The sequence below is a fragment of the Megascapheus bottae genome, chromosome 11 (genome assembly GCF_031878675.1).
Source record: "Megascapheus bottae isolate mThoBot1 chromosome 11, mThoBot2.hap1, whole genome shotgun sequence".
NCBI lineage: Eukaryota > Metazoa > Chordata > Mammalia > Rodentia > Geomyidae > Megascapheus > Megascapheus bottae.
Genome location: NC_143519.1, coordinates 56142368 through 56202712, shown reverse-complemented (window position 1 = coordinate 56202712; position 60345 = coordinate 56142368). Strand labels below are relative to the sequence as shown.

The following is a 60345-nucleotide window of genomic DNA, read 5'->3' as shown; positions in this document are numbered from 1 at the left end:
TCAAAAGTTAAACTAGACTGGTCATTGGTGGTTTTCTCACACCTATAATCTCATAACTTAGAAGTCTAGACAGAAAAGTTCATAAGACATAGCCTGTCACCCCAAGCCACAAGGTAAGTTGAGATTGGCAGGATAGTTATGATGAGAATCACCTATTTTTAATGCCAGGAAATGTAATTGATGAGGCTTCTTTTTGTTACCAGGAGAATTTGTTCCTATCACTGATATATCTTATTTTTTATTTTTTTGCCAGTCCTGGGCTTGAACTCAGGGACTGAGCACTTTCCTTGGACTTTCTCAAGGCTAGAGCTCTACCACTTGAGCCTCAGCACCACTTCCAGCTTTTTTCTAAGTATGTGGTACCAAGGAACTGAACCTGGGTCTTTGTGCATGCTAAGCAAGCACTCTACCACTAAGCCAGACTCCCGGCCCTCACTGATGTAACTTAACCTCCCCATTTTGTTTCCTTCTTTTAGAGTCCTGGGTGGCATCTCTCTCAACTGCCTGGTCCCACCTACATTCTTTCCTATCCTTGTCTCTTGTTGCCCATCTTTCCCCAGATGCCACGTCTTCTAATGGTGCCCCAGATTCTGCAGCTAGTGCTTTGTCTCTAAACTGCTGTCACAATGCATCAAGCAACATTTTGTTGTTATACACTAGCTTACATGCCCAACATGGGCATATAAGCCCAAGTATGAACTATAAAAGTCATTAATTTTCAATTCATAATTATATAGTTACTCATCATTAAAAATTATCTCACTGTTTCTAAGTTTTGCTCCACAGAATCACGTTAGAATACGTTTTTTTCCATAAAAATAAAGATAAATATTTGTTTCGGAACATTTGGAAGTGAGAACATTGCTTCATTTCTCTTTAGACTTTCTGGTTCACAAATCCTATTTGGTCAGTGTTCAATGGATTTGAGTCTTCATACTGCTAGAGAAGTTCTCTCTCTTCATTGAGTCCTATAGCCAGAAACAACTTCCCATCACCACTCCCATTCTCCCTCATTACTTTCCCCCTCCCCTAAGATTGCCTCTGCCTCCTAGTCCTGAGGCATGTCTCTGGCCAGAAACCTGGAAGTCATCCTAAACTCATCTCTCTTCTTCATCCTTCAGATCTGCTCAATTCCAGGCCTCTTAAAGAAATCTCAAAAGCCAGTGCTAAGGACAAAGCCAGTGCTCTATGCTTTTTCTTATTTCATTTAACTTTTCAAAATTGTTATTCCTAAACTTTCCAACCAATCTGAAAAGCTGCAAGAACAGGAAAATGGCCAATGGCACCCATCTATCACCATACTGAAACATCTGTCAGTATTTGTTATACTTTTGCCATCGGCCTATTTCAGTTAGCACAATGTCCTGTAGGTTCATCCTCATTGTACTATGTGTCAGAACCTTTCCCCCTTTCCTTTCCTTCTTCTCCCTTCCCTTTCTCCCCCCTCCCTTTCCCTTCTTTTCTCCTAATCTTTTCCTCACATTCCTTCCTTCTCTCCCTCCCTCGCTCCCTTCCTACACTAGGATTTGAACCACTCCTCTAGCTACAATTCTTTTTGCACTTATGATATGCAGTATCTAGATGTATGATCATAGTACTGTGTTCAAAAGTTAATTCAAGTTTCTTGTCTATGACTGTTTTCTAACTTCTGAAAGCTGGATAACTTGCTTCAGTCTGGTTTTAATTTTAGAGTTTGCTTGTGTTCTCTCTGTGTAAAATATTCCGTGGGAGCGCAATGAAAATCTTTCTGAAAACATGTATCTTACTTCTATCCTAGTTTCTTTAAATCTCTTCACAATATTCCTATACCAGACATTTTAATTTATTTTTCCAGTATTTCCTTATGCAGAAGTAGTACGCATACAGATATGCATATACAAACTAGTTTATAGGGCTTAGTTTTTTTTTTCTATGCATTTGTATTCTCCCCCTGTTACTTATACAAAATCTGTTAGTATTCTGAACAACTTAACTTTAAATGAATAAATCGTAAACTTACTACTTTTAAAATCTATAAATAAGGCTCATAACAACCAACTGCCTACAAACTTTTAAAAAGTGCTTATTCTAAATGTAAACAACTCGTTTAGAATGCAATAGCAGAGACGGATCCATTGAGCTATCAATAACACTTCTCACTATTTTCCCTGTGATGTTCCTCTTCTCTGCTTGCCATTCCCATAGAGCTGCCTGGGAGAACTTACAAGACTATACTCCTATCACACATTGCTCATAAACGGGTCTCATGTTCATCTCATTGTTCTCCAGAGGGTGTGAGAACCGAAAGCAACAGTCATATATCTTATTCCTTTTTGTACCTCAAAAGCAACAAACTGTTGGGGAAGTTCATTGTCTTTGGAATCTTGGCTCAGTCCCCTCCCAGCTGTGAGTGCTTATGCAGCTTGCTTCCCCACACTGGATCTGTTTCTTCATCTCTGAAGCAGAGTAATACTGTTCTCTTTCCAGTCGTCTTTTCTTTTAAATTTTATTTTATTGTTGGGGTGATGTACAGAGGGGTTACAGTTACATTCACCAGGTAGTGGGTATGTTACTTCTTGAATATTATTACCCCTTCCCATGTTTTTCTCCCACTTTCCCTCCCCCCTCCCACTCATCTTGTTTTGCCCTTACCTTCCCCTTTTCAAATAAACAAATAAACGTATATACAATATACCAGGTACGACATTCAGATACAGAAACCACATGAGATAAAACATAAGGGGAAAAGAAGAGAAAAGAAATAGATTCACACAGATTAAAAACAACAGTCACAAAGATAAACCTCTTGTTTCCATATCCTGGAGTTTATTTCACTGAGCCTCATCCTACATGACCATATGTACATAGCTTTTGAGCTATTATGATCCTCTGCTAGGAGAATCCTAGACATACACTAATTCCCAACCATCATTTGAACTCAGTGCTACTTGACCACCATTTTGCTAATTAATAAATACAATTTCCCTCCTCAGTCATATTCCAGAATAGCTGATTTGAAAGCATCATAGAACTGCTCTTATGAAAACAACATTATCTATCTATATCTATCTATCTATCTATCTATCTATCTATCTATCTATCTATCTATCTATCTATCTATCTCTTGGTAAACATGATTTAAGGGCTTACAGTAAGTTCAGACTAGATCTAAAGGAGATAGACTAGATCGTAAGGGAATAGCTCAATGGTAGAGCTTGTACTTAGCATACTTGAGGCCTTGGGTTCCATCTCCAATGCATAAATAAACAAACAAATAAATGGCAAGATGAAAAGGAGATTTTGCTGGTTTTACTTGCAAGTGACAGTGAGAAATGTTTTGTTCCTGGCAAATGAAAAGTACTTATTTAGTATATCCAAAGGTATAAGAAAGGGAACTGATGGTTTGGTTTGCCAAAACCAAATCTTTTCAGTAAATCAGGGCCTGATGCTTTATTATGCTTAGTGTAGGTGCTCTAAAATACTTGTTGGGTGACTGTATACCCGGCAGTTTTTATACTCCATCAGAGTCAGCTTAAATGAGTTCCTACGAGCAGCTCAACTTACTAATGCCCACTGTTGTTATGTTGTTAGCATTTGAAACCAGGAAGTCCCACTCCAACTTTCCCACAGTATCCATAAACCATGTTGCAGCTGTTTTCCTCTCATGTAATGGAGGAGGAGAAAAGAGGCAGTAAGTTAGATACTACCCTGTATCCAAAATCCAATGGAGCATTTCTGGTAAAAAGACATTGATGTAATCTTTATTGGTGTTTTTGACATTTGACATTTTATTGCTATCACATTTCATAAAACAAAAGTATAATTTCTTTGGAACAGTCTGGAACTATAAAATATTTTTTAGCTGATTAGTTGGAGACAGTCTTTTTGTATTAGGAAAGCAGGGGTCCAACATGGGACATACAGCTTTCAGCAAAAGAAGAGCCACAACTTTTCCATGCGCCCACCATCTGTTTCTACTCTGCCATTGCTAAGGCCAGATGTTCTCATCCTCCTGGTTTGTCTTCCAATCGGAACTTTATGTTCCGACAAATGAGAGCAAAACCATGTCTTCTGTAGATTAGACTTGAGCTGCCCCATTTGGAAGGAAACAGGAAGACTTGGAAAAAATCATTTTAAGTAAGCCAGACCCAAAGGAACATAGGCTAATGGTTTCCCTCCTTGGTAATAATTAGCACACACCAAGACTCTCCTAGCAGAGGATTACAGTCTCGCAAAACCTAGATACATAAGGCCATATATGATGAGGCTAAATGAAAGAATCTCCAGGATATGGAAACAAGAGCTTTATATTGTGTGATTGTTGTTCTTACTGTACTATGTTATTTCTCTTCTCTATTGTTGCCTTTTGGTTAATCTCATATTGTTACAGTATCTGACTTTGTTACCTGGCATATTGTATATATGTTTATTTGTTTACTTGAAATAGGAAAGGGAAGGGGGGAAAACAAGAGGAGGGGAGGGAGTCGGGACGGGGAAGAGGAGACAAAAACATGAGAAGGGGTATCAATGTGTGAGAAGTAATGCACCTTCTATCTGGAAAATATAACTGTAACCCCTCTACTAATTACAATAAAAATGTAAATGAAAATACAAAAAAATAAAAACATACAAGGAAAATAAAAAGATTTAACTCTCAGTTGAAAAAGCAGAATTAAAAGCAAGATATGTTCACCTGGGACAAGAGCCTGGAGGTTCCAATTTTTTTTTTTTTTAAGGAAACAATTACCGAAAGGAAAATGTGTTCATTGTAGGCAACAAAGAAGTACCAACAACTAAACGGGATTGAGGGGCAAACATATTTTTTATTCTGGAGATTACAAAATAGCCAGAGAAAAGATGTAGAACAAGCGATTGCCCACTGCAGCCCCAGACAAAACAAAGGTCACGGGAGATCACATTCGCACTGCACGGGACTTCCCTCAGCAGAAATCATCCCTAGCTGCTAGCAAGCTGGCTGGTGGATTAAAAGAGTTGAATTGCAAAAAATCATTAACAATAAATTTCAAATCTGTGATTCTACAGGGAAAATTCCTTCGAAAACGTTAGGGGAATCAAGAATTTTGCTATGAGTCCCTAGCTCACAGTTGTAAAAATAACATTATGACTAGAATTTTTTTTTCTTAATTTCACGTAGGAATAAAAACATTTAAAACCGAGGGCTTTTTTTTTTTTTTTGGTTGACTGTGGGACTTGAACTCTGGGCCTGGGCGCTGTCCCTGAGCTCCTCAGCTCAAGGCAATCTCTCTACCACTTGAGCTACAGTACCACTTCCACTTTTCTGGCGATTAATTGGAGATAAGAGTTTCATGGATTTTTTTTGTGCAGGAGCTGGCTTTGAACCTTGATTCTCAGATCTCAGCCTCCTGAGTTAGCAGGGATTACAGGCGTGAGCCACCAGTACCTGGCATCATTCTTAAACAATGATTGACAAAGTTACATAAATAAAAAGATACTTATTAGCAAATAGGGTCCTGTTATCAATGCGATATGTGAAGTGACCTACCATTATATACTGTACTCCAGTCACATAGTCTTCCTCAAGTCTTCAGAATTCATCATATATTTTCTTCCTCACTGCCTTTGCATTACTATTTTCTTCTACAGTGATAGTCACATTTGATTTGCCTATGGGCTAATCTGAAGAATCAAACCCCATAAATAACATTCAAGGCATAATTTTTGTGTATACAAGCCATCATGAAGACTATGAGTATAATCAGGCTCATTAAAAAATTCCAGCTACTCGTGATAAAAAAACGTACATTCACAAAAGGGCTTGTGCTTAAATATTCATAGCACTTTATTTAATACACCTCTAAGCTGGAAACAATCCAAATTCCACCAACAGAAAAATGAATAAACCTACTATGCTGTATTTGTATATTGGACTAGAGTTCAGAAACAACAAAATTGAGCCACTAACATATGCAGTAACTTATATTTCTAAAGAAGTTAGACACAGGGTTCATGTCCTGGTCCTACTTATGTAAAGTGCAAGAACAAGCCAACTCATTCGTTGCAATGGGCTGACTCCTGCCTCTAGGGATGTGTGGGACAGAGCGGACTTGAAAGGGCCCCAGCAGACTTGTAGGTTTGATGGAAATAATCTGTAGCTTGCTTTGGTAGTAGTTACAGAGATGCATACATTATTCAAAGTTTATTGTTTGTAAGATTCCATCACACTGTTGTGTGGCCAGGGCCAAAAGTTACAGAAGATGACAGTACAGCCAATCAATCTCATCTTCACATAGTTACAAAATCAATCTCGAGTTCAGGTGTGGCCCTATGAGAAAGTGAACATGCTGATAGAGGGCTGTAGTGTTGTTTTTGATGAGTATATGAACCTTATGTTAGATGATGCAGAAGAAATTCATTCTAAAATAGTCACGAAAACAACTGCGTGGGATGATGCTAAAAAGAGGTAACATTACTCAGTGAAGTGAGCAGTTACTAAGAATCCTATATAGCTTTTCTTTTGTTTTGTTTTAGTGTTCTTTGCTGGGAATCTAAGAAAACATGTGTCCATGTTTGATGAGCCTTGTTGTTGAAATGTTGTGTTCACTGTTCTGAAGATACCTGTGTTATTACCAGGTGACAATAAATGCCATGGCATTTCTTTTATTTTTTTAAGCCTATTAAACTGAAGATCTGTGCATTATATTAGCTATGAAATATACCACAATAATTTTGTATTTTTTTTTGGTCAGTTGTGGGGCTTGAACTCTGGGCCTGGTCATTTTCTCTGAGCTCTTCAGCTCAAGGCTAGTACTCTACCACTTGCGCCACAGCATCACTTCCAGTTTTCTGGTGGTTAATTGGAGATAAGAGTCTTATGGCCTTTTGTGCCAAGGCTGGCTTTAAACCATGATCCTCAGATCTCAGCATCTCGAGTAGCTAGGATTACAGGTGTGAGCCACTGGTGCCTGGCTCATCATTTTGTATTTTTGTACCTGGCCACTCAAAGGAGATTGGAGAATCATGTCCGATGAACCATAGTATCTTTTCATTCATTCTTTCTTTCTTTTTTTTTTTCTTTCTTCTTTTTCTTCCCTTGCTTTCTTCCTCCCTCCCTCCCTTCCTTTCTTCCTTCTTTTGCTTGCTTGCTTTCTCTTTTTTCCTTTTCTTTCTTTTTGTGTATATTGAACTCAGGGGCGTGAGCTCTTGCTGTTGTTTTTTCCACTCATGTCTGGTGCTTTATCACTTGAATCATTTCTTCAGTTCCAGTTTTTTTTTGCTGGCTTATTGGAGGTAAGTCTCCATGGATTTGTGTGTCAAGGCTGGCTTGAACCTGGATTCTCAGATCCCAGCTTCCTGGGTAGCTAGTGTTATAGGTGTGAATCATTGGATTCCATTTCAGTCATACTGTTTCATTCTAGCTGCTTTTTCTTGCTCATGCGCAAAGCATATGCATGTTTAAAATGGTAAGAGGCTTCCCACACATGCCTCTTTCTAGATCTAAAGACTATAGTTTTTATACATGGTTTTAGGATACGACCTATTTTGTTTCCGAGCCTATATATCAACTTTGGTATAAGTAGCTGAGAAGTACATAGTCAGGCACATCAGTGATAGCCAGAAGGTAGATGGCATGACAAAGAAAAAAGAAACATTAAAATTATGACCTAAGAATTCAAACGAGTGTAGGCTTGGAATAATGGAGATAAAAATCAGCTGCTACCATATGTTTTCCCTAGACATCTTCTTAGGTCTTTTGGAAGCAAATCTTTCTAAATGGGCTCCCAGAGAATTTTCTGGAAGCTTTCCATTCTACAGAGATTTTTGATTTGCAGAAGCTTTCCAGTAAGCTTGGAAAGCAAAACAACTTACTATCTAATTTCCTAAAAGTATACCGGGCAGAGCAAAGCATTAAAATCTGTAATTGTGTTGAAGGAGAATATTGAGCAGAGCTTCGAATGGCGAAAACCAGGTGGAGTAGTAAAGATAGAATGATAAAGTGTGTATACCTGCCTGGCTGAACTTGAGGAAAATAGTGAAAAGGGGGTGTCCTAGTTTGAGGCTGTGTGTATGTTGATCCTTGCTTGAGTTAGATATTGCTGTTTCTGCAGGGACGTAGGGCCCGCAGAAGAATAAGAGAAGAAGAGGGTGGTGGAAAGAGATGTGCTGGAATGTCTTTTGTGGTCAGAAGTGAGCGTGCAGTGCGTGGGAGTGTATCCAGGGAAATGATCTCTGCTAAATGATTGTTTTGTGACTGCCAAGCATTCCTGGGATGCTCTTCCTAGTTGCTAGGATTAGTGGAGTGGCAAGTTTCAACAGTACTACAAAGTTTCTTGAGGGGGGTTAAGGAGGAGAGGAAATAGTCTTGGAGCTTAAACTCAGGGCCTAGGTGCTATCCTTGAGCTTTTTTTTTTTTTTTTCCCTGAAGACTAGTGCTTTACTACTTTGAGCCTTCGCTCTACTTCTAGCTTTGTTGGTAGTTGACTAGAGATAAGAATCTTCTGGACTTCCCTTCCTGCCTGAGCTTGTTCTAGACTAAGCTCCTCAGATCTCAGCTTCCTAAGTAGCTAGAACTATAGGCATATGCCACTCCTGTAGTCCTGGGGCTTGAACTCTGGGCCTGGGTGCTATCCCTGTTCCTTTTGTGACGTTATTGTTATTATAAAGGTAATATACAGAGGGATTACAGTTACATAACTCAGGTAAAGACATTGTTATCCCTTCCCTTACTCTCTCCCAGTTTTTCTCATGAATACCATTGCTGTGAAGTAAGGAGACTGGATCTATGCTTTCCCTAGGTATCTGGTCCTTGATTTCCCCTGATTGTTTCCCTACAGGGTTTGCTTTCCCTTTTCTTTCTTTTTCTTTCTTTCTTTCTTTCTTTCTTTCTTTCTTTCTTTCTTTCTTTCTTCCTTCCTTTCTTTCTTTCTCCTTCCTTCCTTCCTTCCTTCCTTCCCTTCCTTCCTCCCTCCCCTCTCTCTTTATCTCTCTCTTTCTCTCTTTCTCTCTTTCTTTCTTTCTTCCTTCCTTCCTTTCTTTCTTTCTTTCTTTCTTTCTTTCTTTCTTTCTTTCTTTCTTTCTTTCTTTCTTTCTTTCTTTCCTTCTTTCTGTGGGTTTTGGGGCTTGAACTCAGCCTGGGCACTGTCCCTGAGCTCTTCAGCTCAAGGCTGCCGCTTTACCCTTGAGCCAAGATCCTCTTCCTATTTTCTACAGGTTAACTGGAATAAAAGTCTCAGGTTCTTTTGTGCCCTGGCTGGCTTTGAGCTCAATCCTCAGATCTCAGCCTCCTGAATAGCTAAGATTACAGGTGTGAGCCACCGTGCCTGGCCTATTAGGTTTCAGTGTCCTCAGATGGTTTACTTTGTTCATGTTTATCACTTTTGCTGGCCACGCGCATTGTGTGGTTTTGGCCTGCGTAAGTTTTGTGCTAGCTGCATTACGTGCTGCTAGACTTTGAAACAAGAGTCCACCAGCAGTCCTCCAAATCTCCAATAAAGACTCATATTTTGGCCACTCAAGTGGTGGCTTCTCTATCTCTCATGTCAGAGTTTCCTTACAACAGCTGCATTTCTCCACCCCCAGACCTTAAGCTTTGCTCAAGGATGTGGTGTCTGCATGGTGTTCTGGGCTGAGGCTTTTAGCACATGGCTAACGGACATGTTTATGCTAATAAACTTTCCCCCTTTTAAAAATTATTTTTAACTAGTAAAACAAAGGAGTTGCCATTTAACAATGCAGTTTGTGAATACAGTATGTCTTAAACAATACCATCCCTTTTCAACATTCTCATCTATCTCTGCCCCCAACTAACCCCTCCATCATTCGTCTCAATTCTGTAGGATAGATTTAGGTTTCTTGACTGCATCCTCCCTCTTTTCTCCTCTCCATTTTTCTACCCCTTGACTTCACCGAACCCCTAGTAAGTATGGGCTTCCCAGCTACTTGGTATTTTATTTGCTCAACTGTGACTTTGTCTTTCTAAGAAATTACATTACTTAAGTTCTCCCTTGACTCTACAATATTTTGGTTAATGCATTTGTATATACTTGCCTACCAGTGAACATATTTTCTTACAAGTTTATAAAGTACTTACAAATTTATGGCTTTCACATATGAGAGAAACATGTATCCCTTGTCATTTTGGACTTAATTGACTTCACTTAACAGCATTTTCTCAATCTCTTAATTAAGAAATGTTCAACATCTCTGTTCTAAAAAGAAATGTAAATCAAAACAACATTGAGAGTCCATCTCACCCCAGATACAATGGCCATTATCAAGAAAACTAATACAATTTTTATTTTGCAGATGCTGGTGGGGATGTGGCCTAAAGGGAACACTACTATACTGTTGGTGAGAATGTAAACTGGTTCAACCACTCTGGAAAGCAATATAGAGGTTCCTGAAAAGACTAAATGTAGAGCTTCCCTATGACTCAGTAATCCCATTCCTGGGTATTTATCTACATGACCACAAACCATGATAAAACCACCAGCACAATCCTGTTCATTACAGCATTATTTATCATAGCTAGAATATGGAGTCAACCCAGATGCCCCTTAGTGGATGAATGGATCAAGAAATATGATATATATGAATATATACACATACAATGGAATTCTATACTTCCATCATTGTCCCATTCATAAGGAAATGGAAAGTCTTGGAAAAAATTTTAGTAAGTAAAGTAGGCCAGACCCAAAGAAATGTAGGTTGCATTTCCTTCATTTGTGATAAGTAAAATGTGACTATAAATCTACAAGTAAATCCAGTAGATAATAAGAGAGAATTATACTTGGATATGATTAAATAGTACTCTAAACACAGACTGAGAAAAAAAAGAGGATGTTCTTAGGAGATGAACACAAGGGCTCAGTAGTTAATGTGCATAAAATAAGGAAATGGATAACAATGTTCAAAAAGTAATATATTCATTACTATATAACTGTAACCCTTCTGTATATCACTTTTACAATAAAATTTAAATTAAAGAAATAATTTTTTCAGGTCTTTTCATTTCTTTTTTTTTTTCTTTTTTTTTTTTTGTCCAATCCTGGACATAGAACTCAGGCCCTGAGCACTGTCCTTGGGATTTCTGAAGGCTAGATTCTGTCACTTAAGTTACAGCAACACTTCTGGATTTTTTTCTGTGTATGTGCTATCAAGGAATCAACCGGGTCTTTATGCATGCTAAGCAAGCATTCTACTACTAGGCCAAACTCCCAGCCCCAGGTCTTTTCATTTCTTTTAAAAAAAAGGTATAATGACATTCTTTCTAATGAATAAGTCAAGTCCCATTGTGTATATGTGTATGTATGTATGTATGTATGTATGTGTACATACATATGTATATATATTTAATTTTTTTTGCCAGTCCTAGGGCTTGAACTCAAGGCCTAGATAGATGCTATCCCTAAACTATTTTTCTCTCTCTCATCTAATACTTTACTGCTTGAGCTACAGCTCCATTTTTTGCTTTTTTGGTAGATTATAAGAGATAAACTTTCTGATAGATATATTTTCCTATTTGGGCTGACTTCAAACCATGATTCTCAAATCTCAGCCTCCTAAGTAGCTAGGATTACAGGTGTGAGCCACTAGTACCCAGCCCATTGTGTATATTGTTATTGCTAAAAGAATACAATAATAACATTAGGGAAGCTTGAAACAAAACAGTTTCTCTTTAATTTCACTCCTCTTTAATAAGTAATGTATTTTTGTATGTTCTAGTCTTAAGTTTGCCCTTTTTAGAAATACTTAAGCTGAGTTTTTCCTTCTTGTAAGACAACTTCTGGCCTTTCTCAAGCTAGGGGCGATTCTCCAAGCCTGTATCCTTAGAAAGTTGAATCCTGGAAATGGATTCTGTCAAATACAACTTTGCAAATATTTCCAAATCTCCTGGCATCAGCAACTATTCATCAATGTTGCTTTCTTTGCTGAGGTAAAGTAAGGCAAACATAGGAGTAAGGAAGACACTTCACGGTTCTTCATGGTAGAACTGAAGTTATCCATTCTGCTTCAATGTTTAGTATAGAAACAGGCCCAGAAAGAGCATAGAGCACAGACAGAGACTTGAATGAAGATCTTACAGGCAAAACTTAGTTTTAATTATGATCAGACTTAGAGAAAAGTTACAAATGTCCTGCAGAGTGCAAGCATACCTTCCTCCAGCTTTCTCCAGTGTCGCGAATTGCACAATGATAGTTTAACAATACAGAGAATTAGCTCTGATAGAATAGTTTAAAACTATAAACCTTACTTGAGTTTTATAAGTTTTCACTGACTTTTTTTTGTTGTTCAATATCTTAATCCCGTTACAGAATCCCCTAGTGAGTTTAGATATAAATCCTAAGTCTTTTCCAGTCAAGAGTGTTCCTGAGTCTTTGATTTTATGACCCTTCATAAATTTCCTCTGAAATATACCATATAATATGTAGGAATTTGTGTATGGCTACCCTCTGTCCTCTTCTGTCTATGTTAGTTGTACTTCTGGGATATGTCATGGCAGAAAGATAAGAGGATGTGGGAAGTGGGATGAGTAGTGTGGATAAGGTTATAATATAGATATGTAGGGAAACAGGGTAAATCAAAAACCAATTATCTAGGAAAAGCATGGATCCAGCCACCTTACTTCACAGCAATGATATTCATGTGACACTATGTTGAAAATATGTGTGAACATATGGGGATGGGAAGAAAAAACTGGGAGAGAGTGAGGGAAGAGGTGACAATGTCCAAAAAGAAATATATACTTTACCTGAGTTATATTAACTTTAATCCCTCTGTACATCACCTTTATAATAACAATAACTTCACAAAAGGAACAGGGATAGCACCCAGGCCCAGAGTTCAAGCCCCAGGACTGCAGGAGGAGTGACCTGTAGTCCTAGATACTCAGGAGGCAGAAGTCTGAGGAGCAAGATTCAAAGCCAGTCTGGGTGAGAAAGTATGTGAGATCCTTAGTCTCCAATTAACCATTAAAAAAAAAAAAGATGAAAGTGGAAGTGTGGCTCAAGTGGCAGAATGCCAGCCTTGAGCACAAAAAGCTAAGGGACAATGTCCAGGTCTTGAGTTCAACCCAGTCCCAGCGCAATAGATACAGACAGACAGATAATGATGATGATGAAATATAATGAGCCATATTGGTAGGCAGGAAGACATGACTGGAAGATCACTGCATGGGAATCAACTATGCACATCAAAATTCTCTGTTTTGCTCTGTGCATGTAAAAAATATACACAAAAGTTTAAAAAGCAGGTCAGAATTTTGGAAGTTTTTTTTTCCCCTGGCATGCCTTTACTTTGCCCATAAGACAGGTGACTTTTGTAACTTCAGCTTTTCTTCTTTCCATCTGTCCCAGTAGCTATCTGCAGTGTTATCAGAGGTCCTACTGATAATGTAGTATTCTTTATGTAGAGGGCAGAAAAAATTAAACATATGTATTTTAAATAAAAACAGCTAAGTTTATAGTGGATATCAAATGGAAGACTAGAAATGAAAACTTAAAAAATGTTAGATTGCTCATCTTTTGCATTAATAAGATTTCAAAAAATAACTCAGAAAACTATTCCAAATGTATGAGTATGTATATATGATATAAATATTCAAAAATTTAAAAACACTCAAGGGCAATGATCATACTATCTGCTAAACAATTTATTGTGGAATTTAGTCATTTCTTTTTTTCTTTTTTCTAGAGATAATATTATATTCTGTGTACTTGTACATATGCATGCATGTGTGTATGGGCAGGAGATAGAGAAGGAAGAGAAAGCGAAATGGAGAGAGGAGGAGAAAGGAAGAGATATTACAAACTAGTTTCTTACTTTTACAGGTAATTAATACTTGTCAGCACAGATCTAGACTTAAGACTGAGTCATGAGCAGGAAAAACAAGTTGACTCTCCAGAGGAAACAGAAAACAAGGTGAGATTTCTTCTTCTAAGAAGAGGGAAGGAGCAGAGCATGGTGGCTCATGCCTGTAATCCTAATTACTCAGGAAGCTGAGACCTGAGGATCGCAGTTCAAAGCCAGCCCGGATACTAAAAAGTTCATGAGAGTCTTATCTGCAATTAACCACAAGAAAACCAGATGTGGTGCTGTGGTTCAAGGGGTAGTGTAGTAGCCTTGAGCTGAAGAGCTCAGAGACAGTGCCGAGGCCCAGCGTTCAAGTCCCATGATCAGAAAAAGAAAAAAAAAAGGAAGAGAGGGAAGAAGTTGGAAAGGTAGTCTACAATTAAAGATATGAACAGAGTTGCTTTATTAAAATGGTTTTAGTGATGTAGTGCAGTGGTATAGTGATTTCCTGGTGAGCACATGGTCTTGTTTTTGATTCTCAGAACAGTGAAAAAATATATCAATTTCTCATAGTGATATTAATTCTGCCCTTCATTGTACTTGGTTCAAACTACCCAGAAATGTCTTTGTGCCTTCAAATCCCCATAGTCACTAAGCCATTTGGTTCAGTTAGTACTATTTCCACATCCTGTGGAAGCATTTTAGCTTCTCCTTTCTCTTCTCACAGGTTCTCTCTTGGTTCAAACCCTCACCAAGTTTTGTTGTCTCTCTGTCTCTCCGTATGTCTCCCTCTCTGTCTCTGTCTCTCTCTGTGTCTCTGTCTCTGTCTGTCTCTGTGTCTCTGTCCCTGTCTCTGTCTCTCTCTTTCTCTGTCTCTCTGTCTCTGTCTCTATCTCTCTGTCTCTCTGTCTCTCTCTCTTGATGCTGTTACTGATGCTAAAAGTTATGGTCAGGGCCGTCTCCCTCAAAACTTTTTCACTCAGTCATGGCTGGCACTCTATCTCTTGAGCCACATCCTCACTTCTAGCTTTTTGCTGGTTAATTGGAGATAAGAATCTCACGGACTTTTCTGTCCAGGCTGACTTTGAACAAGGCTCTTCAGATCTCAGCCATTTGAATAGCTAGGATTATAGATGAGAGCCACCAGCTATTCCTTATATTGAGTAATTCATTGCTATGACTTACCCTTAACTCAAGCTTTCTCCTACTCTATAAGAAGTCAGCATTTCTGTCTCAGTTGTTACCATGGCAACTTGTGTTTGTCAGTCCATACTTCTCTCACTAAAGAATTCCTATTGTTGGCTTATATCCTTTCTTCTCTTCTATCTGTCCAAAGTTCTGTGCCTTTAGGATTGGGGTTCTGTCCAGACTTTTGTCTGCAATGCCAAGTAGTATGGGCATACAGATTGTTGACAACTACTTAGTTAATGAGTAAAAAAAAATGAATAAGCAGGTAAATAAATGAAGCAAAGGAGTCTATTTACTCAGTTCACCAATGAAGTATTAACTAGTTCAAGTAGCAAACTACTTATTAACCCCATGAAACATTTCTTTTTTGGGTGGACAATTTTATTATATGGAAAACCATTCTGCTTTCTTTTCTTTTGGTGGTTGTGGTTCTGAGGACTGAGCTCAGCATCTCATATTTGCTAGGTAGGTGCTTGATCACTTGAGCCATGCCTTCAGCCTCATTATCTCTTTTAAGATGACATCCTAGCAGGTTACAGTTTCTCACTGACAGACATAATTTTCTCAAAATGAATTTTTTTTCATGTTGGAGTGCATTTTAAATTATTATGCATCATATCTCCATCTAGTGAAGCAACGTGGTAGTACAGAAATTAAGATAGCAAGCAAAGAAATTAAGATAACAATTTTTGACAAATTAATAGAAAATTCTTCTTCTCCAAGGTTAGTACTTTTCAGAGTGCAACAATCTATTCCATGCCCAAAGAACATTTATTTCTAAATATCTGAACATTGTCTTGTCACTTTAAAGTAGCCACTTAACAGTGCTATTTAGATATTTTATAGATTAATACTTTTGTGACATGTGTAAACAGTTTTAGCAGCGTAACTTGGAAAATACTTATTGAATTGTTTTAAATTGTCAAAACATGATTCAGTATATTATTTCAGCACAACATCTATTTTAATAAAACTTTTTTTTTGTTGGTCATGGGGCTTGAACTCTGGGCCCGGACATGTTCCTGAGCTCTTCAGCTCAAGGCTACCTCCCTACTCCTTGAGCCTCAGCCCCACTTTGCTTTTTCTAGTGATTAACTGAAGATAAGAGTCGCATGTTCTTAAAATCTAGATACATAAAGTCATATAGTATGATGCTAAATTTAAGGACCTCCAGGATATAGAAACAAAAGCCATATAATGAGTGATTGTTGTCCTTAGTGTACTCTGTTATCTCTCATCTCTTTTGCTGTCCCTTGGTTATCTCGTATTGTTACAATATTTCACCTTGTTATCTGATATATTTTATATATCCTTAATTGGTTATTTGAAATTGGATAGGGAAGGGAGAAAATAAGATGAGCAGAGGTTGGGTGGGGAGGGAAATGGGGACCATGACATGAGAAAGGGTATCAATGTTTGTGATGTAATGCACCTTCCATCCGGTGAATATAATGGAACCCTTCTATTAATTACAATACAAAATATATGGAAATTTTTTTTTAAAAAAAGAGTCGCACATTCTTTAGTGCCTGGGCTGGCTCTGAACTGAAATCCTTAGGTCTCAGCCCCCTGAGAAGCTATGATTACTGGTGTGAGCCACTGCACCCAGCTATAAAACTTTTATTTAATAAAACAAACCTAAAACGATATATAGTTGTAGTTACATGGACTCATCTGTGTCTCTGTACATGACTTTTGAGTTAACAATGGAGTACAAAGACAACTTTCATAGTACACAAGATGAATTTTGATACACAGAGCATTTAAATTTAAGTTTTCCTCCTCCTCCTCCTCCCCCTTCTCTTCTTCCTCTTCCTCTTCCTCTTCTTCTCCTCCTTCTCCTTCCTCTTCCTCTTCCTCCTCTTCCTCTTCCTCCTCCTCCTCCTCCTCCTCCTCTTCTTCTTCTTCTTCTTCTTCTTCTTCTTCTTCTTCTTCTTCTTCTTCTTCTTCTTCTTCTCCTTCTCCTTCTCCTTCTTCTCCTTCTTCTCTATGTTTGTTGTGGGGCTTGAACTCAGGCCTTGGGTGCCCTCCCTGAGCTTCTTTGTGCTCAAGGCTAGTGCTCTACCACCTGAACCCCAGTACCACTTCCTGATGAGCTTTCTGTGGTTGGTTTATGTATGGGTCCTATGTTTGTTGCTTTGTGCTGGTGCTGTGGCTTGAATTCTGGGCTTGCACACTGTCTCTAGCTTTTTTTGCTCAAAACTGATGCCCTACCACTTAAACTACAACTCCATTTATGGTTCTTTTTTTTTTTTGCCAGTCCTGGGCCTGAGCACTGTCCTTGGACTTTCTCAGGGCTAAAGCTTTACCACTTGAGCTTCAGCACCACTTCTGGCTTTTTTTTTCTATGCATGTGGTACCGAGGAATCGAACCTGGGTCTTTGTGCATGCTAGCCAAGCACTTTGCCACTAGGCCAAACTCCCGGCCCCATTTATGGTTCTTTTTGATGGTCATTTGGAGATAAGCCTCTTGGGGACTCTTCTGCCTGGGCTATCTTCAAACCACAATCACCAGATCTTAGCCTCGTGAGCAACTAGGATTTCAGGTATAAGTACACAATTGCTGGTTTGGTCCCATATTCTAACAGTCAGCATTATTAATGAATAATACACAAAGAGAATATAAGGTCAGTACCTGATATGCTTTTTTTTCCAAAACAAGTAGCTACATTTAAGTTATTTTAGTCTTCAGCCCTCAAACAATCTGACTTGCCAGGTAGCAGTAGCTCACTCCTGTAATCCTAGCTACCCAGGAGGCTGAGAATGAGAATGGTGATTCTAAGATAGCTCAAGTAGGAAAATCTGATACTCATTTCCAATCAACCAGCACAAAGCTGTTGCTGCCTGCTGCAACGACGCATCACTTCGGAGGCAGACTGGGAATGATCACAGACTCAAATAGCTGTAAGCAGAGGTTTTTTATTTCTCTCTCCTTTCTTCTCTCTCTGCCTTTCTCCTCTTTTCCCTGGAAATCCTACATTATTTATATCCTTAAGCAGCCAATCACAATAAAGGTCATCTTGAGAAATATGAAATCTCCCCATAATGTAATAGTAACTAATAGTAACCATCACCCTCACAACACAAACATCTTCCAATGTACTTGATTATAGGAGTGATAAATCCAAAATCTTAAGAGAATAGAAGAATGGCCTTTGGAATAGTGCAAGTAGCTGCAGTTTATACAATGGGCTGAAAAACAGCCAACAGGATGTGCAGTTTGAGTTGGTTCGAGTCAGTAAAACTGTATACCTTATGAACCTGAATAAGAGGAGTAAATTCCAGGAATAAGACAATAAAACATGGCCAGAAACAAGACATGCAGTCAACTGCCTGTTTAACCAAGTGGAAAATCCAATAAACCCCTAGCTGAGTCTTACCTAATGTGATTATAATCAATCATTACCCTGTAACTATGCTTCTGCTTCTGTAACCTGCTTCAGCCACCCATAAATATCCCCCTCTCCCCAGCCTAGGCGCGCAAGTCTCCTAGGAGACCTTGTTGCCCCGGGCGCCCGTGTTCCCAAGTAAACCTCTTGCTGTTTGCATCCGACTGTGTGGACTCGCTGTTCCTTGGGAAGGGGGCTCCGTCTGGAAGACGTCCCGCTGAGTCGGGAGTCTAACATTTGGAGGCCCCAGCGAGATAGGAGACCCCCCCCCAGGGACCACCGACCCACCTCCGGGAGGTAAGCTGGCCAGCAAATTTTTGTTGTTTTCTGTATGTCTTGTCTTACGTTAAGAGTATTTCTGGAATCTGTGACTCGGCCGTGTCAATCTGTATCTGGCTTGTCTTATGTTAAGAGTATTTCTGGAATCTGTGATTCGGCCGTCTGTATCTGGTGGACCCGTGGAGGAGCTGACGAGCTCGTACTCCCGACCGCAGCCCCTGGGAGACGTCCCGGAGGCATCTGGGGTCAGATTTCTGACCCGTCCGGTTTCCCCTTTTGGGGCTTCGCCTCAGTCTGAGGACTCTTCAGTCCAATTGATAAGGGAAACGTCTGGGTTTCTTCCAAACACCAGTTTACTTTCGGTTTTGGAAAGAAGCCGTATTGTGAAGTTTTTTTGTCTGTTGTGTATTTTTGTTTCTTGTGTTAATGGTGACGGGACTGGGACTGACTATTAATATGGGACAGTCTGTGACTGGTGCCATGTATGCCATCAAAATTTGGGGTACTTAAAGGTCTCTGCTTCTGTCTTGTTTTGTGAGATGTTTTTTTTTGTTGTCTAGTTTTGTTTTCAAAATTGGTACCAGTCTTAAATATGGATCCTTGCAATTTTTGTGTGTGTATTCTGGGCAGTTGTAACAAGCCCTAGAAAAATAAATCACTGCTAAGTTGCCTTGTAAAAAGTTTTGTTTTGAACCTGGCTCTCACCTGCAAGAGTAAAATTGGCAAAGCTCTCTTGACACAAACTTCCGGAAAATGAACGGCCGATATTAATTTTGCGCGCTTCAAGGTCTTTAAGTATGAATGTGTGAATAAGTAAGTGAACATGTTCAAGATTAAATTGTCAGCATGCTGTATAAAACAATGGATAAATTTATACTTGAAACAAAAAGGCAATTGGGTAAATCTAAGTCTAAACTTCAAGAAAATTATTAGGTTAAAATGTTTTACAATGTCTCAAAGGGTTATTGCATTATTTTAAAGAGAAACTGGTAAAAAGTATTTTTCTAAAGTAGAAAAAGTATTTTCTAAATGAAATTTGCATTAATAATTTGATATTGAAATGCACAGAGCTGTTTACATTGTGAACATTGTATCCTGTTTAACCCAGAGGTATTAGGGAATTTAGAATCTATTTCCTTAAATTAAAATTTGGAGATAAATATTAGGAATTAAAATGTAAAGTTATTTATTTCAGAGACCTTACCTATTTTTCAAAACTGTCTAGGTAATCAAATGCTAAGAGAAAGGATGGGAAAACTTAGGATAGTCCTATGTGACCATCTTGGGGGGTGAGAGGTGGACTGGCAAAGGTGCAGCCTTGGGTAAGCTGGAGTGAAGGCTGTTCACTTAACTTGGTCAGGTGAACTGAAATCCACATCTTCGCTCTTTTTCTTTGCAGACTGACATTGAAAATCAGATGGTAAAATCTGGGTAATATGATTAGTATTTTAAAAGGAATAAATATTTAAAAATTTATCTCTGTATAATTTGGGTTCATGCTACTGCACTACAATTGGATGCATTCTAGAAAAAGAAGGAAACTAAGTCCAGATTTAGACTTTTGGTGCACTGATGATGTTTACAGTTCTTGCATTGAGGAAAAACTTATTTGAGTTTAAACTGTTGCTGGAGTTTTGAAACCTGGAAACAAAGGGAGTTCCTTGAGCCCTTAAAGATTTTTCAAATGCAAATAAAGGCTAAAGTGTTAATTGTTTAAGCAAATATCAGTAAAACTTTTAAAGAATATTGGAAATGGGTTTCTGAACAAAGTTTGAAATTGAAATTATCCTAAATGTTTGTTTAAACAAGAAAAATTAGGACTACCAAAATGGTTGCTTAATTGCTATTTCAGCTTATTCTTGCAAGTTACTCTATAGCAATCTGCAGCAGGTCCATGGAGAAGGACAGCAGATCCTCATTCAGATGTAAATTTGGCCCTCACCAAGTTCCAGGTAGGGTCATGCTTAGAGACTATTTCTGAGTTGACCACCTTGTTGCTTCTAATTGGAGTAAAGTGGCCTTTGTAGGACTCACTGATCTGAAAGCCGCAGTTTTGAGCCAGCCCGGGCAAAGCAAAGTCCCTGTGAGACTGTGGTGTCTAATCTGTCAGAGTGCTATTGAGAGTTGCTTTGGAGCTCGAAGTGGCAGAGTGCTAGCTCTGAGCTGAAAAGCTGGGGGACAGCACTCAAGCACCAGGCCCGGGACTCACAGTGGCAGAGTGCAAGCCTTGAGCTGCAGAGCTGAGGAGCGGCACTCAGGCCCTGAGTTTTGGACTTAAAAGTGGCAGGGTGCTAGCCTTGAGCTGGAGAGCTGAGAGACAGCACCCAGACCCTGAGTTCAAGTCTAGAAACCAACAAAGTGAAATGCCAATGGGACATTTATTCCTGTGTGGAGAGACACTACTGGGACAATGAAGCATCCAGATGCAGTAAGCCACAGCTTGGATGGCAGAGGTGGTGTCAGATCCTAGAGTCATTTGTGCTTGGCCATTCAAAATTAATCAGAGCCGGGAGGTCATAGAATAGTTTGTAAGCATGCCTTATTAATGCCCATGCCTTTCATACCTGGGCAGGAACTTGTCAATCATCTGTGATAGAGGATGGTTTAAAATCCTAACTGAGTGAAGTTTGATTTGACACCAGCCACAAATTCAGGGTGGATGTGACGCTTGCGTCCCTATTATCTGTTTAGATCTGGCAACTGAAGCATAGAGTGCAGGGATTAAGTTCCCCAGAAAATCAGGAAAATGCCTTTGCAAATGGGTGCTAAGTAAGCTACACTGTTGTAGCCAAAGAAAAAGTTTGTGCAGTTGTTAAATGCTTTACAGGACCTCCAATTTGGAGTAGAATTGTCTTAGTAAAATAGGTTAAGTTTTCAGGGTCCCTGGCTAGGTATAGAGACAACGCCCCTGAGTCAGCCTGAAGAAGTTATAGAAGATGGATCGTCGCCCATCAGTCCTCTTTAGATAAAGGGACCAAAAAGTTGTTTCTTAAAAATTAAGACAGCATAAGTTAGAGGCATGGAAAAAAAATAGTAGTAACAAATGTGCAAGAGTGGAGACTGCACTTGTGGGGAACGGCTACAGTTTCGAGTCTTCTGTGCCTGTCTAGAGAGTGCTAAGCCTTGTTCAATCTGGTTACTAAAAGTTGCCACCCTGGTATTACTTTGGATTCTCAATCCTATACTGTCTTAAAAACCAACGGGTGCCAGCCTGCAAAAATGAGTGTGCTCGGGTAAAGCAACTAGAAAAGCATTGGGAGAATTCACCAGTCAGGCCTTAGGTTAAGCTTCTTTAGAAATTTTGCAGGTGACCCAGCAGGAGGTGTGACATTCCATTGGAGCTGCTGTGCTGCCGGATTCAACCACCACCTTACAATTGTTTACTGAGAGGACTGGAACTAAACTCTTGGTGATGGGACCCGACCTGATTTGACAGACCACCCCCTTCAGGATGCTGAGCTCACCTGGTTCACGGATGGCAGTAGCCTTCTGGAAAATGGAGAACGGAAGGCAGGGGCAGCTGTTACCACTGAGACTGAGGTAATTTGGGCTGGAGGGCTGCCCCCTGGAACATCGGCCCAGAAAGCGGAACTTATTGCCCTAACCAAGGCCCTCCAAATGGCAGAAGGTAAGAGACTTAATGCCTACACTGATAGTCGATATGCCTTTGCTACTGCTCACATACATGGAGAAATTTATAAAAGAAGAGGCCTATTGACCTCAGAGGGAAAAGACATTAAAAATAAGGCAGAAATTGTAGCCCTGTTGGCTGCAATATTTTTACCAAAAAGACTGAGCATTATACATTGCCTGGGCCACCAAAAAGGGGAGTCAATGGAAGCACGAGGCAATCATCTGGCAGACCGAGCGGCTCGGGAAGCTGCACTTCAGAGAACACCAAGAGTGCCGGCCCTCCCAATAATAGAGAAGCCTCACCATAGTCTTCCCCCACTCCCATACACTCCAGAGGATATTGAGTGTAATAAGAAAATGGGGGCGGCCTATGACTCCAAACAAGGACAATGGACTTTTGATGGAAAAACAGTTTGGCCCAAAAAGTGGACTTTTAAAATGAAGACTCTCATAGAGCGGCAGGAAAACTTTGGCCACTTCTTGGGAAAGGAGGAGGCTTTGCAACAAGTGGCTGCCCAGTGCCCAGCGTGTGCTAGGGTGAATGCAGGACAGACTAAAATTGGACTTGGAACTAGAGTGAGAGGACACCGCCCAGGTGTTCATTGGGAAATTGACTTTACAGAAATTAAACCTGGACAATATGGCTACAAATATCTTCTAGTATTCATAAAAGCGGCTACCACCGGCAACTCTGCCGATCAGACACCAGAATGGAAACTGCAACGCACTCCAAATCCTTTAAAAATAAGACTTTCTTGGTTGTAAAAATCTCTAACATCCTTGTCTGAAGTACTTTTCTTAAAGGATGGTGATTTGTGTGCTGCTTTGAAAGAGGAATGCTGTTTTTACGCAGACCAGACAGGAATTGTCCGAGAAACTATGAGCAAACTTAGAGAAAGGCTATCAGAAAGAGAGAAAGAATCCCGCTCTCAGCAAGGATGGTTTGAAAACTGGTTTAATCAATCCCCCTGGTTTGCAACTCTGTTATCCACTATAGCAGGACCACTCATTATGCTCATTCTAATTCTCACTTTGGGTCCCTGTATTCTAAATAGACTAGTCCAATTTGTAAAAGATCGATTGACTGTAGTACAAGCATTAGTGCTCACTCAACAGTATCAGCAACTTAAGGAAAGAGAGACCACTCTCACTGAATGAAAGATTCCATTCAAGGAACCAGAAGAAAATGGGGGATGAGAAATATGAAATCTCCCCATAATGTAATAGTAACTAATAGTAACCATCACCCTCACAACACAAACATCTTCCAATGTACTTGATTATAGGAGTGATAAATCCAAAATCTTAAGAGAATAGAAGAATGGCCTTTGGAATAGTGCAAGTAGCTGCAGTTTATACAATGGGCTGAAAAACAGCCAACAGGATGTGCAGTTTGAGTTGGTTCGAGTCAGTAAAACTGTATACCTTATGAACCTGAATAAGAGGAGTAAATTCCAGGAATAAGACAATAAAACATGGCCAGAAACAAGACATGCAGTCAACTGCCTGTTTAACCAAGTGGAAAATCCAATAAACCCCTAGCTGAGTCTTACCTAATGTGATTATAATCAATCATTACCCTGTAACTATGCTTCTGCTTCTGTAACCTGCTTCAGCCACCCATAAATATCCCCCTCTCCCCAGCCTAGGCGCGCAAGTCTCCTAGGAGACCTTGTTGCCCCGGGCGCCCGTGTTCCCAAGTAAACCTCTTGCTGTTTGCATCCGACTGTGTGGACTCGCTGTTCCTTGGGAAGGGGGCTCCGTCTGGAAGACGTCCCGCTGAGTCGGGGGTCTAACAATCTGCACACACAGCAAGCAAACATGGAAAAAAATCTAGCAATCATGCTCTATGGTCTATCTACGAGCATGGAAGAAACAAATCAACCAATGCAAAGAAACTTCCTGGTCAGCAAGTACTGACTCATTGGTGAGTTCCCAGGTGCCATCTTACAATCTTACTTTCTCAGGAGGCTGAAAGCAATGTCTCCAACACAAAGCCAGAAGTGGAGCTGTGGCTCAAATGGTAGAGTGCCAGCCTTGAGCAAGAAGAAACATTGCCTTTACTTTCAGTTCATAGCTCAACTCTGCACCCTGTGCTCTGTTAATAAAAACTATATGAGCTTGAAAGGAAATCTCCACCATATGTTGTACCATGTCTCATTTTGCCGCAGTGACCATTTAGAAAATGTAGTCTTACAAGAAATCTTTTGTAAGCGGGGCGTGGTGGCTCACGCTTGTAATCCTAGCTACTCAGGAGGCTGAGATCTAAGGATCAAGGTTTAAAGTCAGCCCAGGCACAAAAGAACCCAAGACTCTTATCTCGAATAAAACTCTAGAAAACGGGAAGTGGGGCTTGGCTCAAGGGTAGGCCGATAGCCTTGAGCTAAAGAGCTCAGGAACAAGCCCCATGACCCACCAAAAAAAAAAAAAAGAAAGAAAGATTATGTAAAGTAGCAACATAATTTCAATGGAATTATAAAGAGGTCAATTAATCTTTTGGGATGTCTCCCAAAATTAAACTCAACACATTCACAGTAAGAATTTCAAGTGGTTTTATTTTTTTCATTTTCTTTTCCTTTCTTCCTCCTTTCTCCCCTTCTCTCCCTCCCCCCTCTTTCTCATAGAAAAAAAGATGACATGACTGAAGACTCTGCGAATCTAAAATGAATGTATCATAAGAGACTGCCATTTTGTTTTTGTGTTGGCCCTGGGGCTTGAACTCAGTGCTTCACTCTTGCTTGGCTTTTCTACTCACAGCTGGCACTCTTAACACTTGAGCCTTACTTCCAGTCTGACATTCTGCTTGTTAATTGAAGATAGAATTGTGGAGACCCTCAGACCCAACCCCTTCAGTAAACCCAGAGGCTGCACAAACAGGAACTTCTGAACCCTAGTCAGCCATTGTTCACACAGGTGTCCATAAGCTCCAGGAACTACAGTTGAATGGGACCTAGCTGAGAACTTTCCATCACTTTCCACCAGCCTGGGAAGCTCCCTAATTCCTATCTTATCTCACTCAACCACCTGATGGGTGTGATTTTTGCCTTTAAAAAGGCTGTGTAAACCCTGATCAACAACTCCTCCCAGCCTCCCTGCTGAGTGCCTGTTGTCGAGTTCCCTGCCTGGCTTGTATCCCACAATAAACCTTGCTTTTGCATTTCAGATGCCTCTATCTCAGTGGTCTTCTTTGGGGGAACCCCTCCTCTGGGCACAACATTTGGGGGCTCGTCCGGGATCCCCTAGGAACCCCACCAGGACCCTCTGAGGCCCAAAAGGTTTGTTTCTTAGGGACTGGTAAGAGCACTCGCTGTTTGTGTCTGTGTTGTTGCTGTTTTCACTTCCACTTTGTAGTGGTCGATCAGTTGCATTTGTATCTGGCAGGCTCTCACTGGGATAGCTGTGTTAGGACAGTGATCCTGGAGGGAACGGGAGACGTCCCGATCCACACTCTGAGCAAAAGGTCCAATTTAGACCCCAAGCCATCTGGGGGCACCAGAAGGGTGTCTGTCGGGGCAAAGGGTCTTTGGACTCCAAGCCGTCTGGGGGCACCAAAGAGGTGTCCATCTGGTTTGACACACTGAATGGAGTGTGTTTGGGCAGCTTCCGAGTGAGAGTAAGGGGGTGCCATTTGGTCCCGGGAACTTTCTGTGAACTTCGTCTCTTTGAATTTGTTGGTTGTTACCTGTTGTGTGTTTGTCTTCAGTCTACTGAGGTGTTACTAAGTCTTGTAAGAAATGAAAAACTCTTGCCCCCCTGATAGCAGTTTTTGCAGGTAGGATGGCCTTGGCCAGCTGGCTGCCAGAGAATGTAAGTCTCCACAGGGAGGCACCCCCTGAGAGTTTTCAGGGCCCCAGGTGTCTTCCTCACTGAGTGCTGCCAGGCATGCAATCAAAATTTGGGGTTACTTAAAGGTCTCTGCTTCTGTTTTGTTAAGTGTATTTTATTTTGTCTGGTTTTTTGAAACTGGTACCAGTCCTAAATATGGATTCTTGTTTTTGTGTGTTTGTCACTAAACATTTGAAAAAGCTTCAGCCCCCCGGAGTAGGTCTTGAGCCTAGTATGGCTTCTCCCACTCACCTGCAATTGAGGTAAGCAAGGCAGCTGCAAGCCTAGTCTAGCTTCCTTTTTCCTAACAACCTGGCTGAAGTAACAATCTGGAGACAATTGATGGCAGGACATAGGCATCAGTCTTGGTTTCCCAGGTTTAAATTTGGTCCTGTAAACTATCATGAGAGATGGCCTAGTCAAAATTGGGAAAATGACTATAAAGTCATGCTCAAGGTGGGCTAGATTTGGTGCTGGCAGACTCCCACCAAATAATAATTTCAACTAAATTACCTTGTAAAAAGTTTTGTTTTGAACCTGGTTCTCACCTGCAAGAATAAAATTGGCAAAGCTCTCTTGACACAAACTTCCGGAAAATGTACAGCTGATATTTTGCGCGCTTTAAGATCTATGAGTATGAATGTGTGTGTAAATGGGTATGAGTGAACATGTTCAAGGTTAAATTGTTAGCATGCTATCTAAAGTAATGGATGAATTTATAATTGAAATGCAAAGGAAACTGGGTAGCCCAGAGGCATTAGGGAATTTGGAATTTATTTCCTTGAGTTTAAGTTTTAGAAATTTAAATGTGAAATTGTTTATCAATGTCAGAAACTTTGTTTTTTAAAACTTTTGGTAATCAAATGCTAAGAGAAAGGACGGGAAATTGGGGAAAGGTTTATCTCTTTATGATTTGGTTTCGTGCTACTGGGTTACAGTTGGATGTATTTTAGAAAAAAAAGGCAGGGGAACTAAGTCTAGACTTTTGGTGCACTGACGATGTTTGTAGTTCTTGCATTAAGGAAAAACTCATTTGAGTTTAAACTATTGTTGGAGTTCTAGGCAGTAATCTAAACTGCAGGAAAAAAAATGCCTCTTCTAAAAGGAGGCCTCAAGGCAAAGGGAGTGTCCTGAGCCCTTAAAGGTTTTTCAAATACAAATAAAGGCTAAAATGTTAAATGTTTAAGCAAATATCAGCAAAAGTTTTTTTTAAAAAACATTAAAAATGGGTTTCTGAACAAAATTTGAAATTGAAGTTGTCCCAAATGTTTGTTTCAAAGAGAGAAAAAAGGAAAATTAGGACTACCAAAATTATTGCTTAATTGCTATTTCAGCTTGCTCTTGTAAGTTTCCTTATAACAATTTCCAGCTGACCCATGCAGAAGGACAGCAAATCCTCATTTAGATGTGATTTTTGGCCCTTGCCAAATTTCAGGTAAGATCATGCTTAGAGACTATTTCTATATTGACCACCTTGTTGCTTCTAATTGGAGTAACATGGCCTTATAAAGGACTCGTTAATTTGAAAGCTGTGGTTTTGAGCCAGCCGGGGCAAAGCAGAGTCACTGTGAGACTGTGGTGTCTAATTTGGCAGCAGAGTGCTAGTGAAAGCAACCTATCAAGATGAAACAGTCATTGCTCAGGTTGAGTATGGTGGTGTGGATATTGAGGAAGAAGTAGCTAAGAAAGGATTTGCAGAAAAAGTCTGTGAGGAAAAGAAATCAGACCCTAGTCATCTTACTCTCAGGAATCTCAAGAATATGATTCCCTTGTGGGGGCACCAATCCAACCAGTCAAACTTCAGCAGGCCAAAGGGGCGTTTAAATGGGAGGCTGCCTCTTGACTTGCAGGATGAGAGTAACTCAGGAAGTCAAGTGACATTTCCAAAGGAAAATTTGGCTGTTGGTAACTTTAATTTAGGATCTAATGTTAGTCTGGAAAAAATTAAGCAGGACCAGAAACTGATTGAAGAGAATGAAAAACTTAAAAATGAGAAAGAAGTTCTACTTGGAAGTTACAAGGTTTTAGAATTGAAAGCTGAACAGAGTGCTCAGGAGCTATGGCAAGAGAAAGCAACTACTATGGATTTGAAAAATCTGGCAGCTAAAGTGGAAATATTGAAAGAAATTAGATGTGTCAACATCAGTTTTGGAAATGACCTTTCAGATGCTATACAAGTGTTGAATGAAGGGTACATTTTATTACTCCAACTTCTTTAACTGAATTAGAAAAAATTGGGGCAGAATATATTTTGATTGCTGAAAGAAATGAAGTGCAACAGAAGCCATACATGACAGTAAATGATTGAAAGTGTGATAAAGGAAAAGTTCACTAGTGTTAGGAATGAAACAGAAGCTTCTCTGCAGCATCTTGCAGCATGGTTCCAGAGCATTCTAAAGGTTTTTGATCTTTCTTTGGAAAAATCACTGACTTCTCAAGACAAAATTAATGACATCTTAGAAAAGACTGAGTCGTGTGTTTGCAAAGAGCTGGCGTTATCTCTAATTGAACAATTGAAGATCTGTTTAGAGGAAAGGCTCATTGTCACACTACAAGTATAAGGATAGTGTTGAGTTTAAATGTCAGATTATTGAATGTTTAAGTAAGAAACCCAGTGTGGATCACTTGCTATCCATTAAGAAGACGCTAAAAGGCTTGAAAGCTCAATTGAGATGGAAATTGGTGGAAGAGAATAATTTAGAATTACTAAAATACATGGATTCTGGTGGTCTTCTTACTACAAGCCTGGAACGAGATCTTCTTGATGGTGAGCCCATGAAGGTACTTAGTAGCAAGCTCCCTGTGGTATGCTCTCAAGTCAATGGGAAGCCAGTTACAGAAGTTAAGGTGATTCAGAGAGCAGCCACTTATCACAGAACTTAGAGAAACTAAAGAGGAGTCTGGGTTACTGCCATTGATATTCCTGTTTTTGTGTAAGTCTGATCCAATGGCTTATGTGATGGTTCCTTATTATCCTAAAGCAAATCTGAGTGCAGTTCACGCCAGTAGGCCTTTAACTTCAGAAGAAGCTTTTGAAGTCATGAAAGGTATTGTCCAGGGCTTGTATACGTCACACAAGGCTGGCATAATTCATGGACTTCATCAGAACAATGTATTTGCTTTAAATTGTGAACAAGGAATTGTTGGGGATTTTGACTTCACCAAATCTGTGTGTCAACGAGCCTCAGTGAACTCGTGTGGGTACCAGAATGAGACACTACTAGGACAAAAGAAATAAAGCATCCAGATGCAGTAAGCCACTGCTTGGATGGCAGAGATAGTGTCAGATCCTAGAGTCACTTGTGCTTGGCCATTCAAAATTAATAGAGCCAGGAGGTCATAGAATAGTTTGTAAGCATGCCTTACTAATGTCCATGTCTACTGGGTAGGAACTTGTCAGTCATCTGTAATAGTGGGTAGTTTATAATCCTGAACCCCATGTTTGCTCAAAGCTCTAGCTGATTATGCCAGGTGTCAAAGCAAAAGCCAAGCCTACATCACTGTATCCTTTTCTTACTGTTAGTCTTTTATAGTGCTGAGCCATTCTATAGTTCTTTTAGGCTCTTAAGCTCATATTTATGTGTACAAGGCACATTCTGTGGAGTTCTTAGGAGACAGGGAGTGGGAGAGATAAGTGTCAAGATCTTGAAGAGAGATAAAAGTTCAGATATCCCAATACCTGTGATATTGTTCTGTCCAATAAGTTTGAATCTCAATAAATCTTTTAATCTCAGATCTTTAGCTTTACTTGAACTCAACTATAGCTACTTCTAGATCTTATTATCTAGAATAGCTATGACTTGTTAAAAAAAAAAGAAAAGAATATGGTGTAGGTAGCTCACAACTACAATACTTGCTACTCAGGTGACTGAAATCTGAGGATCATGGTTCAAAGCCAGTCCAAGGCAGAAAAGTCCATAAGACTCTTATTTCCAAGAAACCAACAAAATAAAAAAGCTGTTAGGGAATTGTGGCTCAAGAAGTAGAATGCTAGGTCTGGGATTTTGGCCTACTTGATAGAGTGCTTGCCTAGCATGCATGAAGACCCGGGTTTGATTCCTTGTTACGACATACATAGAAAAAAAGCCAGAAGTGGTGCTGTAGCTCAAGTGGTAGAGCTCTAGCCTTGAGAAAACCCAATGCCCTGATCCCAAGCCAAGGACTGGCAAAAAAAAAAAAAAAAAAAAAAAGAACGCTAGCCTTGAGTACAAAAAACTCAGACAGCATCCAGGCCCTGAGTTCAAGCCCCAGCATTCACACACACACACACACACACACACACACACACACACACAATCTAATATCCCCTAGTAATACCTGAATCTTTTAATTTTTGTCTCATCTTTCCAGTATATGTCTTCAATATACCAATTCTTCAACATTTTTTCAAAATTTTCAACCTGTTGATCTCCCTATTAACTCCTGCCCACTGGCAATCTTTCATCTACGTTTTCTTCGTACCTATGGAAGATTTAATGATTTGTCACGGAACTGACTTGTAAAACATAGTTTTATTTATTAAATAGTTGTACAAAGGGGTTTCAATTCTAGAAGTCAGGTTACGAGTACAATTATCTTGATGAATGTCACCCTTCCAAATTACTTAGCAAATTTTTACATAATACTGACTATAATATTGAATATAATGAATTGAGTAACTGAATAATTGAATATTGAATTCCCCTTTCTCCCTCTAATCAGAATATGTTTTGGCTTCCTAAGATTAGTTTTATTGAATGGTTTGTTATTAGCTGACAAATATGTTAATTTGTTTATTTGAAATAGGAAAGGGAGGGGAAAAACAAGATGATTAGTCGGGGAGGGAAAGTGAGAGGAAAACATGGGAAGTGGTATCAGTGTTCAAAAACGAATGTACCATTACCTGATGAATGTAACCCACCTATAACATCTATAACCCCTCTATAACTGTAACCCCTCTATACATCACCCAACAATAAAATACAATAAAAAATTATTTTCTGTATATAACTGACTCTGTTCTTTCCAGTTCTACCCCTCCCTTTTTCTTTTCTTCCTATGAAAATAAAATAGCTACCACTACCAAATCCCCTCTCCCAAAACAAAAAAACAATGCAAAAAACCAAAAGCCTGATATCTTCACCTGTAATCCTACCTACTTAGGAGTCTGAGTTCTGAGAACTGAAGTTTGAAGCCAACCCTGTAGACCAAACCAGTAAGACTCTTATTTTCAATTAACTGCAAAGGGTTGGAAGTGGAACTGTGGTACTAATGGTAGAGCACCACTGATTGAACAAATAAGTAAGAGGAAGAGGCCTAGTTCCAGCAACACACACACACACACACACACACACACACACACACACACTACCCACATACATTCTCCACACAAATACATTAATAATTTAAATAGCCACCCTATTTTCATCATTCATCATTCCTTCCACACAAATACAAACTCTGCCTCCTTTCAGACCTATTCTTTAGGAAATAATAAAGTCATAGGAAATAATAAAAGCATACAAGTGAAAACATCAAGGCTACTAGTTTCATAGCCATATAGAAATCATTATTTTCAGCCACTTCATTCTGCATTTAGTAAGTACCCAAATACCATGTATTAGGTATATAATTTGTACAAAACCACAGAAAGTTTTGTGGCTCTGGATCTTACATCACCTCATGGTCTATGTAAACAACCAAATGTCTCATACTACACAGAACTAATTCTGTATTGTCCTCAACTTGTGTTCCCCTAGTTAGCGAGCTGGAAGCCATCAGATGAGGACTTTTCATCATCAAGCCTTCAATGAGACTTGGGTTACAGCCCTTTTCTCCCTCCCTTTTACTTTGAAAGAGATGATCTCCCTGGGAGATTGACATAGTCCTTGCCTTCATTCCAGCAGTTTTACGTTGTGGTACCTTTTGTTTTTGTAGGACCTCTGCTTCGGGTGAGATTTGTGTGAATGAGTTCTGGGAGGGATTCTGGGAGTTCACCCTGGGGTAGGGCCAGTATCATGGATGGGACCTAAGCAAGTGTATGTCTGTCAATGTCTGGGGTGAGGCCTATGCTGAAAGCAGCTTGGGGGTGACTCTATGCTGGGGATAGGCAATATCCTGGCCCTGGCCCACTGGTGTGGTTGGGCCTACCCGGGAGCAAGGATAGAGGTGTTAAAGGTGTGCTGGGGAAGGCCTTCTGCTGGAGCAGGCCTGTGCTGAGGGCGGGCCTATACTGGAGGCGGGACCTATGATGGGTGTTGACCTATGCTGGGGGCGGCAGGCCCGTGCTGAGGGCGGGCCTATACTGGAGGTGGGACCTATGATAGGTGTTGACCTATGCTGGGGGCGGCAGGCCCGTGCTGAGGGCGGGCCCTAAGGTACCACCAGCCTATGCTGGGGGTGTGCAGGAGCCCAGGGGAGGGACCTATGTCAGGATCCGCCCAAGAAGGGGCGGGTCCTAAGCCAGGGCGGCACTTACGCTGTGGCGCTGCCTGAGGGATGGTTTGCGCAGGCGTTTAATGGTGGTTTCCTTCAACTTCCCTCGAGGTAACTGAATTCTGTCTCCATCGCTTTGCTGGGGCAAGAGTTTCCTGAATGTCCGGGAGACCTTTTGGCCTGCCGGGTTTCCCCACAGCTGAGGGCTCGTCTGTCGGGCCCGCTGGCCTCGAAGCGCCTGGGAGGCCTCGACGACCTGCAAGCCGCCTGCGTGGGGGGCTGGGCCGCCAGGCCGCATCCGCTCACGGCGGTTTATGGAACCTCCACCTTGTAGGACCTGCTGGGGCTTGGCCGAGTGTGGAGCTGAAGGCCCGGACCGTGTGTGGGCGCCTACCTAACCTAGCTCTGCGAAGCAGGCAGTGCGACAGAAAGGCACTTGAGGCCCTAGGGCCAGGCCCGAGGATTTGCCCGGTGGCCCTGCTGAAGTTATCCCACGGCCCCGAGCCCCAGTATTCTGGATCGTGATTCCAGGGGTGCCGGCTCCTTATCTTCTCTTCCTGTTGAAGAGTAAAAATCCCAGATTCGCTGCAGGACCTGTGTCCAGAATGTGGAGAAGACCCACGTCGCTGCCAGGACTTGCTTCGAGAAGATTTGACCTTGGCTGTGAAGTTCCTAATGTCCTCAGTGAAGCAGGCAGGAAAGTGTGTAGAACCCAGGTTAAAGGACAAGCCAACCCCTGAGGGACAAGGACAGAATCACCTCGATAGACCGCAGGACCACATTTCCAGCAGTAGGATGTGTGCCAGGGCAGAAAAACTGAGGCAGCGTCTTCAAAACATCAGGTATGGATAAATTCTGCATTCATGAAAGGTCTGCCATGCATCACATGTACCTTCAGATGGGAACTGTAGTTACATTTGCCTCTCCTAGAGGTGGAGGAAATATAGGGTTTTCAAGATGTCTATTGAGATGCAATTCATATAACCTAGAATTCTCCCTTTTTAAGGTATTTAGTTCAGTGCACTTTATTTACATTTAGAGAGTTGGGAGGCTGGCCCTTAGCATCACCATTCTCTTAATTTTAGATATCTTTCATCACTCCATAAAGAAACCCTATACCCAATACTAGTTATTCTTTTCCTAACTCCCCACCAGAAGTTTTGGACAAATATTGAAGTATTTTTCTATCTCCCTCTCTATCCTTATTCTGGACTTTTCATATCAATACAATATGGCTTATTTTGCTTAGCATGTTTTCAAAGTTCATCCACGTTAAAGTATATATCCATACTACATTCCTTTTTATTGTCAAGTAATATTCTATTGTATAGTTATACCCTTAATATTAATAATATTAGTATTAACTCTGCCATTCTGTCTTTCCATCTTCTAATGCCTTCATCCATCTTTCTTTTCAGACAGTTATAGTTGCAAGGAGAAATATTTGGTCCTCATTGAGGGTTATTCCGAGGTAAGTTTTATTTGAGGCTATTGTGAATTAAAATTCCTATTTAAACATTTGAGTGTATAGTTACTGTAACAAGTGGTATAACCATTTCTCATGCACATGTTTTCCATTTTCATGAGAATCCCTTCTTATTGCTCTTTCCCATCCCCCCACTCTCTATTGTTAGTAGCTTTCAGTGAGATAACTACTTCATAGATAGCTTCCCTGTGTTTTGATATTATTTACCTTCCATTATTCTTTCCCTCTACTCATTTTTTCTTTTTTATTAATTGTAATTAATAGAAGGGTTACATTATATTGGCCAGATAGAAGGTACATTACATCACAAACATTGATACCCCTCATCATGTTTTTGTCCCCATTTCCCTCTCCCCACTCTCCCCTCATCTTATTTTCCTCCCTTTCCTATCCTATTTCAAATAAACAAATAAACATATATACAATATACCAGATAACAAGCTAAGATACTACAACAGTATGAGAATAACTAAGGGACAACAAAAGAGATGAGAAATAACATAGTACATTAAGAACAACAATCACACATTATATGGCTCTTGTTTCCATATCTTGGAGGTTCTTTCATTTAGCCTCATCCTATATTGCCTTATGTATCTAAGTTTTGCCCTATTGTAATCCTCTGCTAGGAGAGTCCAAGGTTTACACTAATTATGACAAATTTTCTGCCTTGTTGGGTTTTATTCCATTAGATCTAGTTTGGGTACAGAGAAAATTCTCTACATGGTTATATACACTCTCTCCAACGTCCTACATATACCTAGCTAATTGTGCAAATGGGATACTAAAGGAAAAATGTCTTAGCTATCTATCAGTTTTTGAAATAAAATCCATAGACCACCTTCACTGGCCAAAGTGGTTTCACTTACCTTCCTACGAACATCACACTTAACATCGGACCACCCAATTCTAATTAAGTTCTCAGTATAATTCATTAAAGCCAATGGTGGGCGCAGAGTAGAGCACCACCTCAGTGCTACAAAATCAAGACAAGCCACAGTATAGGAATAGAACTAGTCCCATAGGTAGTTTCTGAAGATTTGCTTTCATTCCACAACTCAGGAAATATCCCCTCCTTTCTTCCCTGTCATTGGTGAAGGTTATGAGGTCTTGGAGGTATGACACTGCAAGAGAGCCCTCTCCTGCTCCTTCCCCTGCCTTTTCTTTCCTCCCTTCCTTCTCCCCTTCTCCTGCAGGCTAAAGGACTCCAGAGGCACTGCCTACACCAGTGTGCGATTCCTTTAAGTTCCTGGGCTGCTGCTTTCTGGTCCCAAAGTTGCTAGAGCAACCGGTGTATCTTCATCTCCTGACCCTGTCCTGTGTGCATCTTCATCTCCTGTGTGGCCTGAGCCCTTGGGAGCTGGGGCAGGTGAGTCATCGGGCTTAGGAAGGGTTTCTCTTGAACACAGAGAGTGACATGAGGGTGGAGAGTAGTGTTCTTTCTCTTATCGCTATTAAGTCTATTGGGGGTTACATTCTTGTTAGTCAAAACATTATAAAGCACTGTTAAAGTCATCCAAAGCAGCTGGCTCCTGTGATAGGAAAAGGTGTAAACTCATATATGCATGATACTGACAGAAACTAGTTTTCGGGGTGGGGGGTGTAGGTACACATGTGCTTCTAGAAAGAAGGTGCTTGTGTCAAGTGATAGGCTGGAGGTGAGGAGTACAAGAGCACTGAATTGTAGTCTGGGGGTGGTGAGCAGCACAAATCCTGCTTGCCTGGCTCCAGGTTGTCACACACAGATCTGATGTGACCACAGCTGGAAATGCAGAAGCTGGGCCTGGTGGTATCACACAGCCCTGACTCTGCTTTTACTGGTTACTCTCAAGCTACAGGGAGAGAGGTGGGGAGGGGGGGAAGAGAAAGAAGGAGAGGGAGGGAGTGAGAGAGAGAGAGAGAAAGAGAGAATTAGAGAGAGAAAGATCAGATGTACAAAATGGGTTTCTCAAAAGCAAACACTAAAACCCCAGTGTGTGTGTGTGTGTAAATGTGTGTGTAAGTCAGTAGTGGAGCTTTGCTCTCACTTGGCTTTTTTACTCAAGGCAAACACTCCAACACTTAACCTCAGCTCCACTTCTGGCTTTTTGCTGGTTAATTGGAGAAAAGAATCACACAGACTTTTCTGACTGGGCTGGCTTCAAACTGTGACCCTCAGATCTGGATAGCTAGAGGAATTTGTTCATAACCCACCAGTGCCCATTCTCACTCCTCCTTACTTGCTCATTTGTCTCATTATTGCTCATTATGCAATCTCAACTCAATCTGTAAAAAAGGTTGTCTTGGTTCTAAAATTACATATTGCCTTCTTTGTGCTACTTGGATTCTAGGCACAGAGACACATGCCAGTATCTGAGAACGGAACATATTATGAGACAATGTAAATCCATAACTCCATATGGAAATTAAGTCTCTCTTCTACTCTCCCTCTACCCATTTTTATTTTCCAAAACAGTCCCATAAGTTCTGTGTATATATACATACATATACATATGTGTATATATGCCTTTAAAGTCCAGATTGCACAGATGATAGCATGATATTTGGCTCCTTGAACTTGGCTTGTCTCATTCAACATGATGCTCTCCAGTCCCATCTACTTTATTGTAAATGACATGATTTAAATAATTTTTATGACTGAATAATATTCCGTGGTATATATGCTCTGTAATTCTTTTACCTATCAGTCATCAGCTCTTAAGCTGATTCTGCCATTTGTCTCTTGTAAACAAACATGGGTATGCAGTTGTTGTTTTTCCTATATACTGATTAGACTCCTTCAGATATATGCCTAAAGGCAGTATTGATGTGTCCTAAGTTATACTATTCTTAGGTTTTTTTTTTTAGAACTTCCATACCTCACCAGGGTATTACACACACGCATATTGCCGGGGCTTACCGGCAGCAAATTGGGGTTCCTGAAATAGGGGGCAGGGACTGGAAAAATTAGAAGAGAGACAAACACATCGGGTCCGGGAGGTCTGCAGCCCAGGCAAAAACTGCCGCTCCTCGTTTATTCTCAACTCAAAGCTTATATCCCCTCCCCAGACCAGGGCACTCCCAGGTGTTACATCCAGATGGTTAATCAGGGAACTGTTGGGGGTTACATTCATATGGTAAATCTCAGATCAATAGAACAAGAGAAGGCCAAAAAACAATAAGACAATCAAGCAATTATCTGATGCAAATCAAAGTACAGTTTGATTCCACTCTTGCTCCTGACATATCCCCCATTTTTATTTTAAAAGAAACACAAGTGCAATTTCTATTCTTTCCACTATCTCTAATATCTCTAATTATCCTGTCTCACTTTCCAAAAATGACTGGTCCCTTCATCTAAAGGGGATTGATGGGCGGAGATTCAGCTTCTGTGACTTCTTCAAGCTGACTCAAGGGCGTTGTCTCTGTGCTTGACCAGGGACCTTAAGAAGCCTAGCCTGTTTTATCAGGGATTGCAAGGATTAGATATCAGGAATAATAATTTGCTCCAAACTGGAGATCATATTTAACATTAAACAACTGCACAAACCATCTTTGGCTACAATAGTGTAGCTTACATAGCACCCATTTGCAAAGGCTTTTTCTTGATTGTCTGGGGAACTAAATTTCTGCAACCTTAACAATGCTTCAGTTGTCAGATCTAAACAGATTAATAAAGACACAAGCCTCAGATCCACAAACTTTTCCTGAATTTGTGGCTGGTGTCAAAAATAAATAAATAAATAAATAAAAATTTCGCTCAATTAGGACTTTAAACTACCCACTATCACAGAAGATTGACAAGTTCCTGCCCAGTTATGAAAGGCACGGGCACTAGTAAGGCATGCTTACAAACTATTCTATGACCTCCCGGCTCTGATTAATATTGAATGGCCAAGCACGAGTGACTCTAGGATCTGACACCATCTCTGCCATCCACGCAGAGGCTTTCTGCATCTGGATACTTCATTGTCCCAGTAGTGTCTCTCCACACAGGGGTAAACATCCCATGGGCATTTCACTTGCTTGGTTGCTGGACTTGAACTCGGGGTCTGGGTCCTGTCCCTCAGCTCTCCAGCTCAAGGCTAGCACTCTGCCACTTTGAGCTCCAAAGCAACTCTGCCTCAGCATTCTGCTGGCAGATTAGACACCACAGTCTCACAGGGACCTTGCTTTGCCCGAGCTGGCTGGAAACTGCAGCTTTCAGATCAATGAGTCCTACAAAAGGCCAAGTTACTCCAATTAGAAGCAACAAGGTGGTCAACTCAGAAATAGTCTCTAAGCATGATCTTACCTGGAACTTGGTAAGAGCCAAAGTTACATCTGAATAAGGATTGCTGTCCTTCTCCATGGGCCAGCTGGAAATTGCTATAAGGAGACTTTATAAGAGCAGGCTAAATAGCAATTAAGCAATCATTTTGGTAGTCCTAATTTTCCTTTTTTCTCTTTCTTTAAACATTTAAGACAACTTCACTTTCAAATATTGTTTAGAGACCCATTTCCAATGTTCTTAATAACTTTACTGATACTGGCTTAAACAATTCACACCTTAGCCTTTATTTGCAATTGAAAAACCTTTAAGGGCACAAAGAACTCCTTCTGTCCTCAGGCCCCCTAGGGCCCAAGGCACTCCTCTTGCCTTTTAGAAAAAAGGGGCTCTTTTGCAGTTTAGATTGCTGTCTAAAACTCCAACAACAGTTTAAACTCAAATAACAGTTTTTCCCTAATGCAAGAACTATAGACATCAGTGCACCAAAAGCCTAAGTCTGGACTTAGTTTCCTTCCCTTTTTTAAAATACACCCAATTGCATGGAGATAAACCTTTAAACATTCCTTTAAAATACTAATCACATTATCCACACTTTACCATCAGATTTCTAGTTTCAGTTTGCAAGAAAAGACAGACAGGCAAAGTTTCTGACGTTAATGAACAATTTTACATTGAAATCTCTAATACATGTTTCCAAACTTTAACTTAAAGTAATAAATCCCAAATTCCCTAACACCTCTGTGCTAAACAGGATACAATGTTTACAATGTAAACAGCTGTATGCCTTGCAATAAAATGCAGATTTCAGGATCTAGAAAAATATTTACCAGCTTTTCTTAAGACAATGCAATAAACCTTTGAGATATAGGAAACATTCAAACCTACTAATTTTTTTTTGAAGTTCAGACTTAGATTTACCCAATTCCCTTTGTGTTTCAAATGAGCTCAACCATTGTTTTATACAGCATGCTGACAATTTAACCTTGAACATGTTCACTCACACCCATTCGCACACACATTCATACTCAAAGATCTTAAAGCGCGCAAAATTAATATCGGCCGTTCATTTTCCGGAAAATTTTAGTATCATGAAGGTTTTTTGCTAATCTTATTCTTGTGGGTGACAACCAAGTTTTAAAACAAAGCTTTTTAACAAAGCGACTAGCTAAAATTAAAGACTGAAGTTTGTGTCCTGCCACCAACTGTCTCTAGACTGTCACTTCAGCAGGTTGTAGGAAAAAGGAAACTAGACGAAGACTGCAGCTGCTTTGTCTGGCCTCTGCTCACCTCAGCTGCAGCCAATTGGGAGGGGCCATATCAGGCCCGAGTGGAGCGAAAAACTTTTTACTTCCCAGAAATATTCAAAAAGATACCAAGGATGTGCTTGTGTACACGCAGAAAAACCATAAGGATCCATATTTAGAACTGGTACCAGTTTTAAAGACAAAACTGGACAAAACAAAACAAAACAAAATACCCAAGGAAAACTATGTAACACGAACAAGACAGAGAAGCACAGACTTTTAAACAGAATCAGACATTGACATATAACAAGAAATTTGGACTCAATCAGATACACTTAACATAAAAAACATGAGCTCAAATGAATGTTTTCACCAAACAGTTATTTTTAGATTTAGACATGTCTTGCTGGTGGGACTCTCAGGTATGCCTTGTTATTGACAAGAAACTCAGAAGGGGAGGGGGGGTCAAGGCGTCCCTTGACCACCCAGGCCTCTGTTTTAGGCCCACAGTGCACCTTTTCAAACAAACAAACAAAAATAAAATAAAATAAAACACAGACATACAGGGGGTCGGCCGACTTCTACTTACCTCTGGAGGCCTTTGCTTTTCACCTGGGCATCTTTTACAAAAAAGGTTATTAAGAAGAGGGATGGTAAAGACAAAATAATGTCACATATTAAATTGTGTAGAGTCAATGAATATGTTAAAAGGTCCCTACATAATAGTAAAAGGAGGAGAAACACAGCTCATATGAATGTGTGGAACAAGTGGATCAGTAGCAGTCCCACTTGACATGCACAAATAACTCAGGTCCTTCCCAGGTCGCAGGATGCATCACTGGAGGGTTGGGGGTGTAGGCCCAGTGAGTCGCTGCTTGGATGGCCACTGTCACTCTCCACTATCCGAACGCAGTGTTCAGGCAGCCAGCGGGCGTCATTTTCTCCTTGTGAAAAAACACATACATGCCCTCGACCCCAGGTTAGAACAGGATCGGGTCCATGCCAAGCACCAGTTAGGGGATCCTTCCACTTTACTAAGGCAAAAGCACGCTGCTCTCTTTTTTCCCAGAGTCGCTGAGCAGCAGATAAATTATTTGAATCCAAATTCAAAAAATTTAAAACAAATAAAGCATGATTAAGTATATTCACAGGGGTAGCGGGATACGACTCTCCTTTCTGTATTTTAGCAATTTGATGTTTTAATAATCCATTAGCTCTCTCCACGATGCCTTGACCTTGAGGATTGTAAGGAATGCCTGTAATATGAGTGATATTATAGGAATGGCAGAAGGATTGAAATGCTTGGCCTGCATAGCCAGGGCCATTATCTGTTTTTATTTGCGAGGGAATCCCCATCACAGCAAAGCATCGAATGCAGTGAGAAATACAATGTTTAGTGGCTTCCCCAGCAAGGGGGGTGGCCAAGATAAAATTAGAATAAGTATCTACAGTAACATGAACATATTTTAATTGGCCAAATGATGGAACATGTGTGACATCCATCTGCCAAATGTGATTAGAAAGCAGTCCTCGTGGATTTATACCTAAATGGGGGGCTGGTGAAAAAGGGACACAGTTGGAGCAAGTCTTAACTATTTGTCGTGCTGCTTCTCTAGATAATTTAAACTGTCGGCGCAAGGCTCGGCTGTTTTGATGATGGATGGCATGTGACTGCTTAGCAAGTTCAACCTGAGTTAAGTAAACTCTGGTGGCAGAGTCAGTAACCGCATTGCCCTCACTTAAAGGGCCAGGAAGATTAGTGTGAGCTCGAACGAAGCCAAAAAAACAGGGGTGGTTGCGAGAACAAAGCAAAGTTTGTACTTGGCGAAATTGGGTCTGGATATTGGAGTTAGTAGTTCCAATAAAGGGAACAGTTTCTATGACTTGAAGAGCACGAATTACATATTGACTGTCTGAGTATAAGTTAAAGGGCTCGTCTTGTAACAGGACGAGTGCTTGTAAAACAGCCTCCAATTCCACCTCTTGGGCAGAGGAAAAACCTGTAACCCAAGATTGAGTTTTCCCATTAATGGTCAAAGCAGCCGTTCCATTTGAGGATCCATCTGTAAATACCAAAGCGGCAGAAGATAAAGGCGAGGCCTGTAGTATGGAAGGAAATAGAAACGTATGATACGCAGCAAATTGGAGAAGTTTGTTAGACGGGTAGTGATGCAAAATTTTTCCCGTATAATTGGCCCAAGCAATGGCCCAAGGATCGCAATGGGCGAATAGCCAATCTTGTTGTTGTAAATTATATGGGACACAGATAAAATGAGGTTCCTGACCTAAATATTTACGGGAATCCACTCGGCACATATGTATCAGATTAGCTACCAATTCGTAGTAGGGGGTCAGCACTTTGCCGGGTGTTGATGGTAGATAAAGCCATAAAAGTGGGCCATCCTGCCACAATACAGCAGTTGGGGAGTGAGAAGTAGCTAAAATGTAAACTCCCCATGGTTTAGAATAGTCACAATAGGTCACTTGTTGCTGGGAAATTGCCTTTTCTACAATTTGGATGGCCCTCCTGGCGTCAGGATTTAATTCGCGCAAGGATGTAGGGTTGGTATCTCCTTTTAAGAGATCAAAGAAGGGTTTTAACTCTCCTGTGGAGAGCTTTAGATAAGGCCGTAGCCAATTTATATCTCCTAAGAATTGCTGAAAATCATGAAGAGTTCTTAAGTGTGAAGTTTTTAATTGTATTTTTTGGCTTTTAAAATAGTGTGGGCCCAATATATGGCCTAGATATGTAAAAGGGGGGTGTTCCTGAACCTTTTCAGCTGCTATTACAAGGCCAAAGAGGCTCAGATCTTGCTTTAGTTGTCCAAAGGCTTGTCGTACGACGATAGGGTCAGAACAAGCCAACAAGATGTCATCCATATAATGAACAATATAAACAGAAGAAAATTTTTCATGAGTGGAAGAAATGGCTCTAGCTACAAAACTTTGACATAAAGTTGGGCTATTTGCCATGCCCTGTGGAAGCACAAGCCAGTGATATCGCTTCATGGGTTCTTTAAAATTAACAGAGGGGACGCTGGAGGCAAAGCGCTTACAGTCTTGAGGTGCCAGGGGTATAGTATAGAAACAATCCTTCAAATCTATAATAATCTTATAAGTATCCTTTGGGATTGCCATGGGTGAAGGCAAGCCAGGCTGTAGGGCCCCCATCAGTTCCATTGACGCGTTCACTTTTCTCAAATCCTGTAACAGCCTCCATTTACCTGACTTTTTCTTTATAACAAAAATTGGAGAATTCCATGGAGAGTTAGAAGGGGCCACATGTCCCAAGTCCAGCTGTTCCTGTACCAGCTGCTGTACTGCAATGATCTTTTCTAGTGAAAGAGGCCACTGTTCGACCCATACCGGTTGTTCAGAGAGCCAATTTATGGGATCAGCATGAGGGGGAGGGCAAACGACAGCTCCCGTTAAGGGATACCCTAATCCTTGTCTCGTAGGGTGAGACTGGGGTTGGAGTGGCTCTAGCTCCCCCTGTGCTGCTCGGCCTAGTCCCCTAAAGGGGAGGAGGCCTTGATCAAGTAACTGCTTAGTGACCGCAGCACTAGGACTAAACATATACACTCCCATTTTTTCCATGATATCACGACCCCATAAATTAATTGGCAGATGATCCAGGACAAATGGCTGAAAATGACCAGAGTGCCCTTCCTCATCTCTCCAAACAAGGATCGCACTGCTCTGCTGTGGGTCAGTTGCTTGCCCAACCCCCTGTAGGGAAGTCATAGAGGTTGTCAGGGGCCATTGGGCTGGCCAGTGTTTTTTAGATATCACAGACACATCTGCTCCAGTGTCTAATATTCCTTTAAAGGGCTTTTCTTGTATAAATATAGTCATCTCAGGCCTCTCTTGTTTTATGCTTTGTACCCAATAGATATCAGAAGATCTAAATCCTCTCTGTCCACATGGGGAATTAGCAGTCTCCCCGGGAGGTAAAGGCACAAGTATTAGTTGTGCTATTTTTGACCGGCTGGGATTGATACCACGTGTTTCGGGGCAGAGGCCATAACTTTGATTTCTCCAGTAAAATCCTGGTCAATTTTGCCAGGTGTAATCTGTATCCCTTTAAGGGCTGAGCTACTTCGCCCTAACAGCAATCCAGCCACTCCCAGGGGAAGGGGGCCGAAGACCCCCGTGGGGAGAGCTTGTGTCCCCATCTCTGGGGTCAATACTGAGCAGGTGGAGGAACAGAGGTCCAATCCTGCACTGCCTGGGGTGGCACGGAGGAGGCTGGAGACTGATCTTGGGGGGTTGTTAGAAGATGCACTTGTGGCCGAGAAGAGGGAGGGACTGCCCCATGGTTTTGCGGGGCCAGGGGCTGGCCCCTTCTCCAGTTTCCCGAAAACGGGCCTGTTGCTGACTTGCAATCTTTAGCCCAGTGCTTCCCTTTACCACAGTGTGGACATGTGCCAGGTGATTTTTCTCTCTTTAACCTGGCCTGGCGTGGGCATTGCGTCATCCAATGTCCTATTTGTCCACAAGAAAAGCAACGCCCTGGGGGTCTAGCATCCCGAGAATGCCGCTGACCTCTATATTTTAGAAATTCAGTAACAGTCTTTCCTTGAGGAGCGGCGGCTAAAGTAAGGCCTTGCACATGGGAGGGTCCAATATCAGCACACAGTGAAATAAAATCCGTGATTCCTCCCTTGTTCCTATGGGGTCTGATAGCAGCCTGACAGGCGGCGTTGGCATTTTCATAGGCTATGTGTCTAACTATAATCTTCCTTGCATTCTCATCTTGTACTAGGCGGTCTGCAATCTCCATTAATCGAGACAAAAATTCTAGATAAGGTTCATTCGGTCCCTGTTTAACTTCTACTAGATTTTTTGTACGATTGGAATTGCGTAACCTTTTCCAAGCCTCTCTCGCCGCAGCATTTATTTGTAAATAGGCCTCCTTTGCATAACCCAATTGATCTTCGGTGTTTTTATAGGTTCCCTCTCCTAACAACTGATCAACAGTGTAAGGCAGGTTCTTAGACCCATTTGTTTCAATTTTAGCCCGACACTGTGCAGTGAACTCTGTCTCCCATAATAAGTACTCTCCTGCACTAAGGCATGCTCTGGCAAGCCGCTTCCAGTCATTTGGGCATGCAATACCAGCACACGCGGCCTCCAATATTACTTGAGTAAAAGGGGCAGTTGGCCCATATTGGGAGCAGGCACTTTTTAAATCCTGTAATAGTTTAACAGGAACAGGTTGATGGTATACTTGTTCATCATGATCAACTAAACTAGGGAAGCATCGAGGCCCTGAAATATCTTCCCTCTCTCTAGCAGCCTGAGTCAGGTTTAATTGCGATGCACTGTGCCTGGTTGTGGTGCCTGTTAAAAGGGACTTGTTGCTAGGGCTTTTAGGCTTGCCTAAAGGTTGAAAAAGGGATTGAGGCCGTAAGGCTGCAGCCGGAGGCGGTGGGTGTGAGGGGTAAGGTTTAGAATCAGACATCATAGTGGCCTGAGGGTCATCTTTCTTTCCTACTTCTGGGGGGGCTCTCTGCTCCATCACCATTTTCGATAGAACATGTAGCATTTCTTCTAACTTCCTCTCCACCGTAGCCATCCGGCCCTCCATTGACTCATCATAACTTTTCTCCTTGATATTCAAACCTGAATTCTGATACTCAATATCTACTGGTTGTTGTTCCCTTTTCAAGATCTCACTCAGACTCTCTTGGGCTGCTGCATATGGCTCAGCCTTAGGTTTTTCAGAAGGGTCCTTTAACTCATAAATTTTCCTTAATTCAAGATTAAGTTCAGCATTCTCATGTTGAGGATCTATGCATTCATTTACTAGATTCCATACATCAATAGCCTCTACTGGGGTCTTTTCAGGGCCATATACATTATAATATTCTTGAATTCTTTTTCCTATCCGCTGCCAGGCTTTTTGGAATTCCTCCTCTATAGACCTCGGGCATGCCTCCTCGACAAACTGTAGGAAGCTCTGAAGCACCCCTTTTCCCACCCACGTTCCGTGGGCTTCAAGTAGGTCTGTTAAAATCGGTACAAATGACCTATGGCTATTAACTTGACCCATAATTTTTACTCCTGACTATACACTCTCTTAAGATCCTCTCTTAATAGTCCTACGATGTGTTACTCACCACAGCGGGGTCCTCCACCGTCGTCCCAGATTTTCAGGGTCCCTGTTCGGGCGCCAGATGCCGGGGCCTACCGGCAGCAAATTGGGGTTCCTGAAATAGGGGGCAGGGACTGGAAAAATTAGAAGAGAGACAAACACATCGGGTCCGGGAGGTCTGCAGCCCAGGCAAAAACTGCCGCTCCTCGTTTATTCTCAACTCAAAGCTTATATCCCCTCCCCAGACCAGGGCACTCCCAGGTGTTACATCCAGATGGTTAATCAGGGAACTGTTGGGGGTTACATTCATATGGTAAATCTCAGATCAATAGAACAAGAGAAGGCCAAAAAACAATAAGACAATCAAGCAATTATCTGATGCAAATCAAAGTACAGTTTGATTCCACTCTTGCTCCCGACAGCATATGATGTCCTTTAATCAAACTGACTGCCCTTGCTTATTCTCCCTTTCCCCATTCTCTCTACCCCTTATTATTCAACAGTTTTTTTTTCAGTGAGCTTTATTATGCCATTTTCATTCACAGATACAGTATATTATAGTACCTTTCAAACATCCTTTTTTCCTTTCCTCTTTTAATCTCACAAAACAGCCTCAGTGACAAAAACTGTTACATGTTTGTGTGTATTATCGTGTCTATTTTCATATGTATTTTTCCACATATGAGAGAAAATATGTGACTTGTTTTTCTGAACCTGGGCTGAAAACAATCTAGCTTCATTCATCTTTATGGCTGAATAATACTTCATTGTGTACATATACCACATTTCTCAATCTATTCAACAGTTTCTAGGGCATCTGTTTCCATATCTTGGCTATTGTAAATAATGCTACAGAGAATGGAGATTTGCAGGTGCCTCTTATACCTTGTATTAAGTATTAGACTGGATTGTGTAGTAGGTCTATATTTTTTGAGGAATCTACATATTGATTTCCTTAGCACTTTTACCCATTTACATTCCTATGGACGGTGCATCCTAAGTATTTGCTGTTGATTTTGGTCTTGGTGATAGCCATTTTGACTGAAGATTGTAAAAAGTCTCAGTGCTTTGATTTGTATTTCCTCATTGGCAAGGGATTTGTACATTTCCTCTTGCTTGTACTTCTTTTAAAATGTATGTCTGTCTGGTTTATTTGCCCAATTATTGAGTTGTGGATTCTTGGGGATAATAATCTGCTTTTAGGGGCTGGGAGTATGGTCTAGTGGTAAAGTACTTGCCTAGCAAGCATATGCCCTGGGTTTTATTCCTTGGTACCACATACAGAGGAAAAGTTGAAGGTGGTGCTGTGGCTCAAGTGGTAGAACTCTAGCTTTGAGAAAGCTCAAAGACAGTGCTCAGGTCCTAGTTCAAGCCCCAAGACTAGCAAAAAATAATTATTATTTTTATGCTAATTTTTATATGGAAATCACCACCAAGTCATTTCTAATACATTTTAAAAGTTTTATTTCATTTGGCATTTATTTTTATCTTTCATTTATTCAACAATAAATAAGGAGTATAAAGTTAGTTTACAATTGTTTCTTTTCTTCATTTGGGGTTGGGCATGGCTTGCTTTGTACCTGGCCCACCTTTGCTTTTTTTTTTTTTGCCAGTCCTGGGCTTGAGCACAGGGCCTGAGTACTATCCTTGGACTTTCTCAAGGCTAGAGCTCTACCACTGGGCCACAGCACCATTTCTGCCTTTTTTCTATATATGTAGTACTGAGGAATCGAACCTGGGTCTTCGTGCATGCTAGGCAAGCACTCTACCACTAGGCCAAACTCCCAGCCCCTACCTTTACTTTACATAATCCTTCTATTTATGCTTCCTCACATTGCTAAGTATGATAGATGACCACTGACCCCAGCCGGGTGTCCCTGATAGCTAGGACAACAGGTGTGTAACATTTTACTCAGTGATTAGTTGAGATGGAGTTTCATAAGCTTTTATTCCCGAGATGACTTTGATTTACAATCTCCTCCTGTGCATTCCAAGTAGATAGGATTCTAAGTTTCAGCCACCGCTAGCCCAGTTTCGTCCCAATTCTGTGAAATGATAGCTTCAGTAATAAAAAAAAAAATTCCCCAAAAAAGTGGAGCTGTGGCTCAAGTGGTAGAGCATTAGCCTCGAGCAAAAGAGCCCAGGGATGGCACGTAGGCCCTGAGTTCAAGCCCCTGGACTGACAAAATAAAAAGTCATGAAAAATATTTCCCCAAGACATCTCTGTCCCTCTTGCCTATTTGAGCCAAATTTGATACTGGTCAGAAAACATTCAGTCCCCTACTCATTATGTCTAACCTGTAGGGAAAGGCAAAGGACCATCAGAATACATACTACAGGATAATTCTAAGAAATCCTAACTTATTGTTGGCCATAGGATGAAAAGAGGAGAAAGGAGAGAAGAAGAGGAGGAGAGAAGTGGAGTTCAAAAGCAGCTTTAAACTAAAGCAAGAAAGACATGTGCTTCAATTTCTTTCCCTTTGTCCTGCAGATTAGTCACAAAGAACTTTGTGTCTTCCTTTAGAACCAACCAAGTAGTAGCAAATTTCTCTGTGGACCATCATCCTCTTCAAGACTATCTCCACTTTACATTGTCCTTTTCCTTTTATTTGTAGCTAATATATGTTCCATGTAAAATTTTATTATTCAGCCAGGTGCCTGTGGCTCCCACCTGTAAACCTAGGTACTTAGAAAGCTGAGATCTGAGGATTGAGGTTCAAACCAGTGTGGGAATCAAAGTCTGTGAGGTTCTTATCTCCAATTAACCACTAGAAAACCAGAAGTGGTGCTCTGGCTCGTTGAGCATTAGCCTTGAGCTGAAGAGCTCAGGGACAGCGCCCAAGCCCAGAGTTGAAGCCCCACAACCGACAAAAAAAATTATTATTATTATTACTGAATTTACTCTATTTAATACCCTATTTCTGTTAATCAGGTGGGGAATTTTCCTGTTACATGTCATGTTCTTTGTTGGGAGTTTGTTCCAGTACCAACTCTAGCTAACACATGTATCAGCTTAGTAAAGTAAAGCCTTTTGTTTCAGAGATCTCATAGTCTCATAAGTTAACAGAAAAATTCCCTCCATTAGATACAAGAGAGAAAAAAATGGGCTGTTATGTGCTGAAATTATTACGCTTGGGTCTTTGGCCTTGGCACATCCTCCCCACTTTTAGCCCCCAGTCTTTAAGGAGCCTGTGCCTTTAATTCTCTGTACTGTGAAGCAAGGTACATTCTACATTCCATTCTTCCTTCAGTGACATCATGCTGATGACTTCTGTTTGAGGTTACTGTGGGAATGAAGTTCTTATTCTCATATTATCTGTTGGATAGCTAACAGGTAAAGATCATGGGGTGAGGGTCTGAGCAAGGGTAGCCTTTCTTACTGTTGTCTTTTAATCTTTACCAAAAGAATTAAAATAAAATGAAGGACTTTTCTGAGGGAGAATTTGTGGGGTGGGATGTGGAGGAAAGAGGGCTAAGGGAGGGGATGTGGACAAGAGAGGGTTGGCTGGGTTTTGTGGGGTCAGCTGAGGGAAGTACTTTTGTGTGGGTTTGTCAGTACTGGCATTTCAACTCAACCCTGGGCACGTGTTCTTTAGCTGCTTTTGCTCAAGGCTAGTGCTCTACCACTTGAGTTTCTTGGTGGATTGGTGGATTGGTGTCCTACAATAGGAGATTAGAGTCCTATGGACTTTCTTGAACCCCAGTCTTCAGATCTCAGCTCCTGAGTAGTCAGGATTTCTGCAGATGTTGAGTGGAAGATTTTCCTGGGACCTCCCAGGGCCCACATACCCTGAGTATGAGAACATGTAGGGCCAAGTAGTGCTACCCTGTTACTTGCAGGGAATTGGGTGATTCATCTTAACAAGCTTGGATAGGGGGAATTAGAAATTAAAAAATAGTGAAAACTAACATCTCCCTCCTCCCCCAACAAGTTCAACCTGAAAGGCAACAGGAGAATCAGCTGCCATCTAGATATGGAATAGAGTTAGATCCTCTTTTATGTTTAGTTGTATGTAAGTTGAAAGATGTGAGACAGTCTGAGTCCTTTTGCCTAATCATTTTCTGCTGCCCCTTACCCCCCACTCCCCTACCCCCTGAACCACAGCAACCAGCAACCACAGCAGAAGCCATGGACTTCTGTTCTGCTTTGCCTCTTCTGGTTCACATCTGTGAGGCCCCAGGTGCTAGACTGAGAACTTTGAGAATTCTACTTCCATTGTACATGAACTTTATGGCTGGATGGGATGGAATTTACAAGTGTCTGCTCTAGGTCCAGAAGTCAGAATCAGTATTTTGGCCTATATATAATTTTACAAGTAGTATTTTCCTACTTTTTATTTTTCTCCTTTTTGGCAAGAGCTTAGGAACTTCTAGTACAATTTGGGGCAGGGAGGGCTAGTACGGTTTTAATTGAGGGCCTCAAACTCCTTTTTTTTTTTTAAAGAAATACGTTTATTGAAAATGTACACTGGGGCTGCAGGAGAAGATGGCGGTCTCCACAGGAGTTAAAGTTCCTCGTAATTTTCGCTTATTGGAAGAACTTGAAGAAGGACAAAAAGGAGTAGGCGATGGTACAGTTAGCTGGGGCCTTGAAGATGATGAAGATATGACACAAGGTGGACAGGCATGATTATTGGGCCACCAAGGACAAATTATGAAAACAGAATATATAGCTTAAAAGTAGAATGTGGACCTAAATATCCAGAGGCTCCTCCATCAGTTAGATTTGTAACAGAAATTAATATGAATGGAATAAACAATTCCAGTGGAATGGTGGATGCACGGAGCATACCAGTGTTAGCAAAATGGCAAAATTCATATAGCATCAAATTTGTACTTCAAGAGCTAAGACATCTAATGATGTCCACAGCCACCTGAAGGACATACAACAATTAATTTTAGTGAATCTTAAATTTGTCTTAAATCAACAACCTTCTACTCATATTAATGTCTTGATTAAATATCACAATGCAAAATACCTACACATTAAGAGAATATCAGCTGGTAAACATGACATGGACACTTGTAAGAATATATTTAATATATGTACACCCATTATGTTTTCAGGTAACAGGAGGAAAAGTGAAACAGAATTTTTATTTCTCTTGTTAAGGCACTGTCATTTAAATATGAACCTGGAGTACTCGAATTAGAACTCAGGTTTTCAAGGTGAAAGCATGTCAAGAAGAGTCAAATGGCAGTGGAAAATGATTGTGCTTCTGACACATAAAACCTCCAGAAGGAAAAACCGAAGTGGCATGCTTTATCCATCTTACTTAGTGAAAAAGCTGCAGTTGAAATTGGTTAAAGTAGCAGGTACAGTGAATATTGTCACAAATTGTGTTAATTTTTGAAACAGTGTGGGTGCTGACTACTAGTATAGTATCAAAAATATGTTCAGGATTGTTTTGATACCTGTATTTATAATAAAAAGATGTTGGGGGGGGTCGATGAATTTCTGTTAAAAGCTGTTCCTGTGTGTTACAGACATGACAAATATTTGTTTACAGTCTTCGTTTAATAAACCATGCATTTATGTTTAAATCCACAAAAAGGAACTAAGTGTATGGATATGTGATTTTGAGATTAAAGGTAGTCTTAAAGTGTAAATAAAATGTGGAACTGTCAAAAAAAAAAAAGAAAATGTACACTGTCACAATTAGTAGGATGGGTCACTGACAAAGAACAATTTGGCTACCTAATTAAATTCCTTGAGGCAGAATGACTATTCTGTTATGCTGTTGTTACTGTATTAAGACACTCAACAATGAGTTGTTCTTCTTCCGATAACCAGAACACATACAGTAATATAAGCATTATAACAACAAAATGAACTTTTTTTCAAGAAAGAAATAAACTGGAGTGATGATCTGTGAATGACTGAACTGTGTCTGAAATAATCTGTAGTTACAGCACTTTATTTTTCTAGTATAGGCAGAATGTTGGCTTCACAATACTTCACATGTTCAAAAACATGAAAGGTGAGGGCCTCAAATGCTTACATAGTTTTTTCCAGTTGACTAGTGCTTTACCATTTGAGCCACACCTCCACTTTTAGCTTTTTTTTTTCCTGCTTAATTGGAGTTTTATGTCTTGGCTTGCTTTGAACCAGAGTTCCTGAGTGGCTGGATTTAAAAGTGTGAGCCACCAGCACCTAGCTGGGCAGTGTGTTTTTATTGCCTGCTTACTACCTCTTGTCTTGTATAACACACATTCACTCTGTGACATGCTGAGGAACAGAGCACTTTCTCTCTAATGCTTTTGACTCATACTACACAATGTTTCAAGATAGAAAAGTCCTAAAGTGTCATGATATAAAAGTAGCTTAAAACTGGTTTTATTTAACTTTGTAATTCCTGTGTAGCAATTGGATTTTCTGTAAAGTGCCTTTTACTTCAGCTAAACTCAATATTTTTTGGAAGATTCAAAAAGCTTTTTCTCTCTCCATGGAACTAAAATATGAAAAGCAAATGCGGAATAAATGTCTCATGGAATTGACTAAAAAATCTAAAGAATTATATATCTCATAATTTTGTGGGCTAAAGATTTGGAAATGCTGGCACTGCTTAAAAACTTTGTGTGTGTTGCCTTCCCCCTAATTTCAGGGATACTAAATCTGTTCAAAAACAATGAATATAAAATTCTTCTGTGCTTTCCTTTTCTTAGGATTCTTTGATTGTGAGTTACTTGATTGATAATAGGATGTTAAGATCTATCTGGACTTCGTTGTGCCATTGTTTGATGCACAGAAGACCTGCTAAGTAAGTCATGCGACCCAAATGTGCTAATTTTGAACAAAAACCACAGGCTTGTCAGGAATTCACCTATACCTTTTTAGAAATGTACAGAAATGTTATTTAACATAGTCACACAGGGCTTCAGTTATTCCATTAACACCAGACACACACTCTGTTACCACAGTGAAGGTTAGAGTAGATTTTTATTAGTGATATTAGTGTCTTATAAATCAGCACTATGCATGTTAGATTATGAAAATGTAGCTGGGTACCGATGGCTCATGCTTGCAATCCTCACTACTCAGGAGGCTGAGATCTCAGGATTGTGGTTTTAAGCCAGCCTGGGCAGGTAAGTCCATAGATTTTTGTCTCCCATTAACAACCAAAAGACCTAGAAGTAAATCTGTTCATCAAATGATCAAGTGCTAGCCTTATATGCCCAGATGCTGAGTTGAGGCCCAAGTACTGGCACCAGAAACAAAACAACAACCAAAACCCAAAGGAAAGAAAGATGAAGATCTGTGACTTACGCAAGGTATTTTAAAGGTAGCTCACACTGTGTAAATAGAATATAAGAATTGGAATAAGGTCTGTGGTGTGTTTTCTTGGAACAACATTAGAATGTTGATCCCTATGGGATGCTGTCTTCAGCCCCTGGCTCTGGAATACTGGGAATATATTAGAAATGAATGGTGATATTTGCACACAGAAAAGGACATGGAGCTGTCAGAAACTTATGAACTATTTGTGTCTTTTGGCTACCAAATGTTTTGTTAAATAAGTGCTTACATGTGGTAGAGATTGTGTGTGTGTGTGTGTGTGTGTGTGCTGGTCCTGTGTTTCAACTTAGGGTGATGGCACTGTCCCCCAAGCTGCTACCCCCCCCCCCCCGGTCCTGGGGCTTGAACTCAGGGCTTGAGCACTTGGGCTTTCTCAAGGCTAGAGCTCTACCACTTGAGCCACAGCACTACTTCTGGCTTTTTCTATATATGTGGTACTGAGGAATCCAACCCTGGTTTTTGTGCATGCCAAGCAAACACTACCACTAGGACAAACTCCTGGCCCCATAATCTTTTGTACCATTTGACTGATTTATGACAGATACAAATTTCTATCCATTCATATGTCTTATGACATTAAAAATAAGTTCAGTATTTTTTGCCAGTCCTAAGGCCTGAGCACTGTTCTTGGGCTTTCTCAAGGCAAGAGCCTTACCACTTGAGCTACAGCACCACTTCAGGCTTTTTTCTACGTATGTGCTAGGCAAGCACTCCACCACTAGGCCAAACTCCCAGCCCCCCTCCTCCAGCTGCTTTTTGCTCAAGCCTAGCACTCTACGACTGGAACCGCAGTTCCACTTGCATCATTTTTTAAAAAAACAATTTATTGGAGATAAAAATCCCATGCAATGCAACAGCAATATTCACAAGACAATATATTAGAAATGAACTTTACAACCTGGAAGGGGCATGGAAGAGAGGAAGTAGGAGAAAAACATGGGAAGGGGTAATAATGTTCAAGCAGCAATATACTCATCACCTTACAAATGTATCTGCAACCCCTCCATACATCACCCTGACAATTAAAATTTAAAAAAAAGAAAAAAACCCACAGACTTCCTTCCTACTTGGGTTGGCTTTGAACGTCCATTCTCAGATCTCAGCCTCCTGAGCAGCTAGGATTACTGGTGTGAGCCATCAGTACTTGGCTGTGGTATAGATTTTGTCTGAGACAAATTTTAATTTTGAACTTGATTAGGAAGATGTAAGTACTTGTATTTACCACAAACTTTCACTGTGGCCATTCCTGCCTACCAAAAAAAAAAAACCTAAGAATTATGCATAACTAAGTGTAGAACGCTTCACTATTCTCACTGGTCCTGGAAACAACCTACGTATTCATGTCTTATGGAGAAAATAGTGTCTGTGTCCCAATCAACTTAGTAAGGTAAGGCCCAGGAGTTTAGCCTAGTGGTAGATTGCTTGCCTGGCATACATGAAGACTCAGGTTTGATTCCTCGGTACCACATACATAGAAAAAGCCAATAGTAGTGCTGTGGCTCAAGTGGTAGAGCTGTAGCCTTGAAAAAGCCCAAAGACAGTGCTCAGGCCCTGAGTTAAAGCACCAGGACTGGCAAAAAAAAAAATGAAATCATAGGGAAGAAAAAATCATCCGAATAACCTCAGTTTTCACAATTTTTTGAGGGCTTGAACCCTCAAAAGGGCACCATCTTAATGCATACCAAATCTTACCATGGTTGACCTACTTAACTGTTTCTTCCTTACAGAAGACTCACGGGGAACTAGTCATGGTATTAGAGTATTTGTTGTAATGTTTTCTTTCTTTTTCTTCATGAAAGATTGCCTGAAACCATCTCTTCACTTCTAACTTACCCCATGTTTAATTATCAAATCGATTCCAGGGTAGCCTGAATGATACACAAAATGGGTACAGCACACTCACAACCTAGATGTGTGTATCCATCTGAGATTGTTTCAGGAGGTCCTAATTCTGTGCTCTGAAGCTGTTTCTTTATCATTGTATTAATTCCTTCTGGTGTGCATCCTAAAATCTTATAGGACAAAGAATCTCATTGCCTTCCAAAATGTCTGACTGTGGTTTTGTATTTTTTATTTTGTAGCAGAGTTGTTAGTACGTCCGTCAATGCATCAGAAAATGAAGCAACGTAAGTTAACTAATATGAATTGTAAAACCCATTGAGCACCAAAGACTATTAGCTTTGGAGCTAAGTACAGTTCATAAGGGAGAAACTAAAGACAGCTCATGAGAGAATATTTTTTTGTACTTGTGACCTTAAATAAGTAGCCATAAAATTTCTAGAGAATTTTAAGACTTGTATGAGAGACGTTCACAGATTTTGGTTCCAGAGAGGATGGAATCCTGCTTGGAACAAGGAGAAAGTAGAAATGGGAAGTGCTCAGTAAAAAAGAAAGTAAGTAATGAAAGCTGGATGTCTCCCCCACTGACCCATAGCTCTGTTTCTAAGGTAAGTAGATGCCAAAATCCTCAAAACAGCATCATGCTAGATGGAGTCCTGACTCAGCCCCATATCCACCAGGACTCTCCAGTAGGAAAGACAACAACGATAGGTTAAAGGAAGGAGGAAGGGAGGGACTTTGGAAGCTTGCATTAAATGGGACTAGAGTGAATCAACAAACGGAAGCTGTACTGAATCAGGCTCAGTAGTAAGACACTCTGTTCACATCTTGAGTCATTATGTTTCGGTAGGACTGAAATATTTATGACACACTTATAAAGCAGTCTATCAAAGGAAATGTCAGTTACCCGTAACATTTACATATGAATTTTTAAAGGGCCAACCAAGTATGAAAAACTGAACCTAAGAAGTCATTTGGTACCGCGCCATGTATCTTTTAATATTTTAGCAGTATCCCAAATAAGTTAAAAATAGAACACTCAGGTGGATCCACCAATGTCATGTAAGACTTAACAGGAAGAATTCATATATTTCATGTATTATATGTGTATGCACATATTTATATCATACAGCATATAAAGTGAGCTATGGCATATTTTCTACAGGAATGTTTCTAGTGTCTTGTCCTATGAGCTTCAGTATAGAATGTTCTTTGTCTTTTAACGTGAAGTAGAAAAGTGTTAAGGACTGATAGAGGGAGTTTCCTTTTCCTGGAGTTTGTATTACTGCTAGTTAGTGTGTATGGAATTCGATTAGAGTGGCTGAGGAAAGAGAGGATCCTATTTAGAGCCTGAAGGAGGAGTGGGCAATGAGCAGAGGAGCCTCCAATAAAAGATAATGAAGAGTCCAGTGTCCAGAAGGCATTACTCACCTTCACGTGTGCTGCCACCATGTGAGGTAGGTGCCCAAGTCCAGTCCCTTTAGCATACTAGATGGAGCTCCTACCTCAGTTTCTTGGCAGTATCTGAAACCAATAAAGACAGCTTTAATGGTTAAAGTGAGGAGCCAGTGCAGGACTTGAGAATCAAAAATCTAGATAGGTTATAGAGAGATATACCTACAAACTGCAACTGAATAAAGTGTAGGTCCTCCCTCCCTCCCTCTCTCCCTTCCCCTTCTCCCTCCCTCTTCCTTTTCTTCCTTCTCCTCTTCCCTCATTAGCCCTTCTCCCTTATTCTTCTCTCTTCCTCATATTTCTCTTTTTTTGTTGTTTTCTTTAAGTAGTTGTATACAGGAGTTGCCATCTAACAAGGCAGTTCATGAATATACAATGTGTCTCGATCAATGTCACCGACCTTTTCAACATTCTCACCTATCCCTTCCAACCCATCCCTTCCCTCACTTTTCTTAATTTTGTAGGATACACATTGAATTTTTGATCACACACCCCCCCCTTTTTTTTTTGGCCAGTCCTGGGCTTGAGCTCAGGGCCTGAGCACTGTCCTTGGACTTTCTCAAGGCTAGAGCTCTACCACTTGAGCCTCAGCACCATTTCCGGCTTTTTGTCTATGTATGTGGTACCAAGGAATCGAACCCGGGTCTTCGTGCATGCTAGGCAAGCACTTTAACCACTAGACCAAACTCCTGGCCCCACACCCCCTTTTCTTTATTTGCCTTAGCCCTTCTCGATGCCTTTCCAAGACAATTTTCCTAGTGTTCCTTTTATTGAACTATGATTTCTTTCTAAGAAGTTATATTGTTTGAGTTCTAACCTGAATCTATCATTTTTCGGTTAATTTGTGTACACTTGCATACCACTGAAAATTCTAACTTCCACATATAAGGGTAAACATGTAACCTTTGTCTCTCTGGACCTGACTTCATTCACTTAACATAATATTCTCCATTTCTTTGCAAGTGATGGAATATCATTCTTTATCATAAATAAATGACAAATTGTGTATATACTACATTTTTGCCATCAATAAAAAATTTATTTATTTAAAAAATCCAAATGCTGGCATTGTCCAGAAAATTTGACAGATTTATTTACAATTGTTATGAAGTTAAAGTGCTGAAATTTTCACAAAAACATGTTGACTTGCATTAATGTTTTATATACCCACAGTTAAGTTAAAAATTCACGCACAAAAGAAAATGAAAAAACTGCCACTGATTTCTGTCTCCTATTTTTCCATTGGCAATCATATACTTAGGTACTTTTTGACCCCATGGGGAAAAAATTCTAACATTCAGAACTACTGATAATAAGGAAAGGGGGTGAAACCTTTGAGAATGAAATGTTTCCCATCTTAGTAGATTCTTAAGCACAGTCTCGACGTATGTGGTGTGCTAGCTGGATGTCTTTTGGCATAATTGTTACACATGTGGCATGGATAGTACACAGACTGATATACCACATTTTTAAATCAGTGTTAGGACTTGATCTCAAGACCTGGGCACTGACCCTGAGCTGCTTTTTTTTTTTTTTTTTGGCCAGTTGTGGGGCTTGAACTCTGGGCCAGGGTACTCTCCCCAAAGAGCTCAAGGCTACAGCCCTACCCCAGGGCCTGGGTATTGTCCCTGAGCTCTTAAGCTCAAGGCTACACCCTACCCCTGGATCCACAGTGCCACTTCTGGTTTTCTAGTGGCTAATTGGAGATGAGTTTCACGGACTTTAATGCCAGGGATGGCTTGATTATAAGCGTGACCACCATACCCAGCTCCTGAGCTGCTTTTGCCCAAGGCTAGCACTCTACCACTTGAACCAGCACTTTGGGCGCTACGCTCTCTCTCTCTCCCTCCCTCCCTCCCTCCCTCCCTCCCTCCCTCCCTCCCTCCCTCTCTCTCTCTCTCTCTCTCTCTCTCTCTCTCTCTCTCTCTCTCTCTCTCTCTCTCTCTCTCTCTCTCTCCTCTCTCCTCTCTCCTCTCTCCTCTCTCCTCTCTCCTCTCTCCTCTCTCCTCTCTCTCTCGCTTTTTCTCTCTTTTTTTAAATATGGTACTAAGGAATAGGAACCAGAACTTCATGCATGCTAGGCAAGCACACTACCACTAAGCAACATTCCCAGTCCCATACCATATTTTCTTGATCCATTGGTCCATTGAGGGGCATCTGGTTTGGTTCCATACCTTGGCTGTGATGAATGGTACTTCAGTGAACATGGTTGTGCTGATGGCTTTACTTTCCTATTTTGTAATCTTTTGCATAAACACCCAGGAGTGGAATTGTGTGATTTTGTTTTTTCTTTTTTTGAGGAATCTCTATATTTCTTTCAACAGTGGTTAAACAAATTTACATGGTGTATTAGGTATAGGGAGCACTGGAAACAAGGTTGGAACTCTGAGAACTGGTAGTAGAGATAGACCTTGAAATCTATTTGAATTATGCCTAAGTTGCAGTCTTTACTCTCAAAACAATAAAGGAGCCAGTTATTCACACAAACTCTTGATTGAAATAACAGTATAGATGTGTTATTTTCTTCATGTACCCATAGTAACTCTTCCTGTACTAAATCTAATAAATAAGTTTGCTTATGGGAACTGAGTTCATAAGCGAGTGAGCACTGAAGCCCATGGTCCCTGCTCTCTCTGTCTCTTGTTTGTCTTCTGTGTCTGTCTCTGTGTCTCTGTTCTCTCTGTCTGTCTATTTCTCACTCTTTCTCTCCCCACCTCTTTCTCTCTCTGTCTTTTCTCATTTCTTCAGCTGTGGTATCCTGTTGTGGTGTCCCAGGTTGTGGTGATGAGGGCTTTAAAGGGGGAGTTTTTTTGGTTTTTTGTTTGTTTTCTGGTATTGGTGCTTGAATTCAATGCCAGGGAGTTGTCCCTGAGAATTTTTGCTCAAAGCTGCTAGTACCACAGCTCCACTTGAAGCTTTTTTGGGAGCTAATTGGAGATAAGCATCTCACAGACATTCCTGGCTTCAGACTGTGATCTTCCGATCTTCTGAGTAGCTAGGATTACAGGTATGTTACCATTGCCTGAGAGGGTTAAATTTTTTTAAAGCTCTCTATAATTGTCTGGATACTAACCATTGTCTGATATATAACTAGAAAGAATTTTTTCCCATTTTGTAGAAAGTTGTTCCATTTTGTAAAGGCTGCCATTTAGCTTGTTAGCTATGCCCTTTGCCATGCAGAAACTTTTTATTAGCTTTAATTTCATTTCTGAAGTCTTTTATTTTTAAATTTACTGTGCTTCGTGTGCTTCGGGTCTTTACTCAGAAAGTACCTGGCTGTTCCAAGAAACCGTAAAACCTCTTCCCTCCTTCCTATAATAGTTTTATGCTTTCAGGGCTTTAATCAATTTTGATTGATACTGGTACAAAGTGATACCTATGCAACCAGTTTGAGTTTTCTGCATATGAATAGCCAGTTTTCCCAGCACAATTTGTTGAAGAGACTGTCTTCCATCTTCTGTTTTTGGCTCCCTTATCAAATAATAGATAGATAGGTCTGTCCGTTTTTTCGCTAGGGTTTCTATTCTGTTCCATTTGTCCTAAGGTATGTTTTGTGCCATTACCAAGCTATTTTCATTACTATAGTTCTGTAGAATTCAGAGTTTGATATTGGCATACTTCCAGCGCTACTTTTTCGGTTGGGGAATGCTTTTCCAATTTGAGACGTTTTCTGGTTTTGTATGAATGTTTGGATTGTTTTCTTATCTCAGTGAAGAATGATGTTGTGGTTTTCATTGGTAATTCATTAACATTGTAGATTGCTTGGGCAGTATTGCATTTTGACAGCAATATGTCTGCCAAACCTGGAGCATGGACAGTTCTTTGACATGTAGATAGTATACATTTTCCATGATTTTAGTAACAGATCATCACAAGCCAAAGTAGCTCATACACTAATAATTTCTTTCATACTATCCCTAGAGGATAGAAGTTTCATTTCAAAGTGCCTGGGGGCTGGCTCTTTTTCAGGACTGTAAAGAATCTTTCCATTTTTCTTTTCCCTATTTTGCTCTTTGTTGACAGTTCCACAATGTGAACTCCTCTGGGTCTCCCTTATTTTATATGTGGCATTTTTTTCTTTACTTTTAATGCTATTTTTTTGTGAGTCTGATTCCAAGGTTTCTGAGTATGTCTAGTATAAGGATATTGTTTGTTTTGAAAAACCATATGATCCCTGGCACTACGACATATTTGAAAC

The 60345-nt window shown here is 40.6% G+C and overlaps 2 long non-coding RNA genes and 1 pseudogene across 3 annotated transcripts; all 3 read left to right on the top strand.

The window, feature by feature from the left end:
• Positions 1-21447: 21447 nt before the first annotated feature.
• LOC150057114 (uncharacterized) lies at positions 21448-22433 on the top strand. Its single transcript, XR_016537133.1, has 2 exons — positions 21448-22086; positions 22119-22433. It is a non-coding gene; the product is annotated as an uncharacterized LOC150057114 (long non-coding RNA).
• A 3867-nt stretch (positions 22434-26300) lies between these two features.
• LOC150057113 (serine/threonine-protein kinase 31 pseudogene) lies at positions 26301-29304 on the top strand (annotated as a pseudogene).
• A 3789-nt stretch (positions 29305-33093) lies between these two features.
• LOC150057112 (uncharacterized) lies at positions 33094-50902 on the top strand. 2 transcript variants are annotated; one of them, XR_016537042.1, is made up of 3 exons: positions 33094-33322; positions 33899-33951; positions 50670-50902. It is a non-coding gene; the product is annotated as an uncharacterized LOC150057112 (long non-coding RNA). The 2 variants fall into 2 exon arrangements; XR_016537041.1 differs by lacking the exons at positions 33094-33322; positions 33899-33951 and adding exons at positions 48821-48890; positions 50001-50127.
• Positions 50903-60345: the final 9443 nt, after the last annotated feature.